Source organism: Equus przewalskii, chromosome 6, assembly GCF_037783145.1.
Source record: "Equus przewalskii isolate Varuska chromosome 6, EquPr2, whole genome shotgun sequence".
In the NCBI taxonomy this organism is placed as follows: Eukaryota; Metazoa; Chordata; class Mammalia; order Perissodactyla; family Equidae; genus Equus; species Equus przewalskii.
In genome coordinates, this window is record NC_091836.1 from 6,617,961 (window position 1) to 6,686,118 (window position 68,158).

The 68,158-nt window shown below is 39.9% G+C and overlaps 3 protein-coding genes and 1 pseudogene across 6 annotated transcripts; 2 read left to right on the plus strand and 2 right to left on the minus strand.

Annotated features, from left to right (window-relative positions):
* Positions 1 to 1,183: 1,183 nt before the first annotated feature.
* CWC15 (CWC15 spliceosome associated protein homolog) lies at positions 1,184 to 13,402 on the minus strand. 3 transcript variants are annotated; one of them, XM_008513751.2, is made up of 7 exons: positions 13,269 to 13,402; positions 11,920 to 12,058; positions 10,945 to 11,057; positions 10,247 to 10,335; positions 8,977 to 9,090; positions 5,067 to 5,185; positions 1,184 to 2,076 (listed from the first exon to the last, which is right to left on the minus strand). In XM_008513751.2, exons 2-7 carry the CDS (start codon positions 12,048 to 12,050, stop codon positions 1,947 to 1,949), a joined length of 696 nt encoding a protein of 231 aa, XP_008511973.1. In that variant the 5' UTR covers positions 12,051 to 12,058; positions 13,269 to 13,402; the 3' UTR covers positions 1,184 to 1,946. The 3 variants fall into 3 exon arrangements, with proteins under 3 accessions (XP_008511973.1, XP_070479031.1, XP_008511974.1); XM_070622930.1 differs by having other exon boundaries at positions 12,997 to 13,348; XM_008513752.2 differs by having other exon boundaries at positions 12,886 to 13,344.
* A 21-nt stretch (positions 13,403 to 13,423) lies between these two features.
* KDM4D (lysine demethylase 4D) lies at positions 13,424 to 46,858 on the plus strand. Of its 2 annotated transcripts, XM_070622928.1 has the most exons (3): positions 13,424 to 13,843; positions 15,440 to 15,533; positions 44,407 to 46,858. In XM_070622928.1, exon 3 carries the CDS (start codon positions 44,751 to 44,753, stop codon positions 46,311 to 46,313), a length of 1,563 nt encoding a protein of 520 aa, XP_070479029.1. In that variant the 5' UTR covers positions 13,424 to 13,843; positions 15,440 to 15,533; positions 44,407 to 44,750; the 3' UTR covers positions 46,314 to 46,858. The 2 variants fall into 2 exon arrangements, with proteins under 2 accessions (XP_070479029.1, XP_070479030.1); XM_070622929.1 differs by lacking the exon at positions 15,440 to 15,533 and having other exon boundaries at positions 13,442 to 13,843.
* A 7,271-nt stretch (positions 46,859 to 54,129) lies between these two features.
* Positions 54,130 to 54,517, minus strand: LOC139084043 (large ribosomal subunit protein eL30 pseudogene; annotated as a pseudogene).
* A 5,657-nt stretch (positions 54,518 to 60,174) lies between these two features.
* Positions 60,175 to 62,037, plus strand: LOC103546874 (lysine-specific demethylase 4D-like). Its single transcript, XM_008513768.2, has one exon. The coding sequence runs from the start codon at positions 60,175 to 60,177 to the stop codon at positions 62,035 to 62,037; it is 1,863 nt and encodes a 620-aa protein (XP_008511990.2).
* Positions 62,038 to 68,158: the final 6,121 nt, after the last annotated feature.

Sequence of the window (68,158 nt, forward strand, 5' to 3'; positions counted from 1 at the left end):
CCATGTTGGCTCCGGCAAAGCCCCAAGTGACAGTGCTGGGCAGCTGCATCTGGCTTCGAAGCCCTGGCTCTTTGCACTGAGCGTGGGCCCCTGGCGGGACTAGACAGATTTCTCAATCACGCCAACCCGAGATGTTTTGCAAGGAGGTGGGAAGGCACGTTAACTAAGAAGGCTGTTATCTGTATTGTAAATCTGAGAGCTGAAACTGTAACACTTACGTGTGTCCTGGATCTATGACCGGTTACCCAATGCCATTTTACATTGGAAAATATTGGGGAAAGGAGAAAGAAATCATTGAAATGAGCTTTACTCTGATTCTTCCTGAACCTCTCAGGCTCAAATAGGGAATCCGAAGTGGATCTTGGAGAAATAGTGCACCTACATCACAGCCCTGGTACGAGGTACATGCCTTTCAGATACTAAAGAGCTTATATGATAAAGTGCTGCCACTTTTCTTCAAGCCTTTACCCATAATCCTAAGAACTAATTTTGGAAATCTAATGTCTCACACCTGTAAACACATTTTCATGTAGTTTTAAGGCACACATGCATGGCCCATCACTATTAACCTCATCCAGTCACTCAGCCTGAATTTCATTTTCCTTAATTTTGAAGAACCCAGTACTTTCTTCCTACCTAAGTGTTGCTACGAAGAAAATTGAAAATGAATGTAAAGGAACTTTATAAATTGTAAAGTTGGAGATAAAAATGTTTTAATATGATAAAAGGCTTTAAAAAAAACACTGAAGTATTCAAAATATTGTGTAAATAGCTCAGTTAAAAAAAAAAACTGCAGAGCATGAACGTGGAGTCAAGACCTGGGCTCCAGCTCCAGCCCTACTCTTGAGTCCAGCTACAACCTGTGTCCGAGCTTCCACTGGGGAAATGCTGGAGTAGCGAATGGAGCTTAGACAAAGGATTAAATAAACAGCCAGTGATAAAGACCAAGTTATTTTTGCTTTAAAAGTTTAATCTTTAATTTTACCAAGCTCAAGATCATTCACAGCTGAGGAATCCTATGAATGGGTCTCTATCTGTAGAGGGCTCAATTTCTGGTCCCAAATTTTCTATCAAAGTGACATCCTTAAAATCATAGTCCAGGTTTAGGAAAGCTTCATTTCCCAGCTGTGCAGACACTCACGCTTACCAAAGACATATCCTCCAAGATAACAAACAAACAAAATCCTATTTGCAAAGGTTTTATTTCATGTGCTGTTTGATGTTAAACTTTCCTAGGCTTTGCAACTAATGTGTGTCAGTGTGCAAACTATTTCATTCAACAGACAGATGGCAGCTGAATATCCAGAACACAGTGAGTGCCTCATGCTTCTAGACATGCTGAAGGAGCCCTTGTCTTGGGCCAAGAGAAGGGAAGCAGTGCCTGCAGAAGGGAGAGCTACCCTATGCTCCTCTGACACTCTTAGGTGCTTCCTGATTGATGACACTCCTCCATACCAACATGCAGTCCAAAACAGAATCCCTTTAATCTTTCCTCATACTCTTAAAAAACACAGATTAGATATCATGAATTAACTGAACTTAGAAGAATGTAGAGAAATGAGGGGAAAAAATTAGTGCACAAAGAAATACAATATACAAAAGAAAATATGCCATGTTTTATAAGCTGCATACATTTCAACAAGAAAGTTGGGGACATAGATACGTTATTTAGATTATTAAAAATATTTATTACAAGCAGATTCCCTTTCCCATATTGAAAAGAAAACATATTACTGGAAACATTCAGAGAATGGAAGCTGGGTTATACCAATTCCCAAGTCCTTATCAAATAAGGTATTGATAAAGGAAAAGATATTTTGTAACTTAAAATTAGGGAAGCCTATACACAATTAAGGTAAGGGGAAAGAGAAAAAAAAAACTAACTGAAATAAAGTCAGAATGATCGTTTACATTTTACAGGCTTTCATTAAGCACATAAAACTGTACTATTTAATATATTTCTCCATGAACTTTTTGTGAAATTCAGATCGCAGCGTATCATTTACAAATCTTTTGTCTTTCTTCTGATCATCTACACCTTTTGCACAGTTCTTGAAAACAACATCATCATCCCACCTGAAGGAAAAAAAGGAAACAGAACACTCTTATAACGCTTGTTTATCAGGAGACGAGAACACCGTGTGAACTGCAAAGCGTAGGCATTACAGAATGATGTTCAACATGTACGTGATTCAATGCAGCAAGTACACCCCAAAGAATAAAGAAATTCTTAACAGGTTATCATCTTGCTTTATTATAGCAGGAAAGGCAATTCCCATTTAGAACATACAAAACCATCTTCTTATTTCTCCAGTGTACGAAACTGAGTTAAAAAGCAGAAACTACATACATTTTACTTGCATAAATATTTAGTGTTTTCAGATCTAAATCAGAGTGGCAGCACCTGGCACTACCATGATTAATAGACGCTCTAGATGATAAGTGACCAATTTACTGTTGTTTAGATTATGTGGTTTCAAGGATTTATAAACTGTTTCACCAGTTAACATTTAGTAATCATCCACTGTAGTGTTCACATCTTTTTGGTTGGCTTTTTATTGAGGTGTCATTTACATACCGTATTATATTAGTTTCAGGTCTAAGTATTGACGTTTTAGGACAACAGAAGGAGAAGAAACTACTGGGGTCTAACAATCAAGGCTCATGTATTGGCCACATCCACACTGACCAGGGGGAAGCAGCAGTTGGGGATAGGGCAGGACGCCGGTTGGATTCTTCTGGTTTGATTTCATAACATGTAAACATAAAAAACCCCATGGATGGGCTACAAAATATGTTTTCTAGAAAATAATGAGTATGATTTCAAAATATCACCTCGCATGTAAAACACAAACCCACATATGTAATATATATACTCTCACAAATCTATATAAAACGCAAGCCCATATGATGTGTGTGTGCGTGTATGCATGCCAGAGGAAACGCATGTGGAAAGGAAGCATAGAACGAGGGCGGCCATCTTTGGAAAACAGTAAAGTCCTCGCTGGTGCAGCACAGGGAAATGTGAACAGCCGAGCAGAGCCAGGGCAAGCGTGACCTGCATATTAAGACACGTTGCTATCTCCAAACAATCCCATCTGCATCCAATCAAGGCAGAAGAATAAGCTATATAGTTTAATATAAATACAATCGATGTTGTTTTTTCTTTCCACTCTCTCAACTCACTGCCAACAGGCTTTCAGCCCCTCCTTCTCAACATCAAAACTGCTCTTCCACACTGCTAATGCAACGGCCACTTCGCAGAGCTCATTCTGCTCACCCTGTCACCGATATTGGACCTAGATAATCATCCCCTCCTTGAAACGCTTTGCTTGCTTGGCTTCCAAGACACCCACCCATCTCTTCTTGTTCTCCTCCTTCCTCACTGGGTGCTCCTTCTCAGCCTAGCTTTTTCACTCAAAAGCCACTCAGTCAAGATTTACTGAGCACCCAGTACATACCAGGCACTGTTCCAGGCACTGATAGCTAATCCCCTACCCAAGCTCTCAGCATTATCCCAGGCTCAGTCCTCTGACTTCTCTCTAGCTATACTCATTCCCTAGGTAATCTCATCTAGTCTTCGAGGCTTTAGACGACTTCTCTAAGTTGACAGCTCCCAAACTCACTACCTCTAACCTGGACTAACTCCAGAACTGTGTATCAAGCTACCTACTCAACATTTCCACCCAGATGCATATAACATCCTAAACTCACTGTGTCTTAAACATGCCACCTCCCCCACCCACAACCTCAGTTTACATTCTTCCCCATCTCTAGCCTTTCAATTACTCAGGTCAAATATCTTGGATAAAATGTCACCTTCCCAGCAAATCCTTCCTTGACTACACTGTTGCCATTGTAAGGACTCGAGTTTTTACTATGAATGAGTTAGGAAGCCGCTGAACAGTTTACAACAGGAGGTTATCATCTTTCACTTTAAAAGGACCATGATGCTGCTGTGTTAAGAAAAAACTGGGGGTGGGGATGGAGACGGTGGGGAGCATGCAACGGGAAACCAGTTATGGGTACCACATCACACCAGATGGTAGCACGGGAGGCAGGAAGAAATAATAGATATGGTTTAACAGTTAAGCCTACAGGGTTCCTTGATCACTTACATAAAATACCAACTAAACCTCCCTCCCACTCAGCACTTCCTATATGCTTTTCTATTTGATTTTCCTACATATCACTATCCAAAGTACCATATACAGTATTTACTGTTTCTACTCTCTCCCTCTTCAGCCTCTACTTCACCATTCCAAACAAACACACTGTACAGAAAAAGAGTTCAGATGGCAGGACTGAGACTGCTATGCTTAGAAAGGCCCGCTTGCAAGGTCAGCCCTTGGCTGGCATTTGGAAACTTGGATTTCAGGAATCCTCTCCCCTACACTGTGCCTAGACTCTTTGCACAAATAATGTGGTTTATGCTCAACACCTGCTTTCCTTCTGGAGAGTCTAGATTTTGGTATGTGCTAGGCAGAGGTTGCCTATATGACTGGCTCCCAATAAAAACCTTGGGCATGGAGTCTCTAATGGGCTTCCCTGGGCAGAAACACCACAGACATGAAGCTGTATATTCACTGCTAGGGGAAAGAACATGCTCTGTGTGACCCCTCATGGGAGGGACAGAGCATAAGGAAGCGTGCACATGGATCCCTTCAGTGCCTTTCCCCTTATGATCTGGCCGTGTATCTTTACTACATTAGTTGTAAGTACAACTATATGCTGAGTCCGGAGTCCTTCTAGTGAGTGTCCGAACGTGGAGGGTGGTTTTGGGGACCCTTGACACATACACCTAAAATGTAAGCTTTGTAGGGTTAAGGGCTCAGTGCATTGCTCAGTCTCTAGAGCTTAGAACAATATCTGGTATGCAGCTGGTTACTGTATCTATTGAAAATAAGTTTATTTTCTTTCATTCTCCTTGTTCCATTATTTCAAACTCTGATTAAAAAAAAGAATATCAGGAAAAACTGGGATTTTAGAAGCTCTACATAATACTGTTTGCTATAAAACTCATACTCTGTGTGTATACATATCGCCAACCCATTACTGTATAGTACCTTCTTTTAACTTTGAAGTTGGCCTGAGGCTGGGATGGGCCAGTGAGGTTAAGGAGAGGGTTTCCACTCAGAATGTTTTCCATACGAATCCTCTCTTCTTCAGCTTTTTGTTCTTGTTCCTTTCAATGACAGGGGAAAATTCAAATTTAGTTCTATTAACTCCAGTGCCAATCTTCTGATATAGCCCATATTTTAAAAGACTGTTAAGGATTTTATGTGGGAGATGGGATAAGCCTCAAGGTAGTGTTGTTTTTTGTTTGTTTTTAAGAGATACCAGAAAAGTCTCACTTGTCAAAATAATTTGGTATTTTTGTTATATATATTTCATATTTGCCATCATATATTCATTGGTCTCTTCTGATTCAGAAATTCTTGAGATGCATACTTAAATCTATTCTTACTCAAAGTACACATAAAATTTAAGAGAGTACACCAATAAACATATTCTAATAATTTAAGAACGTATTAAATATCAGAAAGACTCATTTAGCAAAGCTATTACTCAATTTTTAAAAAATGGCTATACATAACTGTGATTAAAAATAATTTTATTTTGAATTACTAACAATGTAAACTTGTATCTCTAGGATTGGTGACAAGTTATTATTAACCAAGAAACATCTCCTAAAATAAGACAAACTATCACATAAAAAATTATATTCAGTCAATATGCATTTCTACTAATTTACCTGAGGTTTATCAATTTTGTTATGCTTTATTGCTACAGACTTATTTTATTTTATTTTATTTATTTATTTAGAGGAAGATTAGCCCTGAGCTAACTGCTACCAATCCTCCTCTTTTTTCTGAGGAAGACTGGCCCTGAGCTAACATCCGTGCTCATCTTCCTCTACTTTATACATGGGACGCCTGCCACAGCATGGCTTGCCAAGCCGTGCCATGTCCGCACCCAGGATCGGAACCAGTGAACCCCGGGCTGCCAAAGCAGAACGTGTGCACTTAACCGCTCTACACCAGGCCGGCCCCTGACTTTTTATTTTTATACCTCTCATCCTGCATCAGTTATAAGCTTGTCTTTCTACACTTTTATTAGCATTAACCTCTTTGAACTCGAATCAACAGCAGTTTCATTCTTAGAATTAGGAATATAAAATGTCTAAAATCCTTAGCCGTAAGTCCTAGATCTACCTGATTCCATGTTATCTTAAACCAAAGATAAATCCCAATTTGCCATTTGGGGGATAACAGATTAACAGATCAAGAAAAAAGACACTTTCTGGAAGTCAATTTAAAATGAACCTAACAAAGTGTTAGACCACTTGGAAAAATAACCTAATTTCCTATACAGGTTAATGATACTTTAATATCCCAGTGTGAACAGTGGATTTCTTTTTTATGAGGCCAAATAACCGGGAGGTAAGAAAATGCAATTTTCAGGGAAACAAACAGTGAAATTCCTTTAGGTCACTGCTTAGACCTTAAGCAAATAAAGTCAGGAACATCCAACATAAGAGTAAGAAAAGACAGCTTTCTAAAAAGGATACATTTATTTTTAACAAATTATATTGATGCTGAAAGTGAAAAGACACTTCTCTGAGATGCTATGGAAATAGGAACACAAGTATACAATGCATGCAAACCTATAATAATGATGTTAGTGGTCCTGACCATTTTATGTTTGGAACATTATTTCCTTTAGAATAACTGGCTGATTGCCACACTTAGCACTGGAAAAAAAAGGTGGCAACTCTTTGCATATTCAAGTACCAGGCACATGACGCTTCATGAACACAGGCTAACAGTCAATGGCCTGCAGGTCAAATCTAAACCACCCTGGTTTTGTAAATAAAATTTTACTGGAACACAGTCACACCGATTCATTTATGTGTTGTCGATGGCTGCTTTCGTGCTAGAACAAGCAGAGCTGAACAACTGCAACAGAGACTGTATTGCCCGTAAGCCTAAAATATTTACTATCTGGCCCTTTACAGACAGTTTCCTAGCCCCTGACATAGGCTGACTGGTTTGAAAATGTTATTTCGGGACACTTCAAAAATCAGCCACTAGAAAACCAGAAAGGGAAACAGGGACAAAAGAAATAAAACTGTCATTCAACCCCAAGAAACACCAAGACATTTTTGTACAAAGAGATTAGATGAACCTCACAAAATTGTAAGACCTTTGGTCTAAAGTGTTTATCCTCCCTAAGAGTCAACGAAATGCATTTAAATCGTTTGTCTCTTTATGTATCCAGAACTGTTAGGCAAGCCAAACGAACCTGGAATAGAACGACTGCCCTCTAGTGGTGTGCAAGTGATATCAGAAAAGTTCTTTTAATTATTTGATTTTGCAAAATTAGACATAAAAATTATAAGCTATTATAGGAATTTTGCTATCCTATGCCAAACTTTGATGAGAATTGTATTTAAACTATTTTTCTTCTTCCAATCTGAATTCCAGCAGTCTTCTACTTCCCTAGATTCCTTGCAGTAACCTACAGTGGTCAGTTCCCCAAGTCTTTTTCCCCTTTTTCTTTTTCTTTTGCAGGGAAGGACTCACCCTGAGCTAACACCTGTTGCCAATCTTCCTCTTTTTTTTTTCTTCTCTCCAAAGCCCCAGTGCATGGCTGTATATCACAGTTGTAAGTCCTTCTAGTTCTCCTATGTGAGCTGCCGCCACAGCACCACACTGACAGACGGGTGGTGTGGTTCCGCGACAGGGAAACCAACCTGGGCTGCCGAACTGGTGAGAGCACTCAACTGTAACCACTAGGCCATCAGGGCTGGTTCTTTCCTTCTTTTTTTTTCAACAGAACAATTCTTGGCCCAAATGAAATCTTCCACAAAAGCCCATAAAACAGAGCTGAGCTGTTCTATTCGAAAGCAGGCAGATATCCATACTTGAATGTCTCATAGCATGTCAAATTCAACATGTTCCAAAAAGAACTCATCTCTTTTCTCTCCCATCCTTCTGCATTCCCTGTATTAGTGCATGGCACCAACAGTTACCCAGAAACTGGGGGTCATCTTTGCTGTCATATCCAATCAGTCACTTTATCTGGTCAATTGCCCCTTCTTGATAGCTCTATCAGCATCTGTTTACTTCTTTCAATTCCAATTATGCAAGATTCTCATAGCTGCATGTGAGCAGGATTGGAACAGCCTTTAAATCAGTTCTTTCTAATCCACCCTCCATATTTCTGCCAGAATAATCCTTCTAAAATCTCTATCCAATCTTATCAACCTCCTGCTGAAATCAACTAGCTTCTCATATCCTTCAAAACAGAGTCCAAACTCCTTTAGCATTGGTTTACAAACCTCTGATGCTCTGACCTGCTCATGCCTCCCCAGTTTCATCTCTTATTGTTACTACTAGGGGAATTCACTCCAAGTTTAAAGGTAAGTACTATGGATCCTATTTAATCCTTATGACTATCTTTGAGTTAGACATGGTTTTCTTCCATTGTAGAAAGGGAGAGACTGTGGGCACTTGGGAAGTTATGTGAATTGCCCTGGGTGATATGAAATCTACTGACAGACTGCACTAACAAGTGCCTGGACAGAAGGCAGGGAGCACAAGACAAAGAGACAGATACAATGGCCTTATCATTCTGTGGGTTCTCTGTAGGCCATGACCATATCTTAATTGTCTTTGATTCTTCTGACACTTAGTAGATACTGACCAAATGTCTGCTGAACAAATGAACAATTAAGTGAATGAAGAGCGATTTGCTGAGTATTATTAGGTGTGTCTGAACTATTTGGAGAGGATTTCTAACATAACCAGGAGACTTAGGATGCCACAAAAATAACCAGATTTATAGATCTACAGGTGCTGTATCTAGACATGGCAAGGACGATTTCTAATATTACCTGAATTAAGAATATTTCTAGTTTAGTATATGTGAGAAGATGGAGGAAGATGTAAATATTTAATACTTTGATTTTACCTTTCTGGCCTGCTCTTCGGCTCTTTCTTTTTTAATTTTTTCCAGTTCTGCAAGAAGAGCTGCAGTATCATCATCATCACTCTCCTCTTCAAAATCTTCATCTTCATCTTCCTCCTGAAAAAGAAAGGTGATGGCCCAGGAGATCAGAGAGAAAATGCACATTATTCATACTCTTCCATAAATACTGCACTTACCAAATCTTTGGGACAGGATTAATTTTCCTACTGGGAAATAAAATGCACCTAAATATGATTTAAATCAACTACCAACCAAAAAACAAAGCTCCACAAAAAAGCTTATGAATTCTTAGTAAAATGTCAACGCCTGATGTGTTGGAGAGATTATAATGGCAAATAGTATGTTTTAAATGTACATGATTAAACAGGAATTTACATGAGAATAGTCCTAAAGTCAGAAAAGGAATACTTTACACAGATACACAGTACATATGTACACAGTGTATCACCCTGAGAGTCAAATAATTTTACATAGTTCAAAACTTTAAACTAGGAAGTAAGGATAATCAAAAGTCCAAAAAAGGGTGCTAAATTCTCAGAATAATTTCAGATGAATAAACATTAGATCTCACTTAAAACTGGGTTCCCTTTAGTTAATTACTGAGTTTATTTAATTCAATCTGTCATCTTTAGACTAACTGCTGATGTATGTGCTTAGTTAGATGCTACCCATGAAAGGTTGCTCAGATTTTTCCACTGTATGTAGAAAACTGCAAATTAATTACAGACTGTAGGGTCCCACTGAATTTTAATGTTAACTGAAGCACTAATCCTAAAAACCTTCCACTTAGCTCACTTCCTCCCTAAGCATAGAGGGAGCCCTTAAGTGTAGTGCTCATCAGGAGGGAGCATCTTTGGTGTTTAATGTGGAAAGGCCCCTGGATTCAAATCTAGGGGGTGTTATTAATTGAGAGCCGAGGACGAAGTTTGCCCTCCGGAGGTGTGTAATATGGTATTCAATCTCCAGGGTTTAATATAGGAAATTACTTTTGGGGAAGCACATCCTTTAACAGACTACTTATTTGGTTGTCTGGAGATGAAACTTGTTCTTGAGGTTTAATTAACCAGAAAATAATACTTTTTGTTTTAAAATCAACTATGAAGTTTAGCACTGAAGTCAGGGCTACATTTGACTAACAGCAAGTAAAAATAAATGTAGGACGCTTCTTAAAGCCAAAAGAATAAAAAAAGTATTTCAAAAAACATGATAAATAAATTACTATATGGAGATGAAGGGAGGAAACAAAACATACATCTGTTAGAGGATCGTCCGCATCGAGGTTGGCAGCGGGAATCTGGTCTAACCGAGGCTTCTTTGATACTGAAGAGGAGGTTGTATGTTCTGCGGAAAAACAAACATCATTTTGCTTACTAAAACAAACACTGCATTTCTCACAACATTCTAGGGACCTGTGGGCACAAAAAGCTTAGACTACAGGCATCATGACAGCAGGGTTCAGAACCACAGCCTGGCAAATAAGCCTTGGTAAATATTTGTTGAATGAATTCATGAAAGTACTGATTTTAACATGGGAACTGTAGCCTCTCTCAGGAAATTTAGGGAATAGTTTACATATGCTGAAAATATAAAAAAGGTATTATAACTGATGCCCCTAGATGTCTTCCAATAGCCAGTAAGAAAATAGGAGAACCTCATAGTAGAACCATGGGGCCTCAAAAAGTCCGGCCACTGTAAACAGTCAAAAACTTGATCTGAACTGAAACAAGGGCTGCTGAACATCTCCAGATCACCCTGTGCCTTTTAATACAGAAGCATAAATAGATGAAACTGGAATCAACCTCATTATCATCTCTAATCTAATCATTTGAGGAAGTGTCACAGCTCTCACCAATTTTACAGCAAACACAAATATTAACCTAATTAGTGAATGAAAGAAAAACAATTGTCAACATAATTTTATGAGAAAAATATCTGGGGCAGTGTTGGTACCTCGGTTTGGGCGATCTCTATTTTTTTCTCTTGCAGCAGCTCTCTCTCTCTCTTCCAACTCTCTCCTAAAGTCACGGTTCCTAACCTCCTCAGGGGCATCCTGAGTGGTCTGTCTAAAGTGGAAACAAATGAGGGCAAAATGTTACTAAAGAAACACGTGGCTGTAGCAATGGAAGACAACTCACAAAAAGCAACTGTGTCCTTGAGTCCCTCAAGCCTAAGAGGGAACTGGACAAGATCATTACCCTAATCTGAAGGTTACTAACAGGCATCTTTGTGATGTTTCCAACATTTCAAGAAGCCCAAACTGAAACACATATTTTCCCATACTAAGGCTGCAGATTGATTAAAACATCTTTACTTTTTGTTAGCGTGTCATGTCAACTCAGGGCTCATTACTGTAACACCTTTTTTTTTTTGCTGGGAAAGATTTGCCCAGAGCTAACACTTGTTGCCGATCTTCCTCTTTATTTTTCCCCCTCCCCAAAGCCCCAGTACATAGTTGTATATTCTAGATGTAGGTCCTTCTAGTTCTTCTATGTGAGCCACAACCATGGCATGGCTACTGAGAGATGAGTGGTGTGGTTCTACACCCGGCAACACCCCTGGGCCACTGAAGCAGAGCATGCTGAACTTTAACCACCAGGCCATCAAGGCTGGCTCACTGTTATTGTAAACTTTTAATCTCATACTGATTAATGTTGATAGTGCTTGGTCCCTCTCAGGTAATGTATTAGTTATTGTTTCATCTACACATGGAAATCCCTAGTTAGTAGGAATTTCTACATAAGAAATATCTAGTAGTATTTTACAGTCATGGAGCATAATTTTACTGTTAAATACTCTATTGAATTCTACTCCTAGGAAAATAGATAATTTAAGTGATATAACCCAAACATGCTAGTATCTCATGACCACGCCATTTAACAGATTTGGTCTTGCTTTGTAAACAAACAAACAAAAAGTCTTCATTACCTGTATTTTATCTTTGTATGAGAAGGTAGGTCTCGGCTTGAATACTGCTTTGAGAGTTGGCTCAAATCACCTTCTCCTTTTCCTCTCCCACCTCGTGCAGGTTCAAAAGTTGGCCTAGCTGCTGTTGTCATCTTTTACGCTTTGAAGAAAAACAGTATCAAGTTATTTCCAATACGACAAACTCTCATTTTATAAAGTATTAATCACTGTCCATCCTTGTGAAACATTTTCCGAAACTCATTCTCCAAAATTTACTTAAATAATCTCAAACAGAAGTTCTCAAGAAAACAAATAATGAGGCTCAGAGAGTACAAGGAATATGGCTTCTTAGCTCTTATTTAGTGCAAAACATTCCATCATGAAGATGGGAGTTTGTGTTCCTGTTCTCCTTCCAGCTCTGTGGCCTTGGGCAAATCACCTAGCTTAAGTTTCTGTGGAATGGAAATATTCCCCATAGGATTACTACGAAAATTATGAGACTCAACATGTCAAAGCCTTGTAACATACAGTACTGCTGTGACTGAGTTTTAAAAATTCTCAGCTCAACCTTACTCCACCAGACTCCCTAAGGTTTGGATTTTATCTAAACCTCACACAACAGAAAATAGGCTAGTAACTACAAAAACAAAAAAAAATTTTTTTAAATCACTAAGTTAACTGAGTGAAACTGTGCCAAACTTCAATGACAGTTACATAATCAAAATTCTCCAACGTCCTTTTTTTGATCTAATTTTCTCTTACAGCAGCCATCATCAGATAAATTAGATCTTTTGCAGGTTATAAGTTACGCAATGCTCAAAAAACAGGAACCTCACTTGCAAAGGATTCTGATAAACCAAAAATCAGAGACCTGTTCCTTTTGGTTTTGAGCAGCCAAAAGAATACTGCATAGCAGATGAATCCACTAAAAGCCCATTAGCATTGGAAAAGCAAGCGTGTGGGGAAGCTAGGGAACTGGCACACTACATTTTCAAACAAGAAAAATGGATGTATCCAGAGAGGAAGAAACAGGCCACTGGGGGCGTCGCCGCCTCCTACACCCGACAGGATAGTCACTCCTGTCTCCCAGGAGCTCGCCTTCGGGGTGTCACCAGGAACTCGCGGACTCTTTCCCCACGCCCGGCTCCGCGGCGGGTGGTGGGGCCCCGACCCTGCTGAACGCCGTCTGCAGAGCGGCCTTCACGCTGCCCTCTCCGCGGCCGGCCCGGGATGCTGTAAGCGCCCGAGAGCCGCTGGGGTCCGCCACCCGTCCACCGCTCCGGGGCCTCTCCACCGCCGACTGCGACTCCGACCGCCCCTTCCTGCCCCAGTCAGATAAAGAGACAATCCGCGATCCTCCTGCCGCTCACGTTGGCCGAGGTCCCAAGCAGCAGCCTCCGCAGATCACACAGACACCATTACGACTCTGGGCTCCCAGAAAGCTCTGCGCGCAGGGCCGAGACCCAAGACCCGGAAGCAAACCCCGAGCTCTTCAGTCGCGCTTCAGCGGCGGAGGCAGCGACCAATCCGCGGAGGCCAAAGTGGAAGTCGGCGTGACGACAACAAGGGGCGGGACCGAAACGGCCCAGGGGGCGGGCGTTTGAAATCGGTGCTTTAGAGTAGAGCCTAAACATAATTTTATACCGCCAAGAACCAATTACTTAATGTCTCTCTCGTCTTTCCCTTCCCCGACCCCCTCCCAGACTCCTTCATTCCGGTACTGCGTGGACGGGAAGCCCCGGGGAGCCGACACCACGTCCCCGGCTAGCGAGAGAGCGTAGAGAAGGATTCCACCCAACTGTTAAACCCGTCGGCTCCTGCTTCCTTTCTCGTGAGGTAGACCAACAAGCCCCGAGAGTTGGGCTACGGAAAAACTAGTGTTTTCATTTAATTGGATATGAAGAAAGAACAAATATGTACGGGGGCAACCACGATCTTTATAAAGGTACCATTCCTGCAAAAATATTAGCCTTCAAAACAAAGGTTGTATTCGTATTGTTGGTTAAAATTTTTAGTTTTTCAAAAGCCTAAGTTCTAGCGGGAGGGGGAGACGTCACTCTTAGAGATTCATTTCTTTATTCACCCGACATCGAGCGTTTAGAACGCTGGGCCCAACTACAGGGAGCACGAGATGCAGTTATAAGATGGCTACTCGTGCGGTAGGTGAAGTTTTAATAAGACAACGAACAGGAAAAAGAAAAAAATCACCAGTCGTCCCTTTTTTCTCCCCCGAAAAAAGCCCTCTGGGAGCAGGGGTCTTGTTTGCTTAGTCTTGGTATCGCATCACGTGGTCCTCGGCCACAGTAGATGCTCAAGAAATATTGGTTAAACAAATGAAAATTCAACTCCCTCAACTTAAGTTTCAAATGTAAAGAGCTCATAAAATTGAAGATTAAAAAGGTTTTTTTCCAGAACTCCTTCTTTGAAACTTTTAAATAAAAAAAAAAAGGTAGAAACAGTCTTTCCCCCCATAAAGTTCAAGATGAAAGTCTTAATTTTTCTTACTGAAGGTATTCCTCCCCTAGTCTTGGACATCTCAGTAAAGGACACTACTATCATACCAATTACTCAAACGAAAATCCCAAGGCTCCTACTTAAATCCTTTTCCTTCACTCTTCACATCCAGTTCAGTTGCAAGTCTTGCTAATTCTGCTTTCAAAATATACCCTAAATTTCCTTCCACTGCCACTACCCTAGTCCAAGCCACCACCATTTTCCACCTGGATTATAATTGCTTCCTAATAGGTCTTCCCACCTCCACTTTTGTCTTACAGTCAGTTTGGCATATAGCAGTGAGAATGGTCTTTTAAAATTAAGACTCAGGTAGTATTACTTTCCTGCATAAAAATCTACTGCACTTAGAATAAAAATCAAATTTCTTTATGTGATCTGAGGCCCCATGGAGTCTGGCTTCTGCCTACCTCCCTGCCTTCACTTCTAATAGTCATTCTCTTGCACACCAAGCTCTAGCCCCAGCCAACAGGCATTTCTGTTACACAAACGAGGTAGCTTTTTCTCTTCTGTCTGTGCCCCAAGGTAACTATGTTACCATCCTTCGAGTCTCAGCTTAAATGTCAGCTCTTCAGTGAGGTTTTCCCTGACATCAACATTTGAACCTCTACCCCTCCAACACATATGTGCCATCCCATCACCCTGTTTTATTTTTTTAAAGTACTAAACACTCCTTGAATTTATTCTGTTCATTATTTGTTTATTGCCTTGTTTCTTGTCTGAGAGGCAGCATAGCTAAGTCATTGAGAAAATGGGATCTACAGCCTGATGGTCTTAGTTCCAAATTCCAGTTCTGCCTTTCCTAGCTGTGTAAACTTAGGCAAGTTATTTCCCCTTTCTGTGGCCTCAAATTCCTCATGTATAACATGGGGATGATTCTAGTCCCTCATAATGTTATTTTAAGGATTAAGTGAATTAATACTTGTAAAGTGCTTAGAACTGTCTCAGCAAACAGTACTTGCTAAATAAATGTTAGTTATTAATATTATTAATATTATTTTTATTATTATTGTCTATCTTCCTATATTAGAACGTAAGTTCCAGGAAAGCAGGAACCTTGTCTCTCTTGTTCACTGGTGTATCCTCTGCATATAGAACAGTACCTGGCACATAATAGGTGCTGAGTAAGTATTTGTTGAATGAGTGAATGAATGATGCACTATGAAGTGGAGGAATGAAGTAACAATGGCAAGGTGGTGACATAATTATAGAATCTACCCCTGGTTTTTATGTTCCAACTGCCCTTATCAACCCTTAGTCAATTACCCCAATTTGTTTAACTCCTAACCCACCACTTAATCTTTTGATCACCAACCATGATTAAATAACCATGCCTGTAGTTTCATTAACTCCAACATATGAGATCATCAGGCCACAAAATTAAAAGCTTTGACTTAAGTGGTCTGAAAGTATGAATAAGAAAAATAAAAAGTTTTTACTTGTGATTTTAAAGTACTAATAAGAAAAGGAAACTATGAAGCTTTTTGACTTAAATGGTTTGAAAGTATTAGAAAAAGAAACTAAAAGTAAATTTACTACAAACTTAAAAATTCTCCCTATCAGTTACCTTTGCTGGCAAAAATCATGTGTAACCTCCCTAAAATTCTCATTTTAAACCCATTACCACAAAAATCTAGTTGGGCTCATAATTCTACCTGCCAATCCTCTTATACTTTCCTGTTTATTTTCCCATTCTGCAATAATATGATTTCCCACATTCCCATTTCCTCAAATCTACACACCTCTTCCACTCTTTTATTCCTCCTCATCCTCTTTCCCAAGAATGGGTGATTTTCTGACTTCTCCGGGAAAATAGAAATTCTTAAACTAGGACTCCTCATCTCCCCTCCTGGTTGATCTACCAAGCTGCCTTTGACTGTGCCCATACTCTCAGCTTTCCATGTGTTAGGAGAGATGAGGTGACCCTAACCCTCTCCTTATGCTCTGGGTCCCTATCCCTCTAGCCTTCTTAGTGACTGCATCCTACTGTATTTCCTATCTCATAATCTATGAACCCATCCCTTTCAGATCACTTTTCCCCTTTTTTTGGCTGAGGAAGATTTGCCCTGAGCTAACATCTGTACCAGTCTTTCTTTTTTTTAGTATATGGGCCAGCAGCACATCATAGCTGCTAACAGAGTGGTGATGTCCACGCCTGGGAACTGAACCCGGGCTACCAAAGCAGAACATGCTGAACTTAACCACTAGGACACTGGGGCTGGACCTCTTGGGTCATTCTTATTAGCTCTTGGACATGGTGTACTTTATCTTAACCTTAGAAAATGCTCCTTGGGCCAGCCCTGGTGACCTAGTGGTTAAGTTTGGTGCTCTCCACCCTGGAAGCCTAAGTTTGGATCCCAGGTGCAGACCTATACCACCCATCTGTTAATGGTGATGCTGTGGTGGTAGCCCATGTAAAACAGGAAAAAAAAGGAAGCTTGGCAACGAATGTTAGCTCAGGGCAAATCTTCCTCAGCAAAAAAGAAAAGAAAGAAGAAATGCTCCTTCATTTTAAGATGACAAAGGTATGTGAATGTGAAAAAGATGTTTTCTATAATAACTGATTACAAAACTAGCTATTCTTATGGCAAGATGTAATGTAGGAATTACAGCTTCAAAGCTTATACAAGCACTACATCAAGTTGAATTAAACACCCAAAAGGAAAAAGAGAAACCATAAAAATCTAAAAAGAAAATTTAAAAGTCTGTTTGCACAACATAGGGTTTGTAAAGACCTTTTGATCAAGGCAGAATACCTAAGAGCTGTAAAAGAAATAATTTTAAAAATTCATTTATATAAAAATTTAGTTTTATGGCAGAAGATGCCCAAAATGGAGTCAAAAGATAAATGCTAGATTAGCAGATAAATTCTGTAATGCCTATAACATATGAGAGGGTACTACTACTAGGACTACTACTACTAACATACATAACATAAAAAATACAAACTACCCAGTAAAAAAACGGGCAAAAAATAGAAACAGGCCATTCAAAAAAGCAATTCCAAACAGACAACAAACATGAAAGACACTCAACCTTCCTATTAGGAAAATGAAAGTAAACAAACAATGAATTATCACACTACAGCATCAGATTGGCAGGAATTTTTAAAAGTTACTAATGCAATTGCATGAGATTGGGTGAAAAGGGGATCCAGTCACTGGGGAGGCATGGCCTCCCATTTCCCTCACAGTGAAAGTCAGAGGTGCTTGCAGTGACCTACAAGGCTCTGCCTAGTTGACCTCCTCTCTTGCTCATGCTTCTGGGCTATATGCCTTCCTGGGGTTGTCTGAGCAGAGCTCCTGTCTTAGGGCCCTTCTATTAGCTATTTTCTGGGCCAAAAACACTTTCCTGTCTTATTGAAATCTTTGTTAGCTGAGCTCAACCGACCATGACAGCCCTATTTAAAGTTGCAACCATCTTCCCCCCGGTCCCCAACATCCTGCAGCCCTTCTCTCTCTTATCAAGCTCTACTTCCTTTTTTATGTAGCACATAAATCTTCTGTGATCCTATATAATTTAGTTATGTTTATATTATTTCTTTCTCTGCCTATCCTGTGCAGAATATAAATTCTACAAGGGCAGGAATCTTTGTTTTGCCCAGTGACGTAGGCCAAGCATCTGAAACAGTGACTGGCACCAGCAGGTGTCTGTAAACATTTTCCAAATGAGTGGATAAGTGAATGAATGAATGAATGAGTGAGTTTTAACAGGAAAAAAGAAATCACATTTTGATGTTAAAAATATTGCCTTAATATGTTTTATATTTTAAAGGAGAAAAAAGTAATTTATATTCTGCTAGTCTGAAATCCAGATTTGAAATGAAGAAATATCAGGACCCAGAAAGATGATTTCTTTTCAGGAAAGAATCTCTAAATGAAAAATCATGTGATTATCAGGCTCTATATTTAGCATCAAAATTCTAATTCACTCAGCCCCACCCTCAACCCAGTCACAGCTCTGATTGAATCCAACCTCCCTCCTCTTTCAGCTGAATCCCCTTCTCCAATTCTGATAAACCCCATCATTTACAAAGTTACCAGCCCACAAAATGGGAAAATTTTGCTTGGAAATGCTTCTTTGAAGCTTTTAATAAGAAAAAAGAGGAAAAAAACCCAATGGTCATAAGTCAGCAATCACATTTAAAAATGAAGTGATATCAATAATGACATCTGTTTTAAATTTTTAATCTGAAAATGACCAATTTTCTAATATAAAAAACTGATGCTTTAATCTATTTTGACAAATGAAAAGAATAGAAAAATAAAGTAACTTGCCTTCTATCAACAAAATCCTGATTTTAAAAATGCTGTGGGGCCCAGAGAGATGATTTCCTGGAGACAGCCTCAAAATGAAATATGCTGATGGGCCAGGCTAGGTTACTGGAGAATATTGTAATATAACCAGCTCTAACCTAATCTGAGCACATGGCTATCTCACTAGCTGGCCAGTGCATTATTACCAAGACAGTTGAAAACAAACATATTAAAAAACAGTTAAAACGAAACAAAGTATAGAAAACAAAGGGATAAAAGGAGATATACCATGCAAGTTCTAAACAACAGCAGCAAAAGTATTCTTTAAATAGAGTAGCATTGACAAGGACATTAATGCAGGCATCTTATTGCATCACAAAGAAAAACCCACTAGGAAAACATTACAGTCATGAACATGTATACAACTAACTACATAGTCTGGAAAAATATGAAGCAAAAATAGAGAACTAAAAGGAGAAACTGACAAATCTGCAATCATGGCAGGAATTTTTTTAACATAAACTTTTGTCAGACAAATTAAGATTAATTAAATTAATTTGTCAAGCAAATTAATGACATTGATGCATCATCTTCATAGACATGGTATGCTTACTATATTTATATATGTATTTATATATTGCATTTGTGTGTATATAAAATCCTTCAATTAAAAGAATACATACTCTTTTCAATAAACATTGAACATTTACAAAATTTAATAAAATATAAAGCCCCCTAATAAATTTCAATAAATGCCTATGTATTCATTTCTAAATGATAATGCATAGTCTTGCCAATTTTTGAACTTTATTTAAATGTTCAAAATGTTTATATAAATGAATTATATGTGTTCTTTTGTGTTTTGCCTTTTTCCTTCTACTTAATGTGTACTATGCGTAGCTGTGGTATACTGCATAGAATTTCATTGTGTAAAAATACACCGTATAATTGATTTATTCTAGTAATTATGTTTCCAGTGTGGGGCTATTACAAATAATACCACTGTGAACATTCTTCTAAATGTGCAAAGGTGCAGCCATCAGCAGGAAAAGAGTTCTTGTTCCATAACCTCACCACTCTTGATGTTGTCCAACTTTCCAATTTTGGCTCATCTCGTGGGTGTATAGTGATAGGTCTTAATTTGCATTTCCTTGATTGCTAATAATCTTTCATACGTTTATTGTCCATTTGGATTTCTTCTTTTGTGAGGTGTCTGTTCAAGTCTGTCTGCTATCTTTTTCTTACTGATTTCTATGAGTTCTTAGTACTTTGGGCACTAGTTCTCTGTCACTTATTTGTGCTACACATGTATTTTCCACTTCTTGGCTTCTCTTTTTGGTATATTTTGATGCATAAAAATCTTTAATATTAGAGTAGTTCAATTTATCACTTTTCCTTTTTGCTTAGTGCATGGTTTTTATTTCTTGATTAAGAAATTATTCCCTACTTTGGGGTTATGTTGATGTTCTCAGATATTATCTTCTGAAGATTTTATAGTTATGCCTTTCACAATTCCACTAGGAATTTTGTTTGTTTGTTTTTGTGCGTGGTCTCATGGAGGGGCCTTGAACACTGGTAAAGCAAGTCTTCTTACCTTGTCCCTCTTTTATGAGCGCTTTGCTATTCTTGGCCCTTTACACTTCAATATAAAATTTAAAGTGTTCTGCAAAAATGCTTTGGGATTTTGATTGGGATAATGCTGGATCTATAGATCAACTTAAGAAGAAATGACATTTCTACAATATTGAGTCTTCAGGTCTATTAACAGATTATGTCTTTCCATTTATTTAGGTCTTCTTTGTCTCTAAATAAATTTATATTACTGTCTTCATAGAAGTCTTTCAGATTTTTGTTAGCTTTGGCCTTCGGTGCCACTTAATTCTTAATGCTATTGTAAATGGCCTCCTTCTTCAGTTTTGATTGTCTAATTGTTTGTTGCTGGTATACGTAAATATGATTGTTTTTTATATATTGCCATTTTAAATCCAGAGACCTTGCTAAACCCGCTTATTAATTAAAAGAGTTTATTCATAGATCTTTTGGGTTTTTCACATATGCAGTCATGTCTATGAATAATGACAGCTTTGTCTCTTCCTTTCCAATCTTTTCTTTCCTCTCCTCCCTTCTTTGCCTTGCCTTCTTATGTTGGATAGGGCATCTAGGACAATGTTGAATAAAAGAGCTGATCACAGGAATCCTTGTCTTCTTCCTCATCTGAGAGGGAAAGCTTGTAACTTTTCACTATTAGGTATGGTGTTTACTGAAGGTTTTGGGTAGATGCACTTTATTCGATTAAAAATTTCCTACAATTTTTAGTTTGCAAAGTGGATGGCAAATTTTATCAAACACTTTTCTGCATCTAATAAGATTCCCTTTTAATCTGTTAGTGTGTGTTACTATATTAATTTATTTGTTTAACTGTCAACTAACCTTTCATTCTTGGAATAAACTCATCTTGATCATGATTAATATATTGCAAGAATCAGTTTCCACTGATTCTCTTTAGGACTTTTGCATCTTTATTCATAAGTGAGATTGGCCTGTTATTTTTCTTTCTCGTGATGTCCTTGTTGGAAACTCGTATCATAAAACATGTTGGGAAATATTCTTTATTTTTCTGTTCTCCAGGAAAATTTGTCTAAGGTTGGAGTGCCCTTTGCTGGGCCTAGAGTATTCTTTGTGAAGTGTTTTGACTACTGCTTCAGTTTCCTTGATAGTTATAGATATACTCAGCATTCTGTTTCTTCTTGTGTCAATTTTGCTATTATGTTTTTCTAAGTATGTATTTCATCTAAATTTTAAAATATATTGGCTTAATGGTTTTTAGACTATCTTTGTTTTCTTTTTTATGTCTCTAGCATCTGTAGTGATAACCTCTTTGTCTTTTCTGATAGTGGTTATTTGTGCCTTCAATTTTTGGTCTTTATTATTTTTACTAGAGGTTTGTTGATGTTATTAGACTTTTCAAAAAACCAGCTTTTGGTTTTGTTCATCCTTTCTATTTTATATTGGTTTTATATTTCGTCAATTTCTGGTGTTACTTTTATGATTTTCTTTTTTCTACTTTCGTTGCTATAGTTTTTCCCCTAACTTCCTGAGATGGATGCTTAGCTCATTTAATTTTCCAGCCTTCTTTCTTTTCTTAGATTTTTTTTAAGCCTATAAATCTCCTTTTTAATACTATTTACCAGCATCCCACAAGATTTGAAATGTAGAATATTCACTCTCATTTAGTTTAAAGTATTTCCTAATTTTCATTTTTATTTCTTTCTGATTAAAGGTTTATTTAAATAGAAATGTGTGTTTAATTTTACAAAATTGGAGATTCTCTAGTTATCTCTTTAATATTAATTTCTAACCTTATTGTTTTATGGTCAGAGAACATGTTCTGCCTGCTTTCTACCCTTCAGCGTTTGTTAAAACTTGTTTTATGGCCACAGTTTTATGGTTAATTTTGTAAAGTTTTCATAGTACTTCAAAAAAAATTATATTCTGCCACTTGGAAGTACGAAGTTCAATGTATGCCCATTAGGTCCGTTTTTAAATTGCATTACTCAAATGTTCTCTATCGCTTTTCAGCTCTTTGATCAATTAGTAGGGTCTTGGTTTATGCCTGTCTCCCTGGGTGCTGTTCACTCAAAAAAGTATCTCAGATTAGGTGATAAGTGATAGGATGTAACTTAAAGTTTAAGACCACTCATTAAAATCTGAAATGAGTAGAATTTCTACTAACTCAGTCAAAATTCAACATTTCATTGGAGATCACATCTAATTATATAAGACTTCCATTCCTGCCCAGCTCCAAAATAAAAAAAGAATAAGAACTATAACTACTGGGAAAGAAGAGGTATAATTTTTATTTTTTTCAGACAATATGATCATCTACATGGAAAACTCTAGAATCAATGGTCAAGCTGGTAGAACTAATAGGGAATAAGAAGTATAAGGTTTGAAAAGAGATATAAGATCAATAAATATAATAAAAATTAACAGAATAAAGAGTCCATTCACAATACAATAAAAAAATTATAAAGTCCCTAGGACTATATCTAAGGAAGCAGATACATTATCTTTATGGCTAAAATTCTGAAACTTTATTGAAGTACAGTAGTGACCTCTTATCTGTTGTTTTGGTTTTCCTGGTTTCAGTTACCCATAGTCAGTCACAGTCTGAAAATATTAAATGGAAAATTCCAGGAATAAACAAGTCACAAATTTTAAAGCAACTTGACATTGCCTAATAAAATACAAAATGTAGTTTCTATATCGCCTAAAAATAGCCCTTTAAAATATCTACTGTAGATAAGTTCTCACATATAATTACAAGGACACGTGAAAAGTTTTTAATGCAGCATTATTTATAATAAAAATCACTGAAAGTTATCTAAATACCCACTAATAGAGAAATGCATTAATAGAATATATTCTTATGATAGATTATATATATGTATGAATATATCTTGAAACTGTTCGTGTTGAATTTAAAAATTGCAAAAATATTAGCATATTTGGTATAAAATCATTTTTATAGAATAAAAATAACATATGCACAGAACAATACTTCATATTATTTGTCGATATACAACACACACATATGCACACACAGAAAACACAGACATCCACGGATAGAAAATGCATCCAATTCATGATAGTTGTTCCTTATGGGGGCTGTGGAGGGGAAGGAGATTAGGATTTGGGGTTTGGATCTGAAAGGAGCTTCCACTTCATCTGAAACATTTACTTCTATTTAAAAGTGCTTGAAACAGGAACAAGATCCTCCAGGATGACTGTTCTCACTACTTCCATTCAACATTCCACTGACGATTCTAGTCAGGACAGTTAGGCAAGAAAAATAACACACAGCCAAATTGGAAAGGAAGAAATAAAACTATCTTTATTGACAGATGACATATTGTGGTTCCTCAAGATTTCATATAGAGAAAATCCTGAGGAACCACTAAAAAACTACTAGCAATAATAAGTTCAACAAGATTGCAGGATACAAAATCAGTATGTAAAAATCAGTTGATCTCTGTACACTAGCAATGAACAATTTGAAAATGGAATTAAGAAAACAATTTGGAATTAAGAAAACAATTCACAATAGCATCAAAAAGAATAAAATGCTTAGGAATAAATTTAACAAAAGAAGTGCAAGACTTCTACATTGGAAACTACAGAACATTGTTAGAGGAGCTAAATAAATGGAAAGACATTCCATATTCATGGATCACAGGACTTAATATTGTTAAGATGGCAACATCCCCAAATTGATCTATGGATTCAGTGTATTCCTATTATAATTCCTGCTGGCTTTTTTTCCCCAAGAAATTAAAAACTGATCCTAAAATTGATATATAAACACAGAGAACCTAGAATAGCCAAAAAAATCTCGAAAAAGAACCAAAAATTGCAGGACTCACACTTCCCCATTTCAAAACTTACTACAAAGCTATAATAATCAAGGCATTAGTATAAGGATGCCTATGTAGTTCAATGGAATAGAATTGAGAGTCTGAAATTACATTTATGGTCAATTGGTTTCAACAAAGGTTTTAAGACAATGGAACTGTGAAAGCATAGTCTTTTCAACAAATGTTGCTGGAACAATGGACATCCATATACAAAAGAATGAATTTGAATCTGTACCTCACACCATACACAGAAATTGTCAAAATTGATCATAGTCCTAAATGTAAGCTAAAACTATAAAACTCTTAGAAGAACACATAGGAACTCATCTTCATGACTTTGAGCTAGACAGTAATTTCTTAGATACACCACCAAAAACACAAGCAATAAAGAAAATTGATAAATTGGACTTCATCAAAATTCAAAACCTGTGCACTTCAAAAGACATTAGAAAGTGAAAAGAAAACCCGCAGACGGGGAGAGAATATTTGCAAATCTTATATTCAACACAGGACTTGTAACCAGGACATATAAAGACCTTTTGCAACTCAATAAGAAGACCATTAACTCAAAAAATAAGCAAAGGATTTAAATAAAGAATGCAGGCTGTGCAAAAAATTTCTTCAAAAAAGATATATGAATGGCCAATAAGCACAGACAAGAATGCTCAACATCATTAGTCATTTAGGAAATGCAAATCAGAACCATGAGATATGTCTTTACACCAACTAGAAGTGACAAAAAAATAAAAGGACGATAACGAGTGTTGGTGAAGATAATCGAGAAACTGGAACACTCATGTATTGCTGATGGAAGTTTAAAAATGTTGCAGGCACTTTGGAAAAACAGGGTGGGAGTTTCTCAAAATGTTAAAGATAGAGTTACCATATGACCCAGCAATTCCACTCCACACATAGATTTGTACGTGAATGTTCATAACAGCATCATTCATAATAGCCAAAAAATGGAAACAAGCCAAATGTTATCAACTGATGAATGGATAAATAAAATGTGGTATATTCATAACAATGGAATATTATTCAACCATAAAAAGAAACAAAACACTGATACGTGCTACAACATGGATGAACCTCAAAAACATGCTGAGTGAAGCAAGTCAGATACAGAAGACCACATATTGTGTAATTCTATTTATGTGAAATGTCCAGAATAGGCAAATCTATAAAGATAGAAAGTAGATTACTGGTTGCCTGGAGCTGAGGGCGGAAATGGGCTGTGACTGCAAATGGGAACGATATTTCTGTGTGGAGTGATGGAAATGTTCTAAAATTAGATTGTGATGGTTGCACAGCTCTGTAAATATACCAAAAATCATTGAATTGTACACTTAAAGTGGGTAAAATTTTTGCTATGTAAATTATATATCAATAAAGCTGTTTTACAAAACCACTTGAAGCAAATATGACAAAATATTAAGATGTCAATCCTAGCTGGTTGGAATGCCGGTTTTTTGTTATATATTCTCTCTATTTTCTCTGTTTTTCATGTTTCTCAAAAACAAAAAATTGACACCATAAATTCCTGTGCCCCATTTTCAAATGAGGTGGATGCATAAATTTATAGTCTTTTCGTTTTACTATTACCTTCAGATACTGACAGTTGTCCCCATCCCCAAAGGAAATGACTGGATCCTTGTCAGAGCACTCTCAGTGAAGCCTAGCAGTCATGCATAGCGAACACAACTCTTTAGTGCCTGACTCTTAAAGATAAGCCAAGAATAACTAGATGTATGAGGAAAGCATTTAGCGTGAAAGACAGAAACCAAAACATCCTGGAAGGGTGGAATTCAGAGGAAACAGATACAATGTAGAGAGCAAATGAAACTTTAAAAAATCCCTGAAATTAGTACTTCTAGGGAGAGAAGAGAAAATCTGAAACCACGGAAAATATCAGAAATCTATAATAAAAGGAATATTCAGAGAACAAGAAGGAATTACTGGAAATTAAAAATAGCTGCTAGAAGTTTGGAAAATAAAATGTAACAAAAGAACAAAAAGATGGACAATAGGAGAATAAAGATTAGAAAATTAGAGGATTGGTCCAAGAGGTTTAATATCCAACTAATTGTATTTCCAGAGAGAGAGAACTGAAAATATAGTGAGAAGGAATATATTAAAGAAATGTCCAAGAGAATTTCACAGCAACAAAGAACATGAGTTTCTACATTGGAAGGTCTAGCACAAGAGTTGACAAAAAGTCTTATCAGTCATATCTTAAAGAAATCTCGGAAAATAGGAGGAAAGGAATAGCCTAAAAGTGTCCAGGGAGTAAAAATAGGTAGCACAACAAGGATCAGAAAACATTAGCTTTGGATTTCTAGATGCCAGAATTCAATGGAACAATGTCTTCAGAATTCTGGAAGAAAAACATAAGGATAAAGCAAAGACGTTTTCAGACATGCAAACTCTGGTAGACAGTTGTTATATTTGTGACCACCAGTAACTGTAGAATTCCTTTTTTATATTTGAGGAAATTCCCATGATATGACCCATGCCTTGCCAAGGTTGAAGTCAGACCACAACTATCTAACACCTATTAGAGCAAAGACTTAAGCATATGACCTAGGCTTTTCCAGTTAGACACATCCATGGAAGACCTCAATTCGAAGAAATGTAAGAAAGTCGATTTTGCGCAGGATCTGTTCCTGGAGGAGGGCGGTGAGCTTTCAGAGTCAGCACTGGCATAAGTTCTAGTTAGCTATGTCTCTTGCTCAGGGTCTTTGGTGCCTTTGACCAGAGGAGGTATAAGAATACCTTAATGTATATTGTTGGATAACGTGGGTATTGTTCCTGGATGCACAGTCTACACCCTATTCTCTTGTCCTCCTGGAGATTCTGTCATCTACTTCATAATCTCTAGCGAAGCTTCCAAGAATACTTCCGGTGGATATGCTCCATCCACACAAGGAAGTAAACCAGGAAAGAAGACTGAGATGGGGGGAATCAAGGGCTCTCACATAATAGGGAAAGGGAATCCCCAGGATTACAATGAACAGAAACCCCAGGATGCAGGCTGTGCAACAGCGTAAAGATTAACAAGTCTAAATTCAAGTAAGCATATGGAGGGCTCCAAGAATATTTCTGGAAAGAGAAATCTAATGTAGTACCTGGTGTGTATTATGTATTTAGAAGAGATTTATACTACTGGAAATAAATTGGGGAATGAATGAACACGTATAAAACCAAGCAAATGAAATAATGAGAACATTATTAACTATAGGGTAAATAAAATTTTGTACATGAAAGGCAGTGCAATCATAGTACAGTACATGACTAAGCTGTAACTAATTTTATGGGTAAAAATTCAGACTTAATTTAACCAAAGATTTTTATATAGCTGTATGAGAGGATGGGGTAGGGGAATTCTATGTGTGTTGGGATGAAGCATAAGAGAAGGAGATTTACATCTTTTATTGTATGAGTGTCCATAATGTCTAAAACTGAAAAGTCTAGAAATATTGGAAAAACAAAACAGGAGAACCAGCTATAATATGAAAGAATGATTGCATTTGAGGAGTAGGAATGAGGGAGAGGGATTGTATTGGTCAGGTTCTTTAGTTGCATACTATAGAATTGACTCTATTTAGTTGAAGCCTAAGGAGTTTTTTGTATTTTAAGTATCAAGTAGTTTACAAACTTTCTGGAAGAGTCTAAGAGCTAGGCTTACATTCTGCTGAAGAAGTCTATCCAAAATTTATTGACAAGTCAAAGAGGCATATGTTAGAAGTTGTCTTAAAACTCAATAGAGCGGCTGTGTCTTGGAGATGTGGGGTCCAAGAAGACTTCTGGCTCCTGCCTTTCTCTGTGGCCAGATACCACTATGAGTGCCCCAGTACCCATGTAACAGAGCAAAGTAAATAGAGAAGACTCTCATAAGGTTAATCTTCCTATACTCAATTTATTATATGTCACAATGAAATCATAATGTAATATTTAAGTTGCTGATTTAAAGGCCAAGTCCCAATCTTTGTCATAATTTAATCTGTGCTATTCATGCTTGACACTTTCTGCCATGTGTCTTTCTCTTCTATATCCACCCACCTGGCTGTTCTTAAAAATACAAAGTCCACACCAAATATTGGCATTTGAAGCACAAAGCGTACAGGAAAAGTCACCTTTTTGTCTTCTCTTTTCCACGTAGCTTATCAAGAAGGAAATGTTAAAGCTTGTGGGGCAGAAATATGGAGCTATCTTGGAGAGAGAAGCAAGCTCATCTCATGGAAGAGATTTATTACTTTAGACACGTAGCTATTAGAAGTGAAAGCTAGTTGTCAGGTAATATATTCTGGAGGGCTTCCACCTAATATTTTTATTAAACACCAAATAAATCGTCCAGGCAAATAGTGCTCATGGAGTGTAGAGGACAGAATCCTCTCCAAGGCCTAGGATTGGTAGGGAGATTTTTTGGGAAGGCGGGGGTTATAACTTAGAAAAGAGATGGGAGAAAGAAGAGAAGTGAGGGAGGAAGAGCATAGGGTCAGGGACAATGACTACAAGTATTTGACTGGAACCAAGAACTTGTATAAGGAACTATTGAGAGACAATTTGGGAAAACAAAAAGAGATAAAGATGGTGGGTTAAATACAATCATTTACTTTTCTCCCTCCAAAACTCCACTGAAGTGACAGTAATAGGATTTTTGTTTTAAGAAATAACTTACAAAAAGAGAAAATGCTAAAGGAGATTAGTGGCAAAATTTGAAAACAAATGGACAAATGATTTACCCAACCCTGTAAAGCTGAATCATAAATTGACAGTAAGGAAAGCCAAGAAGCAACACAAGTGTCTCTACAGAACCCAAAAAGCTTAGGATCTCATGGCACTTGGTACCTCTGGACGTGGCAGTTAAAATGAGGCTAAAGAGGATTTGTTGAAAGTCTAAGAAGCAAATAGAGCCTCAGATCCCCTCCCTTCCCCTGGGCAGCAGGGTAAACTGCTCCTCTCTCACCCTGACAGAAGACTAAGCTTCAGTTTCTAGAGTAGGTGGACTGAGAATTTCCAGGAACTGTTGAGATTATGGTGGTCATAGGGCAAACAAGGTGATTTAGTGAACTTCACAAGTTGGATATTGGAAATTTCAGGACCCTTTTTCCATGTGGGGGGAAGCCAGGCCTGTTGCCTCCAGGAGGAAGATTGGAAGATCCTTTGCTGTTGAATATGGCCAGCCCTAGAGATACCAGCATCAGAGGTTCACCCAGGAACCAGGATAATCAGAATCAGCCTAGCCAGATCTCCATGCAGGGAAACATAATCACCAAGCCCATCCACACGCCCTGAGCTTCTGTCAGTTTTTTGTGCTATACTCTTACATTTGAGCTGACTACTAAGGATCAGCAGACATTTGAGGAAAGCCTTAAACCTGAAAGATAGAAAGCAAAACCAAAAAAAAAAAACGAATAAAAAATAATTTCAAAGGAACAGAACATTTAAGGAGAAAAAACCTTCAAAAGCCATTGACATTTTAGTATTTTCAGAGAGAGAAAAGAAATGCACGCATGAAACAAGAACAAGACAACAAGAGGAAAAAAATAAAGGAAGCTACATGCACACAAAAAAGCTAAGAGAACAGAAATGACCCATTGGAAATTAAGAATTTGATGTGAGAAATGAAAAAGACAATAGAAGCAGATTTAGAAGATAAAGATTAGGAAATTTTTCAGGAGATAGAGCATAGTAATAAAGGGATAGTGTTAAAAAAAATTCAAGTAAATTTGAAGATCTAATTGGCTTTATTAAATGATTCATGAATCCGGCAGCATCCCATCTAGCAATTAGGTGGGCACTCCAAGGAGTTGTACAAAATGGAAGGTTTTTATAGGAAGAGTGGGGCAAAGGAGCTATTAGAAAGAGTTAAGAAAGGGTTATTTTGGGCCAGGACATCTTTTTTGGGGGAAGGGAACTGGCCTGGGTTTTATCTTGCAGATTGCCTCTTCTTTCTCTGGGGCATGGAGAGGGTCCACATGACATTACCTCACTGATGCTGACCAGAAAATTCCACACTAATTGATGACACTTCTGGGAGAGATGTCAACAGCAATTAGATCAAGTATTAAATCTAGGTTTGGTATCATGGGCTTTAGCATGAGTGACTCCATTTGGGGCATGTGTTTTTTTTGTTTTGTTTTGTTTTGTTTTGTTTCTTAACCAATCTCCCCTTTTGATCAGAACTCTCAGCCTAACTGACAGATGAGATAAAAAATTGTCATTAGTGCCACTCTCATCTACCACTCTGTAATCCTTGAAGCTTTTGTTGATCCCTGGTGTGGCTTGATCTTTTGCTTGATCTTCGTGACACTCCCAGGTCATAGCTCCAGGTCCACAAATTTCAAGTCAGCCATTCTTTCTGTTCCTGCTCCATTGCTCCAGTCTTGGGGAGATCATTTGCTTAGTTAGCAGCAGCAAACATCTAGTGAAAACTTTTCAGAGGATACAACATGCCAGGAAGATTATTATAATAACTTTAAGCAGGATAATTCCCAATGTTTGGAGTGCACTTCAGAGCCATAGTCTCCAAGACCAAAACCAATCAGGAAAAGACCCTGTTGAAGGAGTCTCCTTTTAAGCCAAGTGGCTTGCTCAATGATCTTATGTGAGTGAGTTTCAATTTCCCCAGAAGTGTCAATCCAGGTACCCCAGGTGGTATTGGCTATAGCACAGAGAGCCCCTTGCTCAGTTAAAAGATAATGAAGGGCTATTCTACTATCAAGAACAACCTTGGCCAGAGAGTCTAAGGAACTTTGCTGGGCAGCTGTCTTAGCAACAGAAGTTGTAATATCTTCAAGAATTAAGGAGAAGTTTCTGATCATAGCTTCATTCATATTCACTCCTAACCAGAGAAGTAGAACACTTGCAAAGGAAGCAAATCCTGAATTATGAATGCATCGTGGTAGGTCTTCTCCAGACCAGCTAGAAGCACAGTTAGATAACCCAAGAGGCATTGCCCAGGTATGCACCAGCCATCTAGGCATTCATAGACCCAAGGAGAATGATTAACCATCACAGACAGAGATAAATCCTGTTGGGACACAAGTCATTCCTGTTAAGGTGACGCTATTAAAGGATTCTAGCATCATGGACAGATTGAAGTTTTTAATGAAAAATCCTGAGTCTGAAAGGTTACCCCTCTTAACAATGGCCTGGCAGATACAGATGAGGGCATTATCTTTTCAGGTCAATGCCAGAATAAAGGAAAGAAAGAAAAGAAGAAATAATTTTATGTTTAGTTAAAATATGAAGTCTTAACCCGGCATCTTGGGCAGAAGCAGTCTACTTTGATGTCAGCTACTTCTCTTCCTCATCAATTTAATTTGGAGGTTTCCAGCATTTCTACAAGATCAGATGTCAGGCAGAGTCTTCTTTAGATGTGAGATGTGTACCCAAGGCTCAATACAGCAGTGTCAGTGGTCAGGAGTACTTAGTAAGGTCCCTTGCAATGGGGCTCAGGACTAGCTTCCTCTTATGATGCTTCCAGAATACCCAGTCACCAGGCTCCAGATAGTGTCCAAAAGGATATGTCTTGGCTTTCCCATTGCCCTGACTGTTCATTTAATTTACAGACATTGTTTATCCATCTTAATTTCTCTGATTCAGGATCAGACTCTTGCCATGTTACAAGGACATCGGGATGGCAAAAGTCTTGCAGAAGCAGAATGGACTTCATACACATGTGCCACAATCCTTATAGTTCCTGTTGCTGCTGTCTTTGCTTGAATGTCAGCTAGGGAATTTTCCTGAAACTCAGATTCAGTCTTTTTAGCATGAGCCTCAATTTTCATGACAGACATTATATATCAGGACATATCAGACTTCCAGGAATTTCACACAATTTCTGGAACACTTCTAACATATACCCTACAGATACATTATAAAGAAGGCTTAGTATTATCTTTTATTTGACAATGCTTCCCGTGTAATTTAACATACCAAGGAATCCTAATTAGTTTAACTAATCTTTTGGAATGTCTCAGGGACCCTCTGGAAAAATCCCAAAGTTTCTTCCAGGTCAAAAAGACTTCATTTTTAGAATTTGACTAAGGAGTAAGCAATTATGAACTGTCTTCTACATTAGCATTCTGTGGATTGGCAGATTTATAAATATTTTTTATAATTTCTAGAAGCATGTGCTTTTTCATAGACAGTTTCTCAACGTGGCACAAGACATGTTTACTAATAGACCCAAATTTATCTTTAGTTTCTCTGCTATAGAAAGCCAAAAGAGATAAACATATGTTTAGTAATTGACGTTCTGCCATTTTGTCTTATTTGAGAATAATCTAGATAGTTAATAAATTTCCGTCATTTAGCTTAGTCTATCAAAACTCTAAAGTTTCAGGTTACCAAAGAAATTTGGGAAACTATTTTTAAGTACACATGCCGTAAAGTATAATTAATGCTAAAAAGTTTACCCATAAACTCTTATCTCACCTTTGTCTACCTAAATAATGTGATCCCCAAAATTATGTTTACATTACACACAAAGATTTCATGAGACATTAGAGAAAATCAGCCATCGTTCTAAATTGTTTTTTTGCTGACAAATTTTACGACAGAGATAACATAAATCTGACTAGTAAGCCTAGGTAGGATAAAAGTCATTTATCTGCATTATATTCAGTGTCGATAACTTTAAAGACACGTCTGTTAATTAAACCAACAAACTTAAGCCAGCTTTAATTTAGTAAAGATATCTTAGATCATGTGAACTTGAAAAACATTTGGGTTGGTTTTCATATTCTGAAAATTTTAAAATACCTAGTCTTCACAAGCACTTAGCCTTTAAGCCAATTAAATAGAGCTCTTTTACAAATCAGTTTTGGCAATACCATCTGGAGGTAAAAAATATCACGCATTCAATTTGTTCAACTTGGGATCCTTGCTCTCAAGTGCATTTTTTAAATGAGCCATCTGGTCTAAGAGGAATCTTCTGCATAATGGCTTTGTAATTCTGGGTTGTCTTTGATAAGATTTTGCCATTTTTGTACATATATAAACAATTCTCAGGACCACAGTTCTTAGAAATAAAATAAGCAAGTTTACTGGAAGTTGGCTCGCTTAATTCTTTGGATATAGAGGATCCCATTTTCTTTTAGTTAGGACTTTGGGTTTCTCAAACCCAAACTATCCTTTATTTACACAAAACAAGACAATTCAACATGTGCATATTAACAGAAACCAGCAATAACCAAAGAACTAGAAAACTAGGAAAAAGACTGGGGACAGGATTGAACCAACAGATGTCAAAGAATGGGGACTGTGGACTGATTCCAAACAAATGGAGAACTGCAACCACCAGCAGCACTTCCCAACGTGGACTCTGGGGAAGGATTCCAAATGAATGGGGGAACTGGAGCAGTTTCCAACAGGAATTCCAGGAACAAATCAAGGGCTGGGATTTAGACATTGCTGAGGACTGGCCAATAGAAGGCCCCGTATACACTTCCAGCAATTCCCAACATGGACTAAACCAGCAGACTCCAGTAAATGGGGACTGTGGACTGGGACTAAAGAAAGAACTAAACCAGCAAATCCCAGTGAATGGGGCCTGCAGACTGAAACTGGGGAAAGGTAACCAACGTGGAGTTTCAGACTGAACCAAAGCCTAGGGGCTTGGGTCCAGGCAGAATCATCTGCTAGCTCAATCTCTGGGCAAAACCATCTACCAGGTCAAGCTGACCTGCTAAACCCTGGACTAGAAAGTCAATTAGATTGGGAGCTCGACCACAAAGGAGAGTAGAACTCAAACCAAGAGGAACTCAGTAACAGTCCGTGGAAACAGCGAGAAAGACAGTGAACTCAAAAGTGTTTGCAGGGCACTGTCTGTGTTTCTCGTTGTCCCTGAATGCCGTCAGAAGTTTTCTTTGGTCATGATGTGCACCAAATCTGTTAAAAATTCAGCCAAGTAAATTCGAAGATCTAATTGTCTTTATTAAATGATTCATGCATGCATCAGACAACATCCCATCTAATAATTAGAAGGGCAGTATGAGGAGTTGTGCAAAATGGAAAGTTTTTATAGGAAGAAGGGTGGGGCAAGGGAGCTATTAGCAAAAGAAAGGGTTATTTTTAGATGAAGGCATCTCTTTTTTGGGGGTGATGGGAACTAGCACAGGTTTTATCATGCAGATTGCCTTTTCTTCCTCTGGGGGATGGAGAGGGCCCACGTGACAGATTACCTCACTCATGCTGACCAGAAAATTCCAGACTAATTGATTAAGGTAACATTTGTGGGAGAGATGTCAACTGCAATAAGATCAGGTATTAAGTCTGGGTTTCTTATCATGGGCTTTTGGCACAAGTGACGCCATTTTGGGTCTGTGGTTTTCTTTATAACAATAGAAAATTGGGAGAAGAAAAGATACATGAATAGAGGTCTAATCTATGAGGTCCAATATCCAGATAACAGAAGTTAATATACAGAGGAAAAAATAGAGGAAGTCATCAAAGAAGTAACTAAAAAGTTTTCTCAAAACCGAAGAACCTGGGGCCAGCCCCCGTGGCCTAGTGGTTAAGCTCAGCTCACTCCACTTCAGCCACCTGGGTTCAGTTCCTGCATGTGGACCTACACCACTCTGTTAGTGGCAATGCTGCCCTGGTGGCCCACATACTAAAAAATAGAGGAAGATTGGCATGAATGTTAGCTCAGGGCAAATCTTCCTCAGCAAAAAAAGAAAAAACGAAAGCACCTGAATTTTGAGACTGAAAAAAATTTAAGGAAACTGGGACAAAGAAAAGCTTCTATAAATTAATAGAGAGGGAGAAAGAAAAAACACACAACAAACAGCTCATATGTAAAGGACTAGGAATCAGATTTACATCTTCCTTATTCCTCACACCACAACCACAAAATAATACCAAAAATGGTTAATAAAACGAACAAACAAAACCCAGTTAGAATTAAAGTATAATTAAAATTAGAATTAAAGGTACAATTAACGTAAAAAAAGGAAAAAAAACCCGTAGGATATTTATCCGCCTCTGGATTGGGAGGTAACTTTCTAAACATAAAAGCCATAAAAGATATTACAAAGGAAAAGATAGATTCAACAACATAAAACATTGAAATATATGTCAAAACATTTTAAATTAAATAAAATTAAAGAAATGGCAAACTGGGGAAAAACTATGAACATATTCAACAAAGGGCATAATATGTAAAACAGTCATATGAGCAACATGTAAAATGTTCATACAAGCAGAGAAGAAAAAAACCACTAGGACTGTATTAGAGAAAAAGGGGCAAAGGAGATGACCCAATACATAGGATGAAATCCAAACAGCTAATATTCATGAAACAAACAAAAAAAGTAGTCTTAGAGTTAATCCAAGAAATGTAAATTAAAGCTTGAGGTACACTTTTTCACTGACCAAATTAGTAAAGATTTTTTTTTCCCAAAGTAGAGTTACTCAATAGTGAGGATGTAAAATGACATATTCTTTCTGGAAAGTTTTGGCAATATGTGTCAAGGATCTTAGAATATTTAAATCATACAATGCAGTAGTTCCATTCCTAGATATCTCATCTCAGGAATTTCATTCATTCAACCAATATTTTACTGTATATTCTGTTCTGGGTACTGAAATATAGGATAAATATTTATAAGTGATTAGTAATAATTGTGGAAAAGTGAAAACAAATAGCTGTCCAATAATGGGGGGAAAGTTGAGTCACTTATCTCCATAAACTAGGATTTATTTAGCCATTAAATATTATGGTTATAAATTATTTTCAATGAATGGTCAGTAGATTTTCTAATTGAGGAGAAATTTATTAAACACAGAGTTTAGGTTATTGACCATCAGCAGAAAAAATGGCTTATGTCTGAAGCTTTTTCTCTATAGTCCCCATTTGAAGTAATAGATATGAAATATGCATGCAACATGAAAGACAAAAAGGTTTCCTGATGTCCTGAAATTGGTAAGCAATTTGGACAATATGCAATCTGGACAATGATCGCAGTGAAAGGGGCTATTAAACTTACTTCACTTCTTACCTTCTCCAGCTTAAAACACACACACACACACACCAGGGAAGCTTGGAGGAATTATTTTTAAAAGACATAGAGGGAAGACTTCCTAATTTCCAGAAACACATCAAGTTTAAGAAACCAGTTATTTTTTAATTATTCTGATAAGAAAATACTTTTCTTCCATTGTCAGAGCTATCAAGTTGCTTAGATGAAGAATTTCCGTGTTACTGTGGATACTACAGATAAGGATAAAATGGAACAGTATCTAAAATGAAAGGGTATTTATTCTTAATTAGTACCTGAGGCTTCAGCTGAAGGAAGCCAGAAGGCAGTCTCACAGTAAAAGCAACCGTTGGAGACACATAGGGAAGTGACACATTTGTCTGGAGCACTGAAGGATCACTATCATTGTTTCTTGCAAATTCTGAGCAGTTTTGTTTTAAGCAGAGTTACACTTACAAAATCAGAGTATTTGTTTCCTTTTGATGCTCAATATCTGAAAAGTAATATATATATATATTTATTATTTATTTTACACACACACACACACACACACACACATATATATGGTGGCCCTGCCTCATTCTTTCTAGGATCCTTAGAAATACGGAAAGGAAATAATTTAGTTTGTAAAACAAATACAAAGTGCTCAACTCAAAGCTCACTTTAATTGAATATTACTAATTCAATAAGCAATGAGGGCTTGTGTGATATTCATAGTCAGTATTTTATTATTTCTTAGGGGAAAGATCCTCCACTTGGTATTTAAGCTTCTGATATTTAATTCTCCTTCTAAATTGTTCCACTTCTCTCTTTTCATTTCTTTAGAGCGAGTTTTCAGATAGAAAGAATGAAATATTTGATTATATATTCTCAAATATATGTATAAAGAATTTATAATAAAATCATTGTAGAAGAGTTTTTAAGACTAAAAATTAGGGGAGGCTATCACATGATGCAGTAATCTCAGCCCTTGTAGATCCTTGGGTGGCGACAGCTTTAAGCAGGAGAGGAAGGCAAGCTGGATCCTTGGATTCTTATATGAGGAAGGTAAGGAGAGCACAGGAAGCATCCCTGGGGTGTACGGATGTGGGTCTCGCAGTTGACTATCATGAGATCCCCTGACAGTCACTGACCATATGTCTGGGGAGGGGGAGATGTAATAGTCAATGGTGACTATATTACCATTTGGAGAAATAAAGATATCTAAAGCAGGAAATTAGTTTCAGGAAAAAAATGATCCATTTGTACTAAACAAGTTGATTTTCAGGGGCTCAGTAGGCCATCCAAGATGGAGAGGCAAAGCAGAAGCTTAGGAGAAAGTCAGTATTAGAGAAAGCTATGACAATAAATAATATCCTTACAGAGAGAGAGTGCAGTCCTAAAGAAAGCCATGAACATAAGCAGGAAATTTAAAGGGAGAAAGGAAAAGAGTTAAGCAGAGAGGTGAGAATTGAGCTTTGAGATAAGTCTGCATTTGTGTGGAAGAAGAGGAAGTGGAACCAAGGAGAAAGAGAAGAATCAGAGAGTTAAGGGGAAGATCAGTGCCCTAGCGGTCGAAGACGTTTTAGGAAGAAAGAGGCAGCGGTCCATGAATCAACGATGTAGGGAGAGAACGTGTAACCCCCAAAGCAGCACTTGGGAGGAGGCAATTTGATGATTTACGGAGATCTATTTCAGTGGAGAAGTGGGGGCAGAACCAAAAGATGAGAGAGAGATGAGGAGATAGGTTTGTGACTGTAGACAATTTTCGTTTATATTTTCGACATGTTTGGTACTAAAAGGAAGGTGAGAGAAAGGACAGTAGCTTAAATCAGGAAAGAGACTGATGATTGATGATTTAAGAAAGATGGGGATGGTAGTGATTATTTAATTGACCCTAGTCCTAAAACAAGTGGGAAGTGTTGATTTAAGGAGTTAAATTGAGAGATTAGCCCTGACGAGGAGGAGTGTATCTTCTCTTCCCTTGAGACAGGAGAGCAGGAAGAAAGACAGGGTGTGACCTAGAGGAGAGATGCTGCAGTGTGTGCCAAATGGCCTCACTTAATTATTGCTTTAATAAACATTTTTTTTTGCATTGCTGAGGAAGATTAGCCCTGAGCTAACATCTGTTGCCAATGCTCCTCTTTTTTTTTTTTAGCTTGAGGAAGGTTAGTGCTGAGCTAACATCTGTGTCAGTCTTCCTCCACTTTATATGTGGGTCGCCACCACAGCATGGCTGATGAGTGGCGTAGGTCCACACCCAGGATCCAAACCCATGAACCTGGGCTGCAGAAGCAGAGTGTGCCAAACTTAACCACTACACCATGGGGCCAGCCCCTAATTAAAAAGTTTGGAATGCACACTATATAAAGTACCAAGATCTCTTCAAAAACACAAGGAAGAACAAGACATAAACCATGCTCTCAAAATACTTGCATATGGAAAAGACAAGTACAAAAATAACTCCAGAGATTGAGAGCACAAGCTATTGAGTTAAATATAAATTTTTTTCCACTTTTCTTTCTTCCTCTATATCATAGGCATAATGATAGTATCAACTTCATAGACTAGTTGTGAGGTTTGAATGATATACTATATAGAAAATGGTTAATAAAGGGCCTGGCAAAATGAAGTGCTAATTAGAGGTGACCCTTGCTGTTTGAATTATATAAGGTAAAAATGATAAGTGCTGAAAGAGAACCATAGGAGATGAAAGAAGAGCTGGCATTTTGTTGAGGCAGGAAAGGAAGATCAAGGGTCAAGTTCATCCACTAGGAAGGGGTGGAATTTAAGGGCTGACAAGGAAGGGAAATTCGGAAGAGAGCATATGGGAAGAGGGAGACAGTTTGACTTTTAATAGCATAAAGTAAAAAGGAAGATTTCAAGGCATCAATAAAATGGACACTTAGTTTAAAATGCCCCAAGTTTAAAAAATCTGTTTCAGGCATCCCATTCTCTTTCTATCTTACATTTCCTGTGTTCTAACAGATTATTTGACCTAATAGAGAAAATAGGCCCATGAATCATATACTATTTTATTCCCCGTCACGATCCTCACATTCTCATTTGCTTTTTCACCCCAGATAGATTTAATGGCCCAGCATTATAATCACTCTCTTGTCTCTCCATCCAATCCATCAATTGTCCCTTTCTCCCTGAGATACACTTGCCTGGAAAAATCCTAACCTTATATAACCTTACTATTTGCTTTCTTCCTTTCTTTTCTATGGGAAAAAATTGTCATGCTCGATTGGTCCTTGTGGGGCTGCTACCAGTTGTGCAAGCATGGGACAAATACCACAAAGCTATACAATATGTGTTAAGGAAACACATCAAGACGAAGGCACACACAGTCTCCCCATTTCTTCAGCATCTCCACAGACAGGCATCCCATGCTCAGGAGGGTTGTTGGATATGACTTGGGGTTTATTCTGGTGGAGAGGTCCCTTCTCCCATTGTTTTTCCTTCATATAAGAAGATGAGAGCAACTTTATCAGGAAAAGGACATACAGACTGCTTGAGGAATCAAGCTGCCTAGATGTCATGCCAACCGTTTACAGGAGTTTTCTGGGAAAGCCAGTGGCCCTGTACTGTAGGAGGCAGCTGGAGACCTTGGGTCCTTTTGGATAATATAGTTCTCCAATCATGAGAAGGAAGCCATTATTCCCATGGGAAGCTGAACATGAGCACTTCACATCCAGCTGGGGGAAGGAGTCTGGGCTTAGCCCATTGTTCAGGCATGCTAGGGTGAATGTCTAGGGTCATTTTTGGACAATGTTGCTCCTTCATAACAATCTGTCTCCAAGACTCTTGAGTGCTCATTAGGTATATCTGGAATAGGAAGAGAGAGATCTTCTTTGACTTCTACTCAATCTTTAGAGTCTAAATTAATTCCTTTGTCATCTTTCCTCAGTTATGAGCTAGACTATTATCCACTTCCCCCTCACTCCACATTTATTAGCAATAATTTCTATAGAGATCTAGAGATTGTTTCACCAGCTATAACCCTCCTTTCGTCCTTTTGACATTAAACTTGGAAAGAGAGGAGTGTATTGATCCTCCTTATCCCACCTTCTACAGCTTCTTTAGTGCATGAGGGTCCAGCTGGGGCAGAGGTGCCAAGAGCTACTACTGCTCGCTGGAAGGGCCCCTGCCATTAGCATTTAGATCTGCAGCAAACATTGGTTTGATACATTCTTATGTAAGTCACCAGCTGTGGGTCACAGAGAGCAATCCTTCCCTTGGCGATTTTTGCCCCAGACCCAAAGGACAAAGGGTTTATGTTTAGCCAAAGAAGCCAAATTGTGGTGATCTCCCTGGGGATGAGGATGGTGGAGGATTGGGCCCTAACCCCAGCTTCCTCTTGTCTGAATGGATCCTGGTAGAGGGATGGATAAGGTAGAGGGAGCTGTGGCACCAAGACTCTTAGGGACCGTGGGAAATGTGTTTGGTTTCTATTATTTTGAGCAGCGGCAGGCAAGCTGATCTTACTGGGGAGACTCCAGGGTGAGGAAGATTAAATGCCTTGATCTCTAAAGGGAATGGGGCTGCCTTCTCCCCAACAGCTCCTCCTCACCCCATTTCTTTGGCATGGTTTTCTTCTCCTCCCCATGATTCTTGTGCAGACCCAAATGCTAAGGGTGTTTAGTGCTCTGACAACTGTGCTAGCTTTACTGTACTACTTTTCCTCCTGTTCTGGCAGCTTTCCCAGGGAAATATTTCTGTTCCTAAGACGGCCCTGAAATTTGTTTAATCTTCAGACCCCACAAAACCTGGGTCTGCTCTTGGTTTCTGGCAAACTTCCACGGAATTTGTCCAGAACCAGTAACACAAATTTCCAATAATTTTGTAAGGTGACTCCAAGTGGATTCAGAATCTCTAGAAAGTCTCCTCTGATTTCATGCACCAACTTGAGAGCAGGCATGTTTGTGCCTCCAGACAGGTTAAGTCTACGTAATTTATCTTGTGGTACAGAACCTGGCATTAACCTCTCCATATCATCTGCCAGCCATTCCTCTCTACTCAGTTATATGCTGTCTTCTTAGCAATTCCTCCATCACATTAGCTCTGGCTGTGAAGTAAGCCATTTGTTTGAGCGTAAAAATTGTTTTTACTTTTAAAATATGATTTCAGACTTGTTGGGGGTTAGCAGCCCTTTCCCTTCTATATTTTCTTGTAAGACATCTCGAAAAAATTTCAGGCAAAATGCCTGTTTTTTGTGAGCTAATAGCATTGAAAAAGAGGCCATTTCCTAGAACAAGGAAGAGTGGTTCAATTGGAAGAGAAGCTTGGATAGCTGATTGGATTAAATTCTGATTGGCTTAGGGATGATGAAATGGGGTAAGGCTGATTTGATTAGAATTTTGAAGAGATATATAAGTCTTGATCATCAGCACATGGTTTATTTGACATGTTTTCTTGAGAGAGTACGTGTTTTCCTGAGAGAAAATCATCTCTAATTTTATCCAAAACAAGACTGTCGGAGGAGACCTTGGTGAGAAGATGATATTTGAGCTGAGACTTGAAGGAGGTAAGAGGTTGTCTGTGTGCAAAGACCACAGGCAGGAGTAGACCAGGCTTTTTTGAGACACCACCAGGAAGGTGGTTGAAACTGAGAGAGCAAGGGGTAGAGTAGAAAGGGGTGAGGTCAAGAGGTAATGGTGGGCCAGACCATGTAGGGTCTTTTAGGACATTTGAAGGATTCTAAGTGGCATGGAGTAGGTGTGCCTGAAGTTTGAGGAGAGGGGAAGGTGAAATAGAATATTTGCAGAGTGAAAAACTAGGAAAGTAAGAGAATAAAAGGATTAGAAAACAATATTAAGGGACCACTTGAGATTGTGTTAATGAAATAGTTTACTGATGCTTCTTTTTTTTCTATCTTTAGTGAGAGTTTTTTTGTTTCACTGTTACAAATGACACTTGCTATTTATTTTTTACATTGAAACCCTCATCTTATACAAGTTTTTCTTAATGTTTACAAGTAAAGAATTTAAAAATCATGAATGGATGTTGAATTTCATCAAATGCTCTTTTGATGATATTTTCCATTTCTTTTGTTAGTATTCTGAATTATATTGTGAGATTTTCCTGATGTTGAGCCATCCTTGCATTCATGGAATACTTTCTATTTGGTCTTGATGTACTATTCTTTTCATATATTGGTTTTGGGGGTTTATTTATTTTTTATTGCAGTAACATTGGTTTGTAGCATTATATAACTTCAGGTGTACATCATAATATGTTTCCAATTCTGTGTAGATTACATCATGTTCACCACCCAAAGACTAATTAAAATCCACCCCCACACCCATGCACCTAATAACCCCTTTCACCCTCCTTGCTGCCCCCTTCCCCTCTAGTAACGGCTAACCCAATCTCTGTTGCTATGTGTTAATATATTGTTGTATTTGGTTGAATAATATTCTATTTAGCATGCTTTAACCTATGCTTATAAATAAAGATGGCCTATAGCTTTATTTTCTATTGTCCTTTTCTGGTTTTGCTATCAGAGATAAGAACAGCCTCATCTTAGTAGCTTTCCAGCTTTTTCCTGTACTCTGAAAGAACTTGCATAATAAGAGTTAACTGTTAAAAATTTGCTAGATTCACCTATAAAATGACATGTCTCATGGTTCTTTAGGGATCATACTTTGAACCAGATTCTTATATTGGGTTATTCAAACTTTCTGGTTTTTCTTAGATCCATTTTGGATATGATTCCTCTCTAGAAAATTGTTCTATTCTCTTCTCTTTTGAAAATTTTGATGTCAAGTTGCTCATGGGAGTCTCTTTTGAGATTTAAAAAATCTCTATTATATTACTAGCTTTGTGCACTGTTTTATTTTTACCTTCTCTCTCTCTCTCTCTCTCTCTTTTTTTTTGGTGAGGAAGACTGGCTCTGAGCTAACATCTGTGCCAATCTTCCTCTTTGTTTGCATGTGTGACGCTGCCATGCATGGCTTGATGAGAGGTGTGTAGGTCTGTGCCTGGGATCTGAACACGCAAACCCTAGGCTGCTGAAACAGAGTGTGTGAACTCAACCACTATGCCACCAGGCCCCTCTCTTTTCTTATGATCAGTTATGCCCATAGTTTGTTGCTTTTATTAATCTCTTCAAGGAACATTTTTGGTGATTCTTCTGTTTTGTATGTATTATCTTTCATTAATTTCATCTTTATTCTTTGTTATTTCATTACTCCTCTTCCTTCTTCTATTTTCTAGCTTCTTCAATTGAATGTTTAGTTCATTTATTTTCAATTACTCCTCCTTTTCCTTTTAATACGATGAAATATGTCTCAGTCTTCTTTAATGCTTTTTACCCTAAGCTCTGTTTTTAAATAAACATGCAGAAATTTGTGAAAATCATCATAGCTTGATGAATTATCATAATTAGCTGTTCTTTTTTTTTTTTTTTTTTGAGGAAGATTAGCCCTGAGCTAACTACTGCCAGTCCTCCTCTTTTTGCTGAGGAAGCCTGGCCCTGAGCTAACATCCGTGCCCATCTTCCTCTACTTTATATGTGAGATGCCTACCACAGCATGGCGTGCCAAGCACTGTCATGTCTGCACCTGGGATCCGAACCTGTGAACCCCGGGCCGCCAAAGCAGAACGTGCACACTTAACCACTACACCACTGGGCCAGCCCCATAATTAGCTATTCTGACAGTTGTGTAACCAGCACCTAGGTTCAGAATAGAATATTAATATTTATCCAGAAACCCACCCCATGCCCCTGCTCACAACCTCTCTCTTTTCCAAAGGCAACCACTATTCTGACTTCTAACATAGATTACTTTGTCTCCTTTTTATCTTTACATTATGGAGTCATGGAATAGGTATTATTTTGTTCGGATACTTTTGCTCCATATTATGTTTTCCTATATTTTCATGTAGTTTTTGTTTATTTTCGTTGCTGTATTGTCTTCTGTGATATGAGTATACCACAACATATTTATCCATGCTACAGTTGATGGACATTTGAATTCCTTCCAGTATTTGGCTACTAGAAATAATGTTGTTCCGAACACTCTTGGACAGGACTTTGCAGTGCACAGCTATACACATTTCCTAGTCATGTGGTAACAGTTCAACCATAGCATATGTTTGGTTTTACACATGCATATGCTCAATTTTGGTAGATACTGTCCAAATAGTTTTCCAAAGTGAATGTAATGATTTCCATTCTCTATACTAGGATATGAGAATTCCCATTGTCCCACATCCACACCACCACTTGTATTTTCAATCATATGAAATTTTAGCCTTTGAGTGTGCAATATCCCATGGTGTTATATTATTTGTAGTTCCCTAATAATGTTTTCCAAACATTAATTTTCAACCTTTCTGTATTGTATCTTTTAGGTCTTATTTGAAACACTTCCCTGAAGACACCACATTTGTGTTACACACCCAGGCTTGGGCGACTCAATAAACTTCAAGAGAACAGAGTGAGGCACCAACTGAGTAACATCAGAGTTGGAGGCTCAGCCACCATCACTGCCCGGACAAAGCTCCTGACCAGAGCAGAGTTCCCTGGTGAATCATCAAGCTTAGGAAACATCATCTCATTTGCATAAAAGGCCACTGGTGGTTCCTACTGACTCAGATACTCAAACTCATTTTTGAAAAAGTAACATTTTCCAGCATCCTCAACTAACCAGGACATACCTAAAAGTTTGGGAGTGTGTTGCTTATTAACAGAAGCTATGAAGTCTAAGGCCAGTTGTGCCCAGAACCCAAGTTGTAGCATAATGATATTTCATCCAACCAAAGAAGAGTTTAATGATTTTGATAAATATATTGCATACATAGAATCCCAAGGTGCACACCGAGCTGGGCTGGCTAAGATAATTCCACCCAAGGAATGGAAAGCCAGACAGACCTACGACGATATCAATGACATCTTAATAGCCACTCCCCTCCAGCAGGTGGCCTCTGGGCGGGCAGGTGTATTTACTCAATACCACAAAAAGAAGAAAGCCATGACCGTGGGGGAGTACCGCCACTTGGCAAACAGTGACAGGTATCAGACCCCACCACACTCAGATTTTGAGGATTTAGAAAGAAAATATTGGAAAACCCGCCTCTATGATTCACCCATCTATGGTGCTGACATCAGTGGCTCCTTATTTGATGAAAACACCGAACAATGGAACCTGGGACACCTAGGAACCATTCAGGACCTGTTGGAGCAGGAGTGTGGAGTGGTCATCCAAGGCGTCAACACACCCTACCTGTACTTTGGCATGTGGAAGACCACGTTCGCTTGGCACACGGAGGACATGGACCTCTACAGCATCAACTACCTGCACTTCGGGGAGCCCAAAACTTGGTACGCGGTGCCCCCAGAGCACGGCCAGCGCCTGGAACGCCTGGCCAGGCAGCTGTTCCCGGGCAGTTCCCGGAGCTGTGAGGCCTTCATGCGGCACAAGGTGGCTCTCATCTCGCCCACTGTCCTCAAGGACAACGGGATCCCCTTCAGTCGGATCACTCAGGAGGCTGGAGAGTTCATGGTGACCTTTCCCTATGGCTACCACGCTGGTTTCAACCACGGCTTCAACTGCGCCGAAGCCATCAATTTCGCCACCCCGCGGTGGATCGATTATGGCAAAGCGGCCTCTCAGTGCAGCTGCGGGGAGGCCAGGGTCAGCTTTTCCATGGATGCCTTCGTGCGCATCCTGCAACCGGCGCGCTACGAGCTGTGGAAACGCGGGCAGGACCGGGCTGTGCTGGACCACACGGAGTCCACGGCGCCGGGCAGCCAGGAGCTGAGCGCCTGGAGGGAGGGCCGGGCGCCCGGGAGAGCGGCGCTGGGCCTGAGGCACCTCCCGGCCCGCCGGGTCCCGGGCCCGGCTGTGGCTGCGGGCGGTGGGACCCGCCACCGCGCCCTTGGGCACCGGGCATCCCCGCGCCCCTCGCCGGCCCGCGCTTCTTCCTCTGCCGCCCAGCCCTGGGCCACCGCCGCCCGCAGCTCCCCGGAACCCGGCCCAGCCCCGCCGCCGAGCCTGGGGCAGTCTGCCAGGGATGTCCACCCCTCAACTGGCAGACGAGGTCGCGGTCGTCGTCCTCGGGAACAGGGCGCTCAAGAGCCCATTGCTCAGGTCCCGGCCAAGAGGCGCCTTCTGGCGGACACAGCGCGCACAGCTCCGGAGCCCGAGGCTCAGACCCTGCCTGCGGATGGATCCTCAGTGGAGAACCCTGCAGCGCTGAGCCCTGGGCCCCAGCATCCTGCTAAGGCTTCCGGGTGCTGCTGCGCCCCTGTCCCCTAAGCCAAGGAGACGTCTTTGTAGCCCACTGCTCGCTGAGACTGGTCGCATTTACATCTCAGAGCTTTGGGCGAGTTTGCAGGTCACCGGTCTTGCATGAGAGAGTCCCTCTGGTGCTGGACGTGCTGAGTCCGTGCTATTTACCAAGTTCGCCATAGTTTGTTCTTCCTCTCAAACCCTTGAATGTCTTTGGACACTGCTAACTCCTGTGTAGCCACCTCAGGTTTCATCCACTGGACGCTCTTGTGTCTGCGAACTAGGTTCTGCGGAGGTTGCCGGAGGCCGATCCACCCCCAGACTCCCATCCACTGGGCAACTCTGGATGCTGCTGTGCTTCTAAAGAACCCTGGGCTTGGCTTTCCCTCCGCTCTCCTTCCCTTTTCCCTTCCACCTCCCTCTCCTCCTTTCCTTGCAAAACTAGACCCTTTTGACCAATTAGGTCAGTAGAGGCTCAGAAAATAATTTATGATGTTTCTGAGTGATTGACGTATTTGAAATGTATCACCAATATTTGTTCTCTAATATATTAAAGATAATCAAAATGTAAATATCTGACTTTATTTCTAATATTGTCGATCCAACCCAATGGGGGGGGGGAATGGGTGGAGGTTATTCTTTTCTTCCCCTTCCATTTATTTGTTAGTTTGTTTTTTTGAGGAAGATTAGGCCTTAGCTAACTACTGCCAATCCTCCTCTTTTTGCTGAGGAAGACTGGCTCTGAGCTAACATCCATGCCCATCTTCCTCTACTTTATATATGGGACGCCTACCACAGCATGGCTTTTGCCAAGCGATGCCATGTCCGCATCCAGGATCCTAACCTGGAACCCTGGCACCACCGAGAAGCAGAACGTGTGAACTTAACAGCTGCCCCACCAGGCCAGCTCCTTCACGGTTCTTAATAATTGATTATATCAAATACTTCAAGCAAAACTTATTTTTACGGGCTGGTTACATTCCGTTGTTGGTGACAGAGTTTGGGGGATGGTTGTTGGGTTCTGGCTGGCCGGCCAGGTCGGGGGATTTGGTTTGCAGCCATATCTTAAGGATGACTGGGTGGAAACCACCTGGTACTTGGTTGGGCAGTAGGACCCAAGTTGCTGGGAGAGATGAGCAAGCGTAGGACAGAAGGGCCATCATCTGTATCTTCTCTCCCAGTCTCCACAGCCTTTTCAACATCATATGTATGTTTGCCACGGTTAATTCATTGATTCAGCCCAATAAATGAGTCCACAAATAAATGGACAGGTAATTCCCATTAGTAGCATGTGCTGTGAAGAAACTAAAGGGGGTGGGATGATGGGCAGAATGGGCAGGGGGCAGCCTAGGTTTGGTGGTTAGGGAAGGCTTCGTAGAGCAGGAGACCTTTGTGAGACCCACATGACAAGAAGGAAGGTCCAGAGCAGACTTCCACTAAGAGGAAACAGCTAGTGTCATAGACCTAAAGTGGAACTTGTTGGTTTTATTTTTCCAGGAATAGCAAGGAAACTCCTTTGTGTCTGGGACACAGAAAGAAGGAGAGAGGCAGGGTCCACTTATGTAGGACCTTGTGGCTCATTGAAGTACTTGAATTTTTTTCAACTTGAAATGAGAAGGCATTGGAAGTTTCAAACAGCCCTTGACATGATGTGGTTTACATATTTAATCAGCTTAGGCGTTCTGTGGAGAATGTGGGGGCAGGAGAAGTCGTCAGAACATCTAAGTAATACATGAGAGTTGATGGGTTCTTAGACTCGGGCACTAGTATTGAAAATGCACAGAAGAGGACAAACTCAGAATCAATTTTGGAAATTGAAAATGATAGTTTGTATACAGAAGGAAACATTTAGGAGAAGCAGACCACCTCTCCCCTCCCTCCAGCTCCCCAGAGAATTTCAGTAAGGCCTGGAATTTGAAGCACCATGTAAACCTGAAGGCAGGAGTAATGGAAAAGTAGTGCTTGTTTGAAGCTCTGATTGAGGAACAGCAAAAACCCATGTCTCCATCCCTCCCACTGTGCAGCTGGCAACTTCTTCTTTCCCAATGTAACAGGAGACACAAGTGTAGCCTGTGGAAAATGGAAGCGGAGAGTCTGAGCTCAGGGACTCCAGGTACAGTGGAGGATGGGAGTGAGATTCTTGACTGAAAAGGAGATTAAGTCACTTATTGAGACGGTGCAACCACAAGACGGAAGCTAACTGGAATCACTGGGATTCCTAGAAAGCAGGTGACCCACAGTAGATCTTACATGAGCGAGGAATATACTTGTAGGTGACAAGGAACTGAGATCTTAAGGGGTTTTTGTCCTTCAGTCAGGTCAGTGGATATGGCAGTGCAGAAAACAAAGGAATTCTGAAAAGTCTCTCTGAAGACAATGCCTGGCTCATATTCTTATTTTAAATTTTAGAAAGAGAAATTCTCCTTGTTATAGTTCAGCAATATCACAATCGCTTTCCTGGCAGATAGATGCCCTGGGATGCCTAGCATAAAAAACTGGGGGGTTTAAAAGACAAGACACATAAATACAGGGGCCGGCCTCATGGCCGAGTGGTTAACGTTCTGTGCGCTCCACTTCAGTGGCCTGGGTTCATGGGTTTGGATCCCGGGTGCTGACCTACTCTGCTCATCAGTCATGCTATGGAGGCATCCCACATACAAAGTAGAGGAAGATTGGGACAGGTGTTAGCTCAGGGCTAATCTTCCTCACACACACACAAAAGAAACATAAATACAAATAATTTTTAGAAAATATTGCTCCCATTGCACTCCTATATTTTTATTCAGTTACTTTAAAACATTTTTTTTATTTCTCCTGCCCAGCAAGGACAAACAACAATAAGAATACAGGTTAGCTGTATACTAAACTGGTTTTTGTTTTTTTTTTTTAAAGATTGGTACCTGAGCTAACAGCTGTTGCCAATCTTATTTTTTTCTTCTTCTTCTTCTTCTTCTCCCCAAGGTCCCCCAGTACATAGTTGTATATTCTAGTTGTGAGTGCCTCTGGTTGTGCTGTGTGGGACGCCGCCTCAGCATGGCCTGATGAGCAGTGCCATGTCCGCACCCAGGATCTGAACCGGGGAAACCCTGTGCCACTGGAGCAGAGTGTGTGAACTTAACCACTCAGCCACGGGGCTGGCCCCATAAACTGGTTTCTTAATTAGTTTTCTTGAAAGGACAGGGAGCTTGGGGTGGTAGTTGAGGGGGTTCTTCAAGCAATTCTATTCAGAATTCTGTTTTACATCCTGTTGACATGCTCAATTTACACAATCTCAATTTGAACCACTCTTCTCAGCAGAAGACACCCATATCCAGCTGATTCTCCATGTCCAACTAGTTTTTGCTATTCTCAATCTTGGAAAAACAAGGCACATGGATAATGAAAATTATATAGAGGCAAGGATGGAGCCACCTTTGTTCTCTCTGCCATGATCTCTTGGAGGCCTCTCTCCACTTCTGAGAAACAACAAGGGTGAGTTCAGTGTACATTCTTCAAGTTTACAGATGAAAGCCTGCACGGCCAAAAGTATTACGTCATATGTGGTTTTGTCAACTTCTCCCCCCCACCGCTACCATCTTTTTAAAAAGTCACTATTACGGGGCTGGCCCTGTGGCGGAGTGGTTAAGTTCGCGCGCTCCGCTGCAGGCAGCCCAGTGTTTCGTCAGTTCGGATCCTGGGCGCGGATATGGCACTGCTCATCAGACCACGCTGAGGCAGCGTCCCACATGCCACAACTAGAAGGACCCACAAGGAAGAATACACAACTATGTACCGGGGGGCTTTGGGGAGAAAAAAGAAAAAATAAAATCTTAAAAAAAAGTCACTATTACATTTATAAGATCTAACGACATTGCTATATAGAGATCCTAGTCAGTCCAAAGTCAGCTAGATCTGTGTGATTTTTTACTTTATACATTCCCCTGCTTATGGACAGTTTGATTATTTCCAAATCTTTGTTAACTGAAACTATGCTTTACTGATGGCTTTGCACACAGAAATAGAATTACTGGGTTGTATTTATGTTCATTTCCAACTTTTCTAGGAACACCCAGATCGGCCTCCAACTTCTATCACCATTGGCAGTGTGGGAAAGTTCTGGTTTCTCCATATGTTGGCCCATTTTTTATATTGTCAGACCTTTTCATTTTTCCTAATTGAAATGAGCGAAAAATAGTATCTTGTTGCATTTCCCTGATGACTAGTGATCCTATCCTTTTTATATTTAACTTTTCACATTTAAATTTTCATATTTAACTGTATTAGCTATTTGGATTTCCTCTTTTGTGAATTGCCTACCCTCAGGCTTTGCGCACTTTTTTGGAGTTGACTATTTTTTTAATTGACCTGTAGAAGTTTTGTGATATTCTGGATACTAATTCATTGTCTATTTTATGGACGATGAAAAACTTCTCCTAGCTTATAATTTCTTCTAATTTTTTTATGTCGTTGTATTAGTCAGGGTTCTCCAGAGAAACAGAACCAATAAAGTATATGTTGGATATATAAAAGAGGAGCTTTTATTACAGGAATTGGTTCACATGGTTATGGAGGCCAAAAAAATCTCCAGATCTGCCAGGTCAGCTGTGTGCGAGCTGGAGAACCAGGAAGATGGTGTTGTAACTCAGTCTGAGCCCTGGGCCTGGAATCAGGGGGCCAACAGTATAAGTCTGAGTCTGGGTCCCAAAGCCCATGAACCAGGAATGCCTTTGTCAGATGTCCCGGGGCTGGCAAAGACAGCTGTACCAGCTCAAGCAGAGACAGGGAACTCACCCTTCCTCTGCTGTTTTATTCTATGCAGGCTCTCCACGGCTCAGATGATCCCATCTGCATTGGCGAAAGAGATCTTTTCTCAGTCTACTGATGTAAATGCTAATCTCTTCCTGAGACACCCACGCAGACACACCCAGAAATAATGCTACACCAGCTCTCTGGGCATCTCTCAGCCCAGACAAGTGGAAACATAAAGTTAACCATCACAGTCATCATTACCTTGGAATCGGTTAAATATATCAGACATTTCCATCTTTGTGCTTTAGATTCTTCTTTAAGACATTTTTTCCACCCCGACTTCATAAAGACATTCTTCAATATTTCCTCCAATAGTCTTAAAGTTCTCTTTTGTATCTTCGTTCCGTAATCCATCTCAAACTTATTTATGTGAGCACCACATATCAAATAGTTCATTCCTGCCCAATGGTTTGGTACGCCGCCTCCACCATGTGCAGATGCCCACACACACCTGCGTCTGTGTCTGGCCTCTCTACTCTGCACATAGGGGTACTTGTCCATTGCAGCTCAGACATCGCGGTTTGATAGAGGATACATCACCCATTTTGTTCTCTTTTTAAGGAGTCATCTTGGACATTCCTGTTTGAATACCTGACTCGACTACTTACTAGATCTGCCACCTTGAGCAAATTGCTTAATGTCTTCTTGACTCAGTTTCTTCATCTGAGAATTAGGGTTAATAGAAGGATTTCCCCTGTAGGGTCATTATAAGGATTAAGTGAGTTAATCTCCGCAGTGTGCATTGAACAGGGTCTGGCATTTGATAGTGAAGATATGTGTTGGCTGCTTTTAATAATATTTGTTCTATTAGAGGTAGAGAGGCTCTTCTGTTTATCAAAAGATATGAAAAAGAGAAAAGACAAATCAAGGAGTGGGAAGGAATATTATATTACTCATATCCAATAAAGAGCTAACATCTAGAATATAGAAAGAACTGTTACAAAGACAGAAAGACAGCCCAGCAGAAAAATGGACAGAATACTTGATTAGGCACTTCATGAAGAAGCAGATCCAATTGGCTGATAAACATGAAAAAATTACTCACCTTCATTAGTAAGAGGGAAATGCAAATTATAATGAGATGCCTCAACACACTCACCTGATTGGCTAAAACTAAAAAGGTTGGTAATCACCAAAGGTTTGGTGAAGAGCAATGAGCACCCTCATAGTGAGTGTGTAAATTGGTAAAAAGTTTGGCAAGACAAAGTTTGAATTCCCATATTCTATGACCGAGAGACTCATTTTTAGGCATGACTGCACGTGTGTACATGTCAGAGCATTTTCAGAGCAACCTTGTTAGATGCCAAAAGTGGAAACAACCCAAAGGCCCATCAACAGTGGTAAGTTTAGGGGCCGGCTCCGTGGCCGAGTGGTTAAGTTCATGAGCTCTGCTGCGGCGGCCCAGGGTTCGGATCCTGGGCGCGGACATGGCACCACTCGTCAGGCCACGTTGAGGCAGCGTCCCACATCCCACATCCCACAAACAGAAGGACATGCAACTAAGATATACAACTGTGTATGGGGAGGGGTTTGGGGAGATAAAGCAGAAAAAAAAAAAAAAAAAAAAGATTGGCAACAGTTGTTAGCCCAGGTGCTAATCTTAAAAAGAAAACAACAAAAAAAAGTGGAACGTTTATACTGTTGAATACTTTACAGCCTTGAAACAGAACAAAGTCCAGCTACATGCAACAACATAAGTGACAAAAGACATAGAGAATACATTAAAGTACATAAATGCACTTCTATTTATATAAGGTTATATAAAGTGTTAAAAAATAGGCAGAGTTTTAATTTTACATTGTTTACCAAAATTACTACGCCTCTAGTTAGCAAAGGGTTAGTCTAAGGAGCTGGGGCTGTAATCCTGGGGTAGGCATGGCTTCATGTCTTGACCTGGGTGCTGGTTCCACTTTTGTTCACTCTTTAGTTATTTGTTAAACTGCACACATATGCTTTCTCAATTTCTGCAAGCACTTTATATTTCATAATTTTGAAATGTTAAAAAAACTGTTTTCAGGGCCAGCCCTGTGACATAATGGTTAAGATTGCACACTCTTCTTTGGCAGCTTGGGATTCATGGGCCTGGATCCCAGGTGAGGACCTACACCACTCATCAAGCCATGCTGTGGCATCAACCCACATACAAAATAGAGGAAGATTGGAAGAGATGTTAGCTCAGGGACAATCTTCCTCAGCAAAAAAAATAAAAATAAAAATAAAAAATGAAAAAAAACTGCTTTCTGCTCTAAAAAAATTGTCATGTAGTGGTTTATAGACTCATTTGGTTTATATTATGTTGTATTGTGTTGTAGACTGTTTAAAAAATCTACATCATATTTCTCATTTTTTTCATTCTAATATTGTTTATTAATGCCTTGTTTATTTCTATATTATTTATTTTATTATATTTAGTAATACTTAATTTTTTTAGAACACTTTTAGATTTACAAAAAATTGATGGAGGTCGGCCTGGGGGCTGAGTGGTCAAGTTCTCGCACTCTGCTTCAGCAGCCTGGTGTTTCGAGGGTTTGGATCCTGGGCATGGACATGGCACTGCTCATCAGGCCATGCCAAGGTGGTGTCCCACATGCCATAACTAGAAAGACCTGCAACTAGAATTTACAACTATGTACTGTGAGGTTTTGGGAAGAAGGAGGAGGAGGAGGAGGAGGGGGAGGAGGAGGGGGAGGAAGAGGGGGAGGGGGAGGGGGACGAGGAGGGGGAGGAGGAGGGGGAGGAGGAGGAGAAGAAGAAGGAGAAGAAGAAGAAGAAGAAAAGAAGATTGGCAACAGATGTTAGCTCAGGGCCAATCTTTAAAAAAAAAAACTAACATTGACTGTTAAAAAAAAATTGAGCAGATAGCTCAGAGAGTTCTCATATTACCACCCCCCAACCCACCCTACTCACATTTTCCCCTATTTTTGTCTTAATTCCTATGGCACATTTGCTACAATTAATGAACCAATATCAATAGATTATCATTCACTAAAGGCCACAGTTTATTCAGATTTCTTCCGGTTTGTGTTTCTTTTTAAACAAGCTATGGCCTGTTTTATTAAAGAAACATTTGCGTGATTTGCTTTTCATCAGCCTGTTGCGGCATGCTCCTAACGCTATCAGAATCTCCCAGATCAATGATAGCCAGCATGGATTATCTGTGGTATTTTCCACAGGTTGTGCCCTATTCAACATTCCTGCCACTGTCGTGAGGCCCAGTGTTGGCCAGCGTGGTGTAGCACTCCGTTTCGGATTTCCTCAGGGCTGGGCGGTTGTTGGCAAGGATGCCCAGTTTCGCTTTGCCTTGTCTGATCATTTTCAGAGTCAGCTTGTACCTCAGCATGTACTTTCCACTTTTCGTTACCAGCTGGAGCCTAGAGTTGACCGACTCCAGCGACTTTTTGGTCTTCTTTGCGGCCACCATCTTCCTGCTTTAGGTGCAGCTGGTCCCCAACCGAGAACGCCCGCCAAGATGGCGGGAGCCAGAAAAGCCAGATTTTGTCAGTTTTTACCCAATGTCCTTTTTCTGTTCCAAGATCCCACCCAAAATGCCAGATTACATTTAGTTTTTATGTCTCTCTAGGTTTCCCTTGGCTGTAGCAGATTCTCAGATTTTCCTTTTTTCTGACGAAATGTTTATATAGAAATGACAGTTTTGGGGAGTACTGGTGAAGCGTATTGTACGAGGCCCTTCTATTGGAATTCGATGTTTTTCTTATGATTAGCCTGGGTTTGTGCGGTTTTATTGGAGGAAGATTACAGAGGTTAAGTGCCATTTTAATCACATCACCTCAAGGTCATATATTATCAACGTAAGTTATGACTCTTGATGTTGACCCGGCTGGAATCGTGTTTGTCAGGCTTCTCCACAATTAATACCCCAACCCCGGCCCCCACGTGCCACTCCGCGCTCCGGAAGGAAGTCAGTCTTCGCAGCCTACACTCAGGGAGCAGGATGTTACCCCCCGCTCCTTTAGGCTGGAGTACTACATAGTTTATTGGGAATCTTATACAGGAGAGATTTATTTGTCTCTTCTCCACAATTTTGAATTTACTCGACCATTTGTTTATATCAGTACGAAGTCACTGACATTTATTTTATACTTTGGCTCATTCAATACTACTTTAGTTTGTTGTTGAAATTGTTTGAGCTTTGGCCGTTGGGAGCTCTTTGATTTGGTTCCTGTGCCCCTTTGGCATGCATAATTCTCTTTATTTCTAGCATATCCTTAATTTCAAGTGCTACAAGACGCTGCAGGCTCATGTTGTGTATTTCCTCCTCTAGTCCTAGTAACTTTTTTCTTTCATCAGTATCACCAGTTCTTTATTTTATTTTTCTTTAAAAGTAACAGATTTCTTTTTTATTAACCATCTCTATTTTTGTATATGTTCACTTTCCCATTTATTATTCTATCATTATTTTTACCTTTCCTTGCTTTTGCATAATTCTTGGGTTTTTTTTTTTTTTTTTTTTTTTACTAATGGCTTGAGTTGAACATCATGTCATATGTCATATGGATATTGTAGATATTATGTGGATATTAATTTTCAAACAAATATGCTTGGGTTTAGTTTTTTTATTGACTTTCAGTTTTTTTTCTTTGTGGTCAAGATTGTACTTAATATGTTGAGTCTATGGAGTTTTTATTGATATTTATTCTGTGGTCTTATATTGGTAAATTTTATAAATGTTTACATGTGCTGATAATTTTCCATTTGCTATACGGTTGTTGCAGGTTATATGATAAAAGTTGTTAAATTTCGTTGTTCAAACTTTTATAACATTTTCTTCTTTGCTCATCTACCAGTTTCTGAGAGAATGGTGTTAAAAAAAACACCTCCCACCATGATTGCAAATAAGTTGACCCTCCCTATCTGCGAGTTCCGCATCTGCGGATTCAATGGGTTTTTCATCCGCTGTTGTTTGAATCCGCAGATGCGGAACCCGCGGACACGGAGACCCTAAGAGACTGGAGCATCCGCGAATTTCGGGTAACCGCGCATTTCGGGTAACCGCGCAGGGTCCTGAAACCAGCCTCTCTTGGATATGGAGGAACAGACGATTGCATGTCAGTTTTACCTTATAATTCTCAGTCTTTGTGTTCTATGGCTCTGCACTATGTGTTTAAGGGCATAAAGTTCATCGATGTAATATTCTCCTAGTGAGTTTTTCTTTTTGATAGCTATAAAATGTTCTTCCTTTATTCTATAAATACATTTGATATTAATTAGTGTTAGACCAGGTTTCTTTTGTTGAACATTTGCGTGGTTCGACTTTCCCACTACTTTATTTTCAACCTCTTAGTTTGCTTTGTTTTAAAACTGGTTTAAAAAACAAAAGGGTGTGGACAAAGTGGGATGACCAACCAGGACCCTAGCCACCACATTCCATTAGATGGGCATTGATTCAATTAGACTATTGCCCAGGTATAAAACCAGAACCATTAGGACGTGGGGCTGCATTTGGAGGCTAGCTTCCAAGAGGACACTCCCCCTCCGGGTCCTGGAGTACCTTCAACTAGAATCAGAATGTTGTTGGTGGAAAGTAGGTCAATTTATTTCTATTTGTCCTTATGAGTGAAAGAGTTATTTTCCTATTACAAATTTAATGTAGCAACTGTAGTTTCATATGTATTTGCAATTGAGAAATATGCATTGGGATATTATGTGGATATTAGATTTTCCTTGATAGATTATGATAATCTATCATATGAAATCTATGATAGATTAACTCAAGGATAGATTATGTGGAAATCTAAAGCATTCTATACAACAGTAAACGATCAATTATAAAGTGGAATAACAAAAAAGGTTCCGATCCCTTTAACAACAGAAATATATAGTCCCAGGGAAGAAATCTAAAAGTGATATGCATGTAATATTTGTACTTTGAATGCACAAATAAATGAGAAATTTACCAGGAAAAAGTTGCTTTCTGATATAAAATGTCATCGTTTTGATCTGTTTTATGCTTTAAAGGGAAAACAAAAACAAAAAAAGTGCTTGCCTTCTTTTCCTTGAGTTATTTCCTTGAGTTAAAACAAGTTTTTATTATGGAGTTAAATTTTTTCTTAATGTTTCCTTGGTAAAAATTGCAAAGATTTTCAGGAAAAAGCACTGCATTTAGTGGGCTGATATTCAATGGAAATAAGAGGGTTTCTAGAACTGGGAAAGGAATGAATCAGTCAGAAGGGACTTGGAAAATACGTGGGGTTAAATCAGAGATTTTGATTGGATATGGAGGTATTAGAATTGGGATAGTGATGATTGAATTAGAATTGAGGTGGGACATATAGAGCCTTGAGCACAGCACATTTTATTTAGAGGCTGAATCCTTAAAGGAAATCCTTTTCTGGGTCCTGGTGTATCATCATTTGGAATCACAATTTTAGGCTGGCAGAAGGCAAGCACTTTTTTTGTTTTTGTTTTCCCTTTAAAGCATAAAACAGATCAAAACGATGACATTTTATATCAGAAAGCAACTTTTTCCTGGTAAATTTCTCATTTATTTGTGCATTCAAAGTACAAATATTACGTGCATATCACTTTTAGATTTCTTCCCTGGGACTATATATTTCTGTTGTTAAAGGGATCGGAACCTTTTTTGTTATTCCACTTTATAATTGATCTTTTACTGTTGTATAGAATGCTTTAGATTTCTGTGCCCTAATCAGTGTCTAGAAATGTTGTTGAACTATATATTTCTGACAATTTGTCTATAATGCAAATTAATGATTAAGTTTTAATTAGATTGTTTCAGATGTTTACTCCTTAAGGATAATGCTTGTTGGGAGTGTGTACATTTGTGTTCTGTGCTTCTTTGCCGGCTTACTGTTTACATAGGCACTCTTTCTATTACGAGAGTCCTTTCTTCTTTTTTTTTTTTAAAGCATGTATTAAAACAATGAAACAGATGTTGAGTTATTTCAAACAGTTTTCTGCACGCAATAAGATGATGACTTTTCCATTTCCTCTGTTAAGGGACTCAGTAACACTGGCAGATTTTTTAAACCATCCTTGCAATCATTTATCATGTGTTATTCTTTTAATGTCCTGTTGCAGTAAAGATTTGATACAATTTTATTTAAGACTTTTTGCAACTTTGCCTCTAGATAAAGTTGGCCCTTTCCAGTACTTATCTTGTGTGGCCCTCTTCTGGTTCTGGCTTCAAGGCTATGCTTACAGCCTCATAAAATGAACTGAATATTGCACCCTAGAAAAGTTTGTATGAGGTAGGAGTTAGAAGGCACTTACAAAATGACCTAAGTATTAGATTTCTCTGGGTCATATTTAAACAACTGATATATTTTTATTAAGTTTATTAGTATATATAACTATTACACTTTTTTCTTGGATCACTGTGGGATATTTGTACTTTTGAGAAAATTATTTCAGTTTTCAAAATTATTAGCACCAAGTTATTCATAAGATTCAAGTATAATTAAAAAAAAATTCTCTGCTAGATTTTTGGCTATGTCCCCTCTTTTATCATAATGTGGTTTATTTGTATTTTTCTCTCTTTTCTCCTCATGCTTATGTCTTCTACCTTCCAATGATCTTTCCTAAGAATCAGGTTTTGGTTTGAGTCATCATTTCTACTGTGTGTTAGGTTTTCTTTTGCAATCATTTCAGCTTATGTCTTTCTTTTCTTTCCTTAATTTGTCTTTGAGGTTAATTCATCCAGTCTCTTCAGTTGATCGCTTTACTCATTTATTTACAAACTTGCATTAAGCAAGTTCAGTTAGATGTTCTTCTTTTTCTGTCTTATGATTTGCCTTAAAATTCTTATTTAAAAAATTTTAGCTTTGTAGAGGTATAATTGACATATGAAATTGTAAAATATTGAAAGTGAACTTTGTGGGGATTTGATATATGTATCCATTGTGACAAGATTCCTCCCATTTACTTAACTAACAGCAATCAGCTCACATGTTTATCTTTTTTTTTTTTTTGGTGAGAACATTTAAGTTCTACTCCCTTAGAAAATTTCAATTAGACAATACAGTGTTATCAACTATAGTCACCCGGTTATACATTAGATCTTCAGACCTTATTCATTTTATAGTTGAAAGTTTGTGCCCTTTTACCAAGCTCTCCCTTTCCTCCACCCACCAGCCGTGGCAACCACTTTTCTACTCTGTATCTATCAGTCTCAATTTTTTAAAAAAATTCTGCATATGAGTGATGCCATGCAGTATTTGTCTTTCTCTGTCTGACTTATTTCACTTAGCATAATGCCCTAGAGTTCCCTCCATGTTTTTGCAAATGGCAGGATTTCCTTCTTTCTCATGGCTGAATACTATTCCGTTGTGTATGTATACCACATCTTCTTTATCCATTCATCTGTTGATGGATACTTAGGCTGTTTCCATGTCTTGGCTGTTGTGAGTAATGCTTCAGTGAACATGGGAGTGCAGATATCTTTCAATATTCTGTTTTCATTTCCTCTGGACACATACCCAGAGATGGAATTGCTTAAATGGTAGTTCTGCTTTTAATTTTGTGAGGAACCTCCATACTGTTTTCCACACTGGCTGCACCAGTTTGCATTCCTACCAACTGCACTTTTTGCCCTTAAATTCTAATTTTGCAATTAATATTGCTGTACCAATTTTAACTTGATGCTAAATCAGTGTTTCTTTTGTCGTTCACTTATTTTCACGTATTCTGTATTCTTCTCTCTAGGTTTACATTTCAAACTTCCCTGAAGAGACTTTCTGCTGCAGCAGGGTGAGGAGCCACCCATGCACTCAAGACTGTGGGCCAGGAGAGGGCTCCGAGACCCTTACACGACCAGCGGAGGAACCTCCCAGAACTGCCGGCTGAGATAGGACTTGGCTCAGAGTGCCCGCTCCACTGGGAAATACTCTATTTCCTTTGGGCCCAAAAGGCTAACCAGAGTGGAGTCCCCCTGGTGAACAGGCAAGCCTGGAAAGATACCACTTTATCTGCTTAAAAGTTGAAGTCTCAGTTACTGCCTTACAGATAGACCAGATTTTTTTTTTTTTTAATAAAGAAACAGAGAAGACATTACTCCCTAGCATTCTCAGATATCTAAACATACCTAAGAACCTGAGAGTCGTCTGCTTACTATATTGGAGCCATGAAGTCTCAGCACTGTGGTACCCAGAACCCAAGTTGCACAATCATGAACTTCCACCCAACCATGGAAGAATTTAAAGATTTCAACAAGTATATTGCTTACATGGAATCCCAGGGCGCACACCGAGCTGGCCTAGCCAAGGTAATTCCACCAAAAGGATGGAAAGCCAGACAGACCTACGATGATATCAATGACATCTTAATAGCCACTCCCCTCCAGCAGGTGGCCTCTGGGCGGGCAGGTGTGTTTACTCAATACCACAAAAGGAAAAAAGCCATGACCGTGGGGGAGTACCGCCACTTGGCAAACAGTGACAGGTATCAGACCCCACCACACTCAGATTTTGAGGATTTAGAAAGAAAATATTGGAAAACCCTCCTCTATGATTCACCCATCTATGGTGCTGACATCAGTGGCTCCTTATTTGATGAAAACACCGAACAATGGAACCTGGGACGCCTAGGAACCATTCAGGACCTGTTGGAGCGGGAGTGTGGAGTGGTCATCCAAGGCGTCAACACACCCTACCTGTACTTTGGCATGTGGAAGACCACGTTCGCTTGGCACACGGAGGACATGGACCTCTACAGCATCAACTACCTGCACTTCGGGGAGCCCAAAACTTGGTACGCGGTGCCCCCAGAGCACGGCCAGCGCCTGGAACGCCTGGCCAGGCAGCTGTTCCCGGGCAGTTCCCGGAGCTGTGAGGCCTTCATGCGGCACAAGGTGGCTCTCATCTCGCCCACTGTCCTCAAGGACAACGGGATCCCCTTCAGTCGGATCACTCAGGAGGCTGGAGAGTTCATGGTGACCTTTCCCTATGGCTACCACGCTGGCTTCAACCACGGCTTCAACTGCGCCGAAGCCGTCAATTTCGCCACCCCGCGGTGGATCGATTATGGCAAAGCGGCCTCTCAGTGCAGCTGCGGGGAGGCCAGGGTCAGCTTTTCCATGGATGCCTTCGTGCGCATCCTGCAACCGGCGCGCTACAAGCTGTGGAAACGCGGGCAGGACCGGGCTGTGCTGGACCACACGGAGCCCACGGCGCCGGGCAGCCAGGAGCTGAGCGCCTGGAGGGAGGGCCGGGCGCCCGGGAGAGCGGCGCTGGGCCTGAGGCACCTCCCGGCCCGCCGGGCCCCGGGCCCGGCTGTGGCTGCGGGCGGTGGGCCCCTCCGCCGCGCCCCTGGGCGCCGGGCATCCCCGCGCCCCTCGCCGGCCCGCGCTTCTTCCTCTGCCGCCCAGCCCTGGGCCACCGCCGCCCGCACTTGCCCAAAGCCCGGCCCAGCCCCGCCGCCGAGCCTGGGGCAGTCTGCCAGGGATGTCCACCCCTCAACTGGCAGACGAGGTCGCGGTCGTCGTCCTCGGGAACAGGGCGCTCGGGAGCCCATTGTTCAGGTCCCGGCCAAGAGGCGCCTTCTGGAGGACACAGCTCCGGAGCCCGAGGCTCAGCCCCTGCCTGCGGATGGATCCTCAATGGACAACCCTACAGCGCTGAGCCCTGGGCCCAAGCATCCTGCTAAGGCTTCCGGGTGCTGCTGTGCCCCTGATCTTCAACCCTTGGGGCCCCCATTAGATCCGGATGAGCCGATGCACCCTGGGCGGTGCCTGCTATCCCTGGAGAATATTACTGTCAGTCTCCCTGATTGTGTCCCACTAACTCCTCCCAAGCTCATTGGGACTCTGAGAAGGTTCCCTAGGCATGCTGCTGCGGAGTGGAAGGCTCCTATGAGCCTCTCTGAGGTTGTAAGGATGGACCACTCTTACGCCTCTATGTTCCCGGCCCCAGTTGCAATTCCCAGAATCTTTTGCCGCTCTGACTGTGATCCCCTCTGGGCTCAAGCTAGAGGCAGCTGCATGTCTTGAATCCTGGAACATGTTCACCACCAATGGATGGTCTTTAGCCTCTCAGCCCAAGGGTATTGAAGGTTTCGCAGAATGTGGCTGTATCTGACCCTCAACCCCAGAAGCCACAGAAGCTCCCAGCCAGGCAACAATCTGGGCTGGGTCTGTTCCCAGTGGAGACACTTCATCTCCTGGAAATGACACGTTTCCCAAGCTTCAGATGCTTTGTCCTACTGTGACAACCAGGGCTCCTAATAGCCACTGAAGTGGACTTCTCCATCTGACCAGCTGCCATAGCACCTTGTAGTACCTTTCCTTAGCCCACTCCTGAACCTTGATGGGCCTTTGGCCTTTGTCTTGACCTAGATGCCATGGACACTGCTTGTTTCTGATGTCCCCTCAGGATACCTCCCTTGCAGTGGTCTGCCAATAGCCCCCACAGTAATTTGGGGCAACATTGGATGATGCTGAGAAGCTGGTTGAGCCCCTTTCTTCCCCAAGTTGCTTCAGGGCCTCTGAGTCACTGACCTGGCTTCCAGTGGACATTGCTAAAGCTACAGCTGAGCCCCACAAGCTTCTCATTGTCCTGCAACTCTGACACACCCTTCCTCCCAGGCCATCACTCAGGCCACTGCTCATGTTGAAACTAGACCTTGTGCCCAATTGAGTTTGTCAGCCAGTTCTGCCTCAGGGATATTTGTAATTTTATTGATGTTTATTGAAGTTGTTATCCCTAGTGTGTATCTCCAAAGCAAAGAAAGGTAAAATCATTAAAATATATTTTTAAAATCAGAATTATATAAAAGAGAGATATTTTGTTAGAAACAAGACAATAGGCCTCAAATGGAGTCAGTTATACTAAGCCCCACATCACCAAATGGAGGCAACTTAATTGGAGTTTCTGCTTTCCCAGAAATGGAATCTTAAACCAGCCAATCAGGAATCACCTTGATGAGGATCAAGGCTGCCCCAGGGAGAGAAGCCCAAGGCGTCCTGCCCTACTTACCGGTCTATATCATCCTCCGGGAAGTATAGGGCGTCCTGACCTGATTTGACCTGATTTGTATCCAAAGTTATAAGACCACCCAATACCCAGACCCCACCTGCACTGATACCATTTTAAGACTTTATTTTTACATAATCTTTCCTTTGTCTTGTAAAGGAATAACTCACATGCCTATGCCTTATAAATCTAGCCCTACCCTCAACCCATTGCAGCTCTTCACTGCCCATAGTTCCTGTCCCTGTGCTACTCTATGCTATTCTCTGAATAAAGGAGCACTACTACCAGACCTTGAGAGTCCAAGAAATCTTTCTTTCAGCTCCTCGGCTGGCTCATCGAGCCCGCATCAACCTGATCAGCGCTAGTTAGGTCACCTGCCCAATAGACTCCTATTGCCCCCTAAAGGAAAGTTATGTTGCAATAACCAATTTTTTGCTTAGTATAACTTCCTTGTTCCTGCTCCCTTCTGCCTATAAAAGTCTTTCATTTTGTGCTTTTTTCTATATGCTAGATTGGATGCTGCATGATTCGAATCGATTTTTGCTTAAATAAATGCTTAAAATGTTTAATATGCCTCAGTTTATCTTTCAACAGTCTGAAACAAAGTGATTCAGAAAAGCTAAAAGAGCAAGCAAAACTACACCAAGCAAAATACAAATAGGAAGCAGGAGTTGTGGATTTTCATATCAGACAGACTCGATTGAGGCCCAAAGGTACATAGAAAGGCTCTTTACAATTGTGAAGGCTAAATTTCACCATGAAAATATAGCAGTCCTGAATATCCATGTAACTTTGATAAAGTATAGATTATAGTAAATAAAATAAGTTGAAAGAAGCACATCAAAGATAGAATTTGTCACCTTATGTGATACCGTAATTTATAATAAGAAATGTATATCATGCCTGAAACAGGGATGAAGACACAGAGCTCCTAAAATCCTTGGAATTTCCTGAGATGAGAGTACTAAAGTTGTCTTTTGTTATGTTAATGAGGTGGTTTTAGACCTCACCCGAGCATGCGGGTCTCTCAGTAGGAGAACCAGCCATGTGATTAGAGGGCTGGAACTTTCAGTCCCAACCCCAGACCTCCAGGGAGTGGAGAGGGGCTGGTAGTTGAATCGATCACGCCTACGTAATGAAGCCTCCGTAGGAGGTGCTGGGAGAGCGTTCACCCCATACCTTGCCTTATGTAGCTCTTCCATCTGGCTGTTCCTGAGTTGTACCCTTTCACAATAAACCAATAAACTGGTACTTTAGTAAGTAAAATGATTTCTGAGTTCCGTGAGCCACTCCAGCAAATTAATCAAACCCAGAGAGGGGGGTCATGGGAACTTCTGATTTATAGCCAATTGGCCAGAAGTACAGGTAACAAGCTGGGCTTGTGATTGGCATCTGAAGTGGTGGTGGCAAGGAGGGCAGTCTTGTAGGACTGGGCCCTTAACTTGTGGGATCTGACACTATCTCTAGGTAGATAGTGTCAGAATTCAGTTGAACTGTAGGACACCCAGCTGGTATCCTGAGCATTGCTGTGGGTGGTGTGGGGAAATCTGCTCCCCACACAGTGGAACTGGGTGTTCAGAAGCCCCCTTTTACCTAACTTAGTGCAAGACGCAGAAAAGGGACAAACTTAAGGATGTAGAAAACTTAAACAGCATTAACAATAAGTAGAATTTATGTACTTGGCAATAGAGTGTAATCCTTTTTGTCAATTGCCAACGGATCAATCACAAAAATTGACAATATTATTAGGGTGAAAAGAAAACATCAATAAATTCCAAAAAGGGGGAGGGGTGCAAAAGGGGTGATTAGGCTCACATGTGAGGGGATGGACTATGATTAGTTTTTGGGTGGTGAACATGATGTAATCTACACAGAATTTGAAATATATTACGATGTACATATGAAAGCTATATAATGTTATAATCCAATGTTACTGCAATTAAAAAATAATAAATAATAAATAAATAAAAATACATTCCAAAATAAGAAAAAATCAAACTTCTTAATTATCATGTAGTAAAACTAGAAATTAATTTTAAAAATCAGAAAATATAGAGATCCTTCTTCCTGGAAAGTTAAAAATTCTTTTTTTTTTATGAGGAAGATTAGCCCTGAGCTAACATCTGTGCCCACCTTCATCTATTTCATATGTGGAACGCCTGCCACAGCATGGCTTGATGAGAGGTGTGTAGGTCCACTGGGGAACCCTTGTCCGGGTTTGGTTCATGCAGGAGCGCCCCTGCTGTCCAAGAGGGGGCACTACATGCATACAAGACAATGAAGAGTGTCCCAGAAACCTCCACTTGCTTGGGCCATTTCTCCAGTGACTTTTCTATCCCGTGTTTTTGAAGTTTTCCCTTTTGAAAAGTCCCTCTAGAAAGGCACATTTGAATGGAAGGTGCCAGTGTCACTTTCAATCTAGACAGCATACAGCACATTTCAAGATTGTGTTGTGGCATGGTTCTGCTTAGAAATGTAACCCACTGTTAAAGAAGAGGGTGCAGTGTGTAAGGTTTTATGCAAAACCCTTCTAAGCCAGCCATCAGGACTCGAAAGTTAGGACACCTATTAATTAACTCAAGATAGCCATGCTCTCAACATTACACAAATTTTACACAATCCACCCTTTGTTTTTATTACTTCCTCATTCCACCCCTTTCTGCTTATAAAAACCTTCCATTTCGTACAGCTCCTGGGAGCTCCCTTCTGTTTACTATATGGGATGCTGCCCCGTTCATGAACTGGGTAATAAAGCTAATTAGATCCTCAAATTTATTCAGTTAAATTTTTGTTTCGTAACAGCAGTCAACAATACTTAAAGACTAGGTTTCCTCAAAAATCAAGATTTCAGACGAGGTGAGATCACAAGGGTGACTAAGTTGGGGTGGGGAAAAAGATCATTTAAGAAAGGCGAGGAGGTGAAAAACTAAGACAGCAGTTTGCTGAACAATATAAGAAAACTCTCGTACGATCTTTCATATGATCTTGTTTACGTCAATGGTCAACCACACGCACTCACTATTTCAAACTTTTTACCTTTCCCAGAATTTCCATTTTATCATTCTTCTCATTTTTAGGCAGATGACCTTGACCCCTCATTACTGATAAAGGTTTCCTGATTGTCCCAGACCTCTATCCTCTGAACTTCCACAATGTGCCAGGAACCATGCCACAAATCAAGATCAGCAGTTCACTGGATACACACATCACCCTGTGAGATGGACACTATGACTATTCTCATTATATAGAGGAAGAAGCAGAATTATAGAAAAGGGGAACAAAATACTTAAGGTCACTGTTTAGTAAATATTGGGGTCAGTATTCAAATCCAACTTATCGATTAGTGCTAATTCTGTACTTGTCTTACCTTCCCCATGGAAACAAACATCTTTTCAGGAAAGTCTAAGTCTTGATTCATTTTTGCATTCACCTCTCTTGACACCTCAAGCATTGTAGTCACTCAATTCATATTTACTTGAGTCAATGATTAAGTGGAATCATTTAGCTAGAGTTTCTCATCTTTCTCTCCCCTGATTAAAAATTTCTCTGGATCCTCACCTTCCAACCTTCTCGTGGCTTTTAATTTTAAGTTTAGTTCTATCTTGAATTACAACGAGGAGCCATGGGATTGGGTGAAGATGGCGCTGATTGATTTAAAATGTTATGGGCCTATGTGAGCCCATTTCCTGTCACTCTGAGGATGGCTCCAGTGAGAAAGCTCTATAAGGAACTGGGAGGGTCTCATTTGAAACCAGGATTTCAGATTAGTGCAAGACAGGCTATGTGTTATTTTGGGGTTTTTTCTTATTAAATGTGCGAAGTTGATAGAAAGGGAGAACTTTCTCTGTTAAAAGTTTAAAACATTTGTTTTTCACTAGTAGGAACATTTTTTATTTTTATATTGGAAACTGTGATAGATGGAGTTTCCATTTTTCCTAGATTAAAAATGATATATATATATATATGTACGTACACATATAGATAATAGAGATTGTCAGATGAGTGATAGCTGGTATTGCTATGTCGTCATGTTAAAAGCTTTTTTGTTCTAGCAATTGCTGTAAAGAGACCTTTGTTTTTTCAAAATTTTTTAACGATTAGCACCTGAGCTAACATCTGTTGCCAATCTTCTTTTTTTTCTTCTTCTTCTTCTCCCCAAAGCCCCCCAGTACATAGTTGTATATTCTAGTTGTGGGTCCTTCTGGTTGTGCTGCCATGTTAAATGTTTTAGAGACACATTTTCTCAGGCAAAATCTTTTCATCTTATGGGAAACTGAAGGAGTAGAGGGGAGCTGGACAGGAATGATTTTGGAGCAGGCCGAGGGACTGGATAGGGATGGTGCTGAGGGAATTCAGTTTGTGATGAGACACGTGGAGCCAGACCTTCAGTCCGCGCTGCTTCATTCTGAGGGTGAGGCCAAAGAGGAACGCATGTTTCTGGATCTTGGAAAATGTTCCTGGGGGCCAGCCCGGTGGCAAAGTGGTTAAGTTAGCGTGGTACATTTTGGTGGCCGGGGCTTCGGAGGTTTGGATCCCGGGCTCAGATGTAGCACCGCTCATCAGTCATGCTGTGGGGCCATCCCACATAAAGTTCAGGAAGATTGGTGTGTTGTTAGCTCAGTGACAATCTCCCTCAAGCAAAAAGAGGAGGGTTGGCAACATTGGTTTCAAACTTTGCTATTGTCCTTGGGGAGTGAGTCCTATATGAATGATGGAAATAACTGACTTCTCCCTTTTGGTAGTATAAGAATTTGACAACTTTGTAACGACTATATTTTTATTGTGAAGACTGCTATCATAAATGCAGCGAAATTGCTGTGAAGTACACGGCTACATTTGCACACAAGTCCTCATCCTCGCAGCAGTCGTAGGTTCAGAGTCCAGCTTAATCTCACGGGCCCTCCCTGCGTTAACAAGTGAGTGTTGTATAACTTCTGGCCCCCGATGGCACAATCTAAGTGAAAATTCTCTCTGTTGTCCACACCACAATTAGGAACCTGCTAGGTAACACTTTTACTTCAAGAGGAGAAATAAAAAGGCCAGTTTTTAAAGTAAGAGAATTGAGTCCATTTTATAGTAGTATAATAGTTTTGGCCAGAATTCTATTAACACCTATTTGCATACAAAGATGATCCCACA

What these genes read in the sequence shown, in the direction of transcription:
- LOC103546874 (XM_008513768.2), top strand. Translation starts at nt 60,175, where the DNA reads ATGAAGTCTCAGCACTGTGGTACCCAGAACCCAAGTTGCACAATCATG.
- CWC15 (XM_008513751.2), bottom strand. Translation starts at nt 12,050, where the DNA reads ATGACAACAGCAGCTAGGCCAACTTTTGAACCTGCACGAGGTGGGAGA. An exon ending in CATACAAAGATAAAATACAG is followed by an intron (nt 11,058 to 11,919) that starts GTAATGAAGACT and finishes TTTCCACTTTAG; the next exon opens with ACAGACCACTCAGGATGCCC. An exon ending in TAGAGATCGCCCAAACCGAG is followed by an intron (nt 10,336 to 10,944) that starts GTACCAACACTG and finishes GTTTTTCCGCAG; the next exon opens with AACATACAACCTCCTCTTCA.
- KDM4D (XM_070622928.1), top strand. Translation starts at nt 44,751, where the DNA reads ATGAAGTCTAAGGCCAGTTGTGCCCAGAACCCAAGTTGTAGCATAATG.